This window comes from Aegilops tauschii, chromosome 6 (genome assembly GCF_002575655.3).
Source record: "Aegilops tauschii subsp. strangulata cultivar AL8/78 chromosome 6, Aet v6.0, whole genome shotgun sequence".
In the NCBI taxonomy this organism is placed as follows: domain Eukaryota; kingdom Viridiplantae; phylum Streptophyta; class Magnoliopsida; order Poales; family Poaceae; genus Aegilops; species Aegilops tauschii.
Genome location: NC_053040.3, coordinates 493,150,488 through 493,203,726, shown reverse-complemented (window position 1 = coordinate 493,203,726; position 53,239 = coordinate 493,150,488). Strand labels below are relative to the sequence as shown.

Here is a 53,239-nt window from a genome sequence, read left to right as displayed (position 1 = left end):
GTTAGACATGTAAGCATGATGTGCTGCATAAAAAAAAATTATTTAGTATATCTCCTTGCTTGAAAGTCAGAACTACCAATCTCCCCAGAGACATGAAGCACATCGTTGCAAAAAAGAAAAGAAAAAGCAAAAAAAAGACATTTTTAGTACTCCCTATATTCCTAAATATTGTGTTTCTACATATTTCAACAAGTGACTACATACGGAGCAAAATGAGTGAATCTACACTCTAAAATATGTCTATATACATCCATATGCGGTAGTTCATTTGAAATCTCTAGAATGACTTATATTTAAGAACGGAGGGAGTATCTCCTTGCTTGACAAGTCTTTTTTTTTTGAACAAGAAAAGGCGCCCAGAGCGCCAAACTTTCATTCAAACTCAGCTCGGGTATATAGTACAAGTCATTCAAACGCAGAGGCGTCAGAGAATCTTTTCGGCCCTGCAATGTGAAGATCAGACGCAATTGTGATCCCTAGAGCTGGCCTCTGGACGGTTATGCTGTTAGGCGCCTCGGGCCGGGGCGTCATGCTCCAAGGCATATTGTGTTGGAAATATGCCCTAGAGGCAATAATAAATGGTTATTATTATATTTCTGTGTTCATGATAATAGTCTATTATTCATGCTATAATTGTATTGTCCGGAAATCGTAATACATGTGTGAATACATAGACCACAACCTGTCCCTAGTAAGCCTCTAGTTGACTAGCTCGTTGATCAACAGATAGTCATGGTTTCCTGACTATGGACATTGGATGTCATTGATAACGGGATCACATCATTAGGAGAATGATGTGATGGACAAGACCCAACTTAAGCATAGCATAAAAGATCGTGTAGTTTCGTTTGCTAGAACTTTTTCAATGTCAAGTATCTTTTCCTTAGACCATGAGATCGTGCAACTCCCGGATACCGTAGGAGTGCTTTGGGTGTGCCAAACGTCACAACGTAACTGGGTGACTATAAAGGTGCATTACGGGTATCTCCGAAAGTGTCTGTTGGGTTGGCACGGATCGAGACTGGGATTTGTCACTCCGTGTGACGGAGAGGTATCTCTGGGCCCACTCGGTAATGCATCATCATAATGAGCTCAATGTGACTAAGGCGTTAGTCACAGGATCATGCATTGCGGTACGAGTAAAGAGACTTGCCGGTAACGAGATTGAACAAGGTATTGGGATACCGACGATCGAATCTCGGGCAAGTAACATACCGATTGACAAAGGGAATTGCATACGGATTGATTGAATCCTCGACACCGTGGTTCATCCGATGAGATCATCGTGGAGCATGTGGGAGCCAACATGGGTATCCAGATCCCGCTGTTGGTTATTGACCGGAGAGGCGTCTCGGTCATGTCTGCATGTCTCCCGAACCCGTAGGGTCTACACACTTAAGGTCCGGTGACGCTAGGGTTGTAGAGATATATGTAGCGGAAACCCGAAAGTTGTTCGGAGTCCCGGATGAGATCCCGGACGTTACGAGAGGTTCCGGAATGGTCCGGAGGTGAAGAATTATATATAGGAAGTCCAGTTTTGGCCACCGGGAAAGTTTCGGGGGTTACCGGTATTGTACCGGGACCACCGGAAGGGTCCCGGGGGTCCACCGGGTGGGGCCACCTGTCCCGGAGGGCCCCGTGGGCTGAAAGTGGAAGGGAACCAGCCCCTAGTGTGCTGGGGCGCCCCCCTTGGGCCTCCCCCCATGTGCCTAGGGTTGGAAACCCTAGGGGGGGGAGCTTCCCCCTTGCCTTGGGGGGCAAGGCACCCCTTCCCCCCCACTTGGCCGCCGCCCCCCCCCCTTGAGATCCCATCTCTTGGGGCTGGCGCACCCCCCCAGGGGCCTATATAAAGGGGGGGAGGGAGGGCAGCACACAACAGCCTTGGGCGCCTCCCTCCTCCCTGCTACACCTCTCTCTCTCTCTCTCGCAGAAGCTCGGCGAAGCCCTGCCGGAGACCCGCTACATCCACCACCACGCCGTCGTGTTGTTGGATCTCCATCAACCTCTCCTCCCCCCTTGCTGGATCAAGAAGGAGGAGACGTCGCTGCACCGTACGTGTGTTGAACGCGGAGGTGCCGTACGTTCGGCACTCGGTCATCGGTGATTTGGATCACGGCGAGTACGACTCCGTCATCCACGTTCATTGGAACGCTTCCGCTCGCGATCTACAAGGGTATGTAGATGCACTCCTTTCCCCTCGTTGCTAGTAGACTCCATAGATGCATCTTGGTGAGCGTAGGAAAATTTTAAATTATGCTACGATTCCCAACAGTGGCATCATGAGCCAGGTCTATGCGTAGTTACTATGCACGAGTAGAACACAAAGTAGTTGTGGGCGTTGAGTTTGCCAATTCTTCTTGCCGCTACTAGTCTTATCTTGTTTCGGCGGCATTGTAGGATGAAGCGGCCCGGACCGACCTTACACGTACTCTTACGTGAGACAGGTTCCACCGACTAACATGCACAAGTTGCATAAGGTGGCTAGCGGGTGTCTGTCTCTCCTACTTTAGTCGGAACGAATTCGATGAAAAGGGTCCTTATGAAGGGTAAATAGAAATTGGCAAATCACGTTGTGGTCATACGTAGGTAAGAAACGTTCTTGCTAGAAACCTACAAACCACGTAAAAACTTGCAACAACAATTAGAGGACGTCTAACTTGTTTTTGCAGCAAGTGCTATGTGATGTGATATGGCCAGAAGATGTGATGAATGATATATGTGATGTATGAGATTGATCATATTCTTGTAATAGGAATCACGACTTGCATGTCGATGATTATGACAACCGGCAGGAGCCATAGGAGTTGTCTTTATTATTTTGTATGACCTGCGTGTCATTGAATAACGCCATGTAAATTACTTTACTTTATTGCTAAACGCGTTAGCCATAGAAGTAGAAGTAATCGTTGGCGTGACGACTTCATGAAGACACAATGATGGAGATCATGATGATGGAGATCATGGTGTCATGCCGGTGACAAAGATGATCATGGTGCCCCGAAGATGGAGATCAAAGGAGCATGATGATATTGGCCATATCATGTCACTATTTGATTGCATGTGATGTTTATCATGTTTTTGCATCTTATTTGCTTAGAACGACGGTAGCAAGTAGGATGATCCCTTATAATAATTTCAAGAAAGTGTTCACCCTAACTGTGCACCGTTGCGAAGGTTCATCGTTTCGAAGCACCACGTGATGATCGGGTGTGATAGATTCTTACGTTCGAATACAACGGGTGTTGACGAGCCTAGCATGTACAGACATGACCTCGGAACACACGCAATACACTTAGGTTGACTTGACGAGCCTAGCATGTACAGACATGGCCTCGGAACACGGAGGACCGAAAGGTCGAGCATGAGTCGTATAGAAGATACGATCAACATGGAGATGTTCACCGATCTTGACTAGTCCGTCTCACGTGATGATCGGACACGGCCTAGTTAAGCTCAGATCATGTTTCACTTAGATGACTAGAGGGATGTCTATCTGAGTGGGAGTTCATTAAATAATTTGATTAGATGAACTCAATTATCATGAACTTAGTCTAAAATCTTTACACTATGTATTGTAGATCAAATGGCCAACGTTGTCCTCAATTTCAACGCGTTCCTAGAGAAAACCAAGCTGAAAGATGATGGCAGCAACTATACGGACTGGGTCCGGAACCTGAGGCTAATCCTTATAGTAGCCAAGAAAGATTATGTCTTAGAAGCACCGCTAGGTGATGCACCAATCCCACAGAACCAAGACGTTATGAACGCTTGGCAATCACGTGCTGATGATTACTCCCTCGTTCAGTGCGGCATGCTTTACAGCCTAGAACCGGGTCTCCAAAAACGTTTTGAGAAACATGGAGCATATGAGATGTTCGAGGAGCTGAAACTGGTTTTTCAAGCTCATGCCCGGGTCGAGAGATATGATGTCTCCGACAAGTTCTTCAGCTGTAAAATGGAGGAGAACAGTTCTGTTAGTGAGCACATACTCAGAATGTCTGGGTTGCACAACCGCTTGTCTCAGCTGGGAGTTAATCTCCCGGATGACGCAGTCATTGACAGAATCCTCCAGTCGCTTCCACCAAGCTACAAGAGCTTTGTGATGAACTACAATATGCAGGGGATGGAAAAGACCATTCCCGAGGTATATTCAATGCTGAAATCAGCGGAAGGGGAGATCAGAAAAGAACATCAAGTGTTGATGGTGAATAAAACCACCAAGTTCAAGAAGGGCAAGGGTAAGAAGAACTTCAAGAAGGACGGCAAGGGAGTTGCCGCGCCCGGTAAACCAACTACTGGGAAGAAGTCAAAGAATGGACCCAAGCCCGGGACTGAGTGCTTTTATTGCAAGGGAAGTGGTCACTGGAAGCGGAACTGCCCCAAATATTTAGCGGACAAGAAGAAGGCCGGCAACACCCAAGGTATATGTGATATACAAGTAATTGATGTGTACCTTACCAGTACTCGTAGTAGCTCCTGGGTATTTGATACCGGTGCGGTTGCTCATATTTGTAACTCAAAACGGGAACTACGGAATAAACGGAGACTGGCAAAGGACGAGGTGACGATGCGCGTCGGGAATGGTTCCAAGGTCGATGTGATCGCCGTCGGCACGCTACCTCTGCATCTACCCACGGGATTAGTTTTAAACCTCAATAATTGTTATTTAGTGCCAGCTTTGAGCATGAACATTGTATCTGGATCTCGTTTAATTCGAGATGGCTACTCATTTAAATCCGAGAATAATGTTTGTTCTATTTATTTGAGAGAGATGTTTTATGGTCATACCCCGCTGGTCAATGGTTTATTTTTGATGAATCTCGAACGTGATGTTACACATGTTCATAGTGTGAATACCAAAAGATGTAAAGTTGATAACGATAGTCCCACATACTTGTGGCACTGCCGCCTTGGTCACATTGGTGTCAAGCGCATGAAGAAGCTCCATGCAGATGGACTTTTGGAGTCTCTTGATTACGAATCATTTGACATGTGCGAACCATGCCTCATGGGTAAGATGACCAAGACTCCGTTCTCCGGAACAATGGAGCGAGCAACCAACTTATTGGAAATCATACATACCGATGTGTGTGGTCCAATGAGTGTTGAGGCTCGCGGAGGATATCGTTATGTTCTCACTCTCACTGATGATTTAAGTAGATATGGATATGTCTACCTAATGAAACACAAGTCTGAAACCTTTGAAAAGTTCAAGGAATTTCAGAGTGAAGTTGAGAATCAACGTGACAGAAGAATAAAATTCCTACGATCAGATCGTGGTGGAGAATATTTAAGTCACGAGTTTGGTGCACACTTAAGGAAATGTGGAATAGTTTCACAACTCACGCCGCCTGGAACACCTCAGAGAAATGGTGTGTCCGAACGTCGTAATCGCACTCTATTGGATATGGTGCGATCTATGATGTCTCTTACCGATTTACCGCTCTCATTTTGGGGCTATGCTTTAGAGACTGCCGCATTCACTTTAAATAGGGCTCCGTCGAAATCCGTTGAGACGACACCGTATGAATTATGGTTTGGGAAGAAACCTAAGCTGTCGTTTCTAAAAGTTTGGGGATGCGATGCTTATGTCAAGAAACTTCAACTTGAAAAGCTCGAACCCAAGTCGGAAAAATGCGTCTTCATAGGATACCCTAAGGAAACTATTGGGTATACCTTCTACCTCAGATCCGAAGGCAAAATCTTCGTTGCCACGAACGGGTCCTTTCTGGAGAAGGAGTTTCTCTCGAAAGAATTGAGTGGGAGGAAAGTGGAACTTGATGAGGTGATAGTCACCCCTTCCGAACCGGAAAGTAGCGCAGCGCGGGAAAATGTTCCTGTGGTGCCTACACCGACTGGGGAGGAAGTTAATGATGATGATCATGAAGCTTCGGATCAAGTTACCACTGAACTTCGTAGGTCCACAAGGACACGTTCCGCACCAGAGTGGTACGGCAACCCTGTCCTGGAAATCATGTTGTTAGACAACGGTGAACCTTCGAACTATGAAGAAGCGATGGCGGGCCCGGATTCCGACAAATGGCTAGAAGCCATGAAATCCGAGATAGAATCCATGTATGAAAACAAAGTATGGACTTTGACTGATTTGCCCGATGAGCGGCGAGCCATAGAAAACAAATGGATCTTTAAGAAGAAGACGGACGCAGATGGTAATGTGACCATCTATAAGGCTCGACTTGTCGCTAAGGGTTATCGACAAGTTCAAGGGGTTGACTACGATGAGACTTTCTCACCCGTAGCGAAGCTGAAGTCAGTCCGAATCATGTTAGCAATTGCCGCATACTATGATTATGAGATATGGCAGATGGACGTCAAAACGGCATTCCTTAACGGCTTCCTTAAGGAAGAGTTGTATATGATGCAACCGGAAGGTTTTGTCGATCCTAAGAATGCTGACAAAGTGTGCAAGCTCCAGCGCTCAATCTATGGGCTGGTGCAAGCATCTCGGAGTTGGAACATTCGCTTTGATGAGATGATCAAAGCGTTTGGGTTTACACAGCCTTATGGAGAAGTCTGTGTTTACAAGAAAGTGAGTGGGAGCTCTGTAGCATTTCTCATATTATATGTGGATGACATACTATTGATGGGAAATGATATAGAATTCTTGGAAAGTATAAAGGCCTATTTGAATAAGTGTTTTTCAATGAAGGACCTTGGAGAAGCTGCTTATATATTAGGCATCAAGATCTATAGAGATAGATCAAGACGCCTCATACCTTGACAAGATATTGAAGAATTTCAGTATGGATCACTCCAAGAAGGGGTTCTTGCCTGTATTGCAAGGTGTGCAATTGAGCACGGCTCAATGCCCGACCACGGCAGAAGATATAGAAGAGATGAGTGTCATCCCCTATGCCTCGGCCATAGGGTCTATTATGTATGCCATGCTGTGTACCAGACCTGATGTAAACCTTGCCGTAAGTTTGGTAGGAAGGTACCAAAGTAATCCCGGCAAGGAACACTGGACAGCGGTCAAGAATATCCTGAAGTACCTGAAGAGGACTAAGGATATGTTTCTCGTTTATGGAGGTGACGAAGAGCTCGTCGTAAAGGGTTACGTCGACGCTAGCTTCGACACAGATCTGGATGACTCGAAGTCACAAACCGGATACGTGTATATTTTGAATGGAGGAGCAGTAAGCTAGTGCAGTTGCAAGCAAAGCGTCGTGGCGGGATCTACATGTGAAGCGGAGTACATGGCAGCCTCGGAGGCAGCACAGGAAGCAGTCTGGATGAAGGAGTTCATTACCGACCTAGGGGTGATTCCCAATGCGTCGGGCCCGATGACTCTCTTCTGTGACAACACTGGAGCTATTGCCCTTGCGAAGGAGCCCAGGTTTCACAGGAAGACCAGGCATATCAAGCGTCGCTTCAACTCCATTCGTGATAGTGTTCAAAATGGAGACATAGATATTTGTAAAGTACACACGGACCTGAATATAGCAGATCCGTTGACTAAACCTCTCCCTAGGGCAAAACATGATCAACACCAGGACGCAATGGGTGTTCGATTCATCACAATGTAACTAGATTATTGACTCTAGTGCAAGTGGGAGACTGTTGGAAATATGCCCTAGAGGCAATAATAAATGGTTATTATTATATTTCTGTGTTCATGATAATAGTCTATTATTCATGCTATAATTGTATTGTCCGGAAATCGTAATACATGTGTGAATACATAGACCACAACCTGTCCCTAGTAAGCCTCTAGTTGACTAGCTCGTTGATCAACAGATAGTCATGGTTTCCTGACTATGGACATTGGATGTCATTGATAACGGGATCACATCATTAGGAGAATGATGTGATGGACAAGACCCAACTTAAGCATAGCATAAAAGATCGTGTAGTTTCGTTTGCTAGAACTTTTCCAATGTCAAGTATCTTTTCCTTAGACCATGAGATCGTGCAACTCCCGGATACCGTAGGAGTGCTTTGGGTGTGCCAAACGTCACAACGTAACTGGGTGACTATAAAGGTGCATTACGGGTATCTCCGAAAGTGTCTGTTGGGTTGGCACGGATCGAGACTGGGATTTGTCACTCCGTGTGACGGAGAGGTATCTCTGGGCCCACTCGGTAATGCATCATCATAATGAGCTCAATGTGACTAAGGCGTTAGTCACGGGATCATGCATTGCGGTACGAGTAAAGAGACTTGCCGGTAACGAGATTGAACAAGGTATTGGGATACCGACGATCGAATCTCGGGCAAGTAACATACCGATTGACAAAGGGAATTGCATACGGATTGATTGAATCCTCGACACCGTGGTTCATCCGATGAGATCATCGTGGAGCATGTGGGAGCCAACATGGGTATCCAGATCCCGCTGTTGGTTATTGACCGGAGAGGCGTCTCGGTCATGTCTGCATGTCTTCCGAACCCGTAGGGTCTACACACTTAAGGTCCGGCGACGCTAGGGTTGTAGAGATATATGTATGCGGAAACCCGAAAGTTGTTCGGAGTCCCGGATGAGATCCCGGACGTTACGAGAGGTTCCGGAATGGTCCGGAGGTGAAGAATTATATATAGGAAGTCCAGTTTCGGCCACCGGGAAAGTTTCGGGGGTTACCGGTATTGCACCGGGACCACCGGAAGGGTCCCGGGGGTCCACCGGGTGGGGCCACCTGTCCCGGAGGGCCCCGTGGGCTGAAAGTGGAAGGGAACCAGCCCCTAGTGGGCTGGGGCGCCCCCCTTGGGCCTCCCCCCATGCGCCTAGGGTTGGAAACCCTAGGGGGGGAGCTTCCCCCTTGCCTTGGGGGGCAAGGCACCCCTTCCCCCCCACTTGGCCGCCCCCCCCCCCCCTTGAGATCCCATCTCTTGGGGCTGGCGCACCCCCCCCAGGGTCCTATATAAAGGGGGGGGAGGGAGGGCAGCACACAACAGCCTTGGGCGCCTCCCTCCTCCCTGCTACACCTCTCTCTCTCTCTCTCTCTCGCAGAAGCTCGGCGAAGCCCTGCTGGAGACCCGCTACATCCACCACCATGCCGTCGTGCTGTTGGATCTCCATCAACCTCTCCTCCCCCCTTGCTGGATCAAGAAGGAGGAGACGTCGCTGCACCGTACGTGTGTTGAACGCGGATGTGCCGTACGTTCGGCACTCGGTCATCGGTGATTTGGATCACGGCGAGTACGACTCCGTCATCCACGTTCATTGGAACGCTTCCGCTCGCGATCTACAAGGGTATGTAGATGCACTCCTTTCCCCTCGTTGCTAGTAGACTCCATAGATGCATCTTGGTGAGCGTAGGAAAATTTTAAATTATGCTACGATTCCCAACATATTGGACGTGGCGTGCTAGCTTGACAAGTGTGTACCACAAGAAACTTCACATGGCTCAGCCGTGGGTATCTCTAAACTCCCTTCCAGCCATTTATGGCTGACTATGCACTTACAGTATCTCTAACTGATCCCTACAAAACTTTGGGGAAGTAAAATTGCACCTTTTCTCCTCTAAACTGCACCTAACCCATCCCTTACAATGGTTAGAAGAGTAAAGTTTATCCTCCACGGCCGCCTCGACTCCTAAATATACTCGGTAGCCCACCCGTGAAGTAAAAAAATTATTCCACCCCCCCCCCCCCCACCCCCGGCGGCGCCGCATCCACTCTGGTGCCGCCTTACTTTCCTCTGCCGGGCCCCATAGCACCCGCCACCTCTCGCCGTGCTCTTCCCGCACCCCGATTCTCATCGCCGGCGCCAAAATCAATGGTTCTGCATAACTTCACACAACCTTCCATGGATAGTTCACTCAAACCTTCCATGACCCTTACATTATTGGTTTGTACTATATTATAGTTGGACAAGTTGCTTCCGTCTGAAGACTAAGTCCTTGTCAGCCCTGTTGTAGAAGTGACCTTCCCGGATGCTTCATCTGCAAAGACCATGCTATAGTGTTTTTTCTTGGTTAGTTTTCATAGATCGATAGGTGCAACAAACTTATGTTAATCACTCAAACCTTATCTATGTAGATAGATAGATTTGTTTTGAACGGCGACTTTGGTGGCTGCTTTTAATTGCCAATGATGTGGAGCTGCAAATTAGCTATGCACCATATTATACAAACCTTCATTCATCATGCTGCTACTTGCAGGGTGTGGATGGGGAGCTAAGTTTGAGTTTGGTTTGAGTGAAATTATCTATCCCCAGGGTAGATCATGATGCTATTGGCTTGAAAATCCACAAGTTGTATCTGCTGATGAGATTCCTGACCTTTGTATGGCAGACTTGGACGCTGCCTGATTAATAAATTCTCTTTCTGCTCGCAAAAAAAAATGCACAAGTTGTATCAGTCAGCAGAACAAGTCCTTTGTCAACTCCTCTCTCCACAAAACCATTTGATGCTTCACAACCATGCTGTTGTTCTCATCACAACAAGAAGCCTATGTATGCATTTTTTCAGATCCAGCCTGGATTTGATAACGTCAATCTAAAATATGCCAAATGGTTTTTTTAGAACACTGGCAAAGGCAAGATGAAAAACAAGCTAGTTAAGCATTCGAAAACATGAAAGCAACCAAGCAAACATACATTACAATGAGATTTTCCCCGCTTGATAGCACCCCGAGTACTACAAAAAATATCTTTAATTATTATGGGCAGTCCGGTGCATGTAGCTCTAGCTTGCACAAGGTTTGGGGAAGGGTCCGACCACGTAGCCTTTCCCTACAATTTTTGTAAGAGGTTGTTTTCAGGACTTGAACCCGTGACCTCATGCTTACGAGGCAGCAGCAGGTTTACCACTACGCCAAGGCCCCCCTTCATCATCTTTAACAGTTATCACCACTAAAATTAAGCATCACGTCACGGTGAGAGATGAGTGAACTACTCCCTCTGTAACAAAAATATAAGATCGTAATTTTATCTAAACGACCTTATATTTTTTACAGAGGGAGTAGCTGCAAAATAAGCCTGTGTTGTCTCTATCAAGTCACTAATTAGTGCGCCAACTACAAAAAATATAATCTCTCGTCTTTACGGTAAGAAAAACTAGTTCCATGGACCTAGGCTGGATGAACATGTTGATAAGACTTGTTAAGCAAAGCGGTTAAACTGAAATTAATTAGCAGTGATTAAGATATAGCTTGAGTTGGAATCTAACAACATGACATAATTAAGCACTCATTAGTGAATATAAGATGCCGCGTCTTTTGGGTCAAAAGAGTTTTTCCTGAGCAACGTGGGGTGGCTTGATGAATTTGACGCCATGCACACGTTTATCCTCAAAATGTCAGAGGGCGAGAATCTCGATGTGGAAGATAAACTTATACAGCGGCGGTGAGGGAGCTCTCCTATGACATGGAGGACACCATCGAAGACTTCATGCAAAGCGTCGATGATAAAGACGCTAAGCCAGATGGCTTTATGGAGAAGGTCAAGCATGAATTAGGGAATTTGGGGAAGATAAAGCTCGCCATCGCATTGGCAGTGAGATGCAAGATTTGAAGAAACAATTCATTGAGGTGGGTGACAAGAATGCAAGGTACAAGACACATGGAGCTTTTTCCAAGACCCGCGGGGCCTTCCCCAACACTAAAAGTTGTTGACTCTAGAGCTCTTGCTATCTGTGAGCATGCCTCAAAGCTTGATGAACCCAAGTTTCGGTAAATAATGTTGTGCCAGCTCTCTCCCGAGGACACAGGACATTTTTACCAAAGTTCCACTACCTAATTCATTTGATTATAAGCACATCAAGGTCGGAGGGGGTCGGTGACGGGAATGATGCAGGGGCTCCTTGATTTCTGCAAGAACAAAATATAAACGAAAACATTATTATCCTGATTTTAGGAATTACTGAAACCCTATAAGCTATCAACTAAACATTATTATGCTGATTCAAAATACCTACATTTACTAAAAATTTGTAAAACTAGATTTTTTCACTAAAAAATTGTATTACTAACCCTAACAGCTATCCATCCATCCATCTATCTATCAAAAGCATTACTAAAAAACCTAGTTTTATCCATCTATCTATCCAAGCATTACAAAAAAACCTAATTTCATCCACCCATTTATCTATAAGCTTTCTACTAGTAGTGGGTTCATATATATGAACACCTAGGGTTACATATATCTACATTCTATTGTACTCAAAAAACCTATTTAGTGCTCTAATGATGAAATGGGCTCATATATATGAACACCTAGGGTTCATATATATGATCAAAATTAGTAAAAAAAATCTAAACATATTGCTTTTGCTAATTCATCCAACACATCCAGAGATACCTAGCTTTTGGGTGAATTGGGAGGAGAAGGAGGTACTCATGGTAGGTAGCCTGGGGCCGAGAAGGGAATGGAGATGGCAGGCAAGGGGGAGGGCGGCCGCGCGTTGGGGAGGTCGGCGCCGGGGGAGGGCAGCCGTGCATGGGGAGGTAGGCCGCGCGTGGGGCGGACGACCGCGGGGGAGGGTGGCCGGAGCAGTGCGGGGGCGGGCCGACGAGGGTGGGAGAGAGTGGAGATGGAGAGTGAGGAGGGAGAGTGAGAGGTCAGGCGGGGGAGGACGATGATAAGGTGGGCTTGGTAGTAGCACGGGTAACGGCCCAACACTACTGCTAATGTCGTTAGCTGTAGCGCCGGTCCAAAGCCGGCGCTACTGCTAAGTGGGGACGGGCAGCTGGGCCCAGGATGGCCATAACGGCAGCGTGGTTCAGCAGAACACGCTACTGGTAAGGAACTACTTGTAGCGCTTGTCTCCAGCACGCGCTACTGCTAAGTATCAGTAGCGCCTCATTTCAACAAGCGCTACTGATAAGGCTCTGTGTATAAGCTTTTTCCTAGTACTGCATGTCTCTTGTTTAAACAATTGCTTATCCCTCTTGCTCTGTGTAATTCTCCAAACGAACATGGACATACAAGAGGAATTAAGTATGTAACATATGCCCTTTTAGCACTTGTGTGCCTATCCTTTTCATTTTGTCAATGTTAACGTGTTTCGTTTACTCTTTGTCTGCGCAGCACACTTTACTTTATAGCTATGTTAATTTTTCCTTGTACAGGTACTTTATTGTTGTTGACGATATATGGGACGTGGATACGTTGGATACTGTTAAGCGTGCATTCCCCGCTACGAGTTATACCAGTAGAATAATCACCACCACTCGTATGAACAGTGTCGCTCATTTACGTTGTTCATCATACAATGGTCATATTTACAATATAGGGGCTCTTGATATGATGCACTCAAGACAGTTATTTCGCACAAGATCATTTAAGTCCGATGAAGATTTCCCTTCATACCTTCAAGAAATTTCTGAACAGATATTGGAAAAATGCGATGGGTTACCTTTGGTGATCATTGTTATATCTAGTTTGTTGGCTAACACGGAAAGAACAGAAAATATATGGAATCAAGTAAAAGATTCAATTGGCCGTGCACTTGAAAGGAATCCCAGCGTCGAAGGAATGATGAAGATTTTGTCACTTAGTTACTTTGATCTTCCTGCTTATCTAAAAACTTCCCTCTTATACCTAAGCATATATCTTGAAGATTCTACTATTGAGAAGAAGGACCTGATAAGAAGATGGATTGCTGAAGGATTCATTCATTGAGATGGTAGATACACGGCATATGAGTTAGGAGAAAGGTGTTTTAATGAACTACTCAATAGGGGTTTGATCCAACCTGGAAACAGAAATATGTATGGCGTGGTGAACAATTGTTGCATTCATGACACAATTCTTGATTCTATCATATTCAAGTCCATACAAGAGAACTTTGTTACTTTACTTGGTGTTCCCATTCTAACAATTGGGAAACAAAGTAAAGTTGTTCGTCGACTCTATCTACAAGGTGTCAAGGAAGGAAATTCAGCGGTAGTAAACCTCTTGTTTTCCCATGTCAGATCAATTATTGTGGTTAGAGGTCTGTTGGAAATCCCTTTGGAGGAGTTTAGACATCTGCGTATTCTCAACTTGAAGGATTGCTCCGAATTGGAAGATCATCATCTTGAAAATATAGTGAGGTTGTTCCAGCTGAGGTACCTGAAACTCGAAGGTACAAGAATAAGCAAGCTCTCAGAACAAATTGGTCGTTTATGATGCTTAGAGGTGCTGAACCTAAGAGGGGCTTCTATAAAGGAATTACATGCATCTATTGTGAATCTCAAAAAATTGATGCATCTACTTGTTGATTATGATGTTAAATTTCCTGATGGGATTGCAAAGATGCAAGCACTAGAGACGTTGAAAACTGTCGGTGCCTCCATTCAGCCATTAGACTTCCTGTGCGGCCTTGGTCAGCTAGTGAATTTGAGGAATCTGCGGATTGACCATGACTTCGAATTTGATTCTGACACTGTGGATACAAATATGGTTGGGGAGGAGCACAACAAAGCTATTGTCTCCTCCCTGTGTAAGCTAGGCACCCATAATCTCCACTCCCTGAATATTGGGTCTGGGCGCAGCCTCTTACATGAGGAATCTTTGTGCCTGCCTACCCTCGAGGACCTTTCTATCTGTTTTTCGGCCTTCCCACAGGTTCCGACATGGGTGGGCTCCCTAAGAAACCTCCAACGGCTATGCCTTCGTGTGGAGGGGCTCAAGCAGGACGACCTCTCCACCCTTGGGGCTTTACCCAGTCTGCACGTTCTGTATCTGCTTGGAGAAATAGAGTCAAACGGAAAGCTCAAAATCAGTAGTGAAGTTAGGTTCCGATTCTTGAAGACTTTTATTTATGATGCATGTTCTGAACCAGTAGATCTGATGTTTGGGACAGGCTCCATTCCAAAGCTAGAAAAACTCGAGCTTAAGTATATTCGCATAGTTGAAGCTAACTCTTTGGGCTTTGGAATTGAAAACCTCCCTTGCCTCACAAGTGTCAAATGCATTTATGTTGATGGTGATGATGACATTGTTGAAACCGTGAAGACTGTCATGGAGAGAGGAGCCAGCACACGTCCCAACTACCCTAGTCTACTCTTTGAGAGATTGGTGTTAGGTTGATCTCTCCCGTGTGGGCCCAACGGCCCACCGGGTCCCTAATCCGCGCCCTGGTCGGGGGCGCCCAACCGCAATATGGTTGACGAGCCCCTGTCACGCAGCGCTACATAAAGAGGTGGGGGCCGGCGGCACGCAGTACGAGGTTCACCGCGTTGTCAGGCTCCCCACCGAAAACCCCGACCCGATCTAGGTCTAGCGCTGACAGTGACGGGAAGCTCCGCCGCCGCCACTGCCCTAACATCAACAACAGGGGAGTTGCTTCTGCTCGTTGTCCGGCCGGCCAGCCGGTTCTCAAGTTTAATACTAGTGTCTAGCTCGATTCATCTCTCGTTTATGATACACTATTCTCTCCGTCGCATAATGTACTATGGATAATGGATACAAAATTGTAGTATTGGTTAAGACTGCTAGTATTGGTTTAATATTATTGGGTGACCATTCGTAGTCATCATTCTCTAGTTGCCATGCTCTTTGGCAAGTCGTCATTCTGTATCTTTACTGGTAATACATTTCTCCTTTGCTCTTTTATCCATTTGTATGTAGTCGTCATGCTCTTTTATGAAGCAAGCTTTTGTGCCCCTGTTATGCTCTGCTTCTTCTCAATAGTTTTCTCAACAATTGGGACGTTGTTATATATGTTTGCTTACGGCTGTTTACAGCTTAATATAAGCATGTCAACTGGTATGTATTATTGTCAATTAAATCTTGGTTTTACAGTTCATCTTTTAATACTTCTGCAGTGGTAACTAGATCAGTACTGGCTGATTGGGCACTTGAGTGTTGTGGATGATCAATGTTGTTGGAAACCATCTTGAGGCCAGATTGATTCCTGCTGTCAACAATCCTAGTTCAGAAAATGTGTGGTCTTTCTGAATGGGTAAACTGTCTTCAGTTGAGTCTATCCCATCGAGGAGACCGGGCATTTGTACAAAAATTTCACCGTCAGATTCAGTTCAACTACAAGCACTGTACTGGTGTAGGAGACATCTCTTCCCTGCATATACAAAGTTTTCTACAGAAGTGTGTGTCTTAACAAAAGGTACTAGCTTAAGCAGCTGTTTGCTCCTCGATTGGCTCCATTCTTTCCAGCACATTTGCTCACGCGATGAAGTAATAGGCAGCGTGCCAGCTCTTCCTGTCTGTGTCTCCCTTTGTCTTTGTTGGATAATGTAAGGCATTTCTGGCTTAAGTAGCCGTTTCTTGCTGGGCAACTCTTTGTACAGCTTCCAAGCTGTCATTCAGAAAATGTGTGTTTCTTTCTCAATGGTACGTAGCTATTCAAATCTATCGTTGTGTTTGGCTGTTTCTCCGGGCGTCCCTAGATAACTGTTGGATACATCACCCTTCAGTAAGAGATTAGTTAGTACAAATATGTGAGGGGCAGGCAGTTGTGTTTTTGCAACAGCAGATTTTACATTTTTCAGTTATGACTTATGACTAGATGCATGATTTTACATCTACGGTCTTCTCATTTTTTCAGCGATTTTGATGTTGTTATACATGCTTGCAGTCTTTTACAGTCTGATCACTGATAAAAAAAATTATGTGACCGACCGTTGCAGTGCTACTCTTCAGATGATTATTTTGGTGGCCTGTCTAATGTTGGAAAGGAGACCCTGTTTCCTGAATGATGCTATAGCGTTGGGCCTCACATGTTACTTTTCTCCTCTGTTTTTCGATGATACGTCTTGGTGATGTTGGCAAGGAGACGCTCTCTGTTTCCCGGATGAAGATGACGCCAACGGATGCTGACCCATCCTGACCTCAGTGAATGCAGCCCAGCTCTTGATCTCTTGAGGAGACCAAAGTTTTGCAGATGCTTGAGTGGCAGATTTGGTACTTGGGCGTTCTTGCTCATAATGGGCACCAACACTCTCTTGTTGAATGGGCTAAAGATGTGCTGCTGCACTTGTACTGGACACTATCAGCCAGGCACAGGTTGATAAATCATCTTCTTTTTTTTGCGAATAAGGTTGATAAATCATCTTATACAACGAAAGAATTAAAAGAAATGGGAGAATACAAAGCAAAAAATACATATATACTAATACGGTGGCTCGCATCATGAGATAACTGACCGGTGGGATTCCGGGCACACCTTCTATTGGGCCGAAACCAAGAGGCATTTCCAGCCCCTTCTATTGCTCGCATCAGTATGTCACCAAGCCAAAAACTAGGAACAACAGCAAACATGAGAGTTGCTGCTCCTCATCCGGTTCCGAAAACAATTTTCAGAGTTTTCAGCTACATGCTTTTCAGTTGACTTGCCGTTTCTGCTTGTTTTCACGAGGAGTGGTACGTGGGAGGGGATCAACTATGCCTTGCCCTGCTATTACCCTACTGCCATTCGAGAAAGCTATTTAACATGCGAAGTATAATTTTTTTTTAGAAAAGGAGGATGACCCGTGGCCTCTGCATCTGGGCGATGCATGCGGCCACTTTATTAATTATTCTCACAAGACCTTATAAAGTCATACAATAGTAAGACTAAAGTCACCGTCTAAACAACAACTGTCGCTACACTTATCCAATTGATGAAGGGACGTTGATAGTCTGGGCCTAATACCAAACAGACATCGCAGCCAGACCTAACATCTAAGACCTGAGGTCCCAATCAGGACGCCTGCCGGGTATGGGCACCCACCAGTCCGGCGTGCTCCTCAACCAGGACGTCTGCTGGGTACTGGGTATGAGGTGTACTAGTTCTGCACACACTTCACCCTTACTCTCACTATTGTGTTTTTCTGCAAGGGTATTTCAGACTCTGCTGCCACGAGAGAAGCCAAACATGTACAGGAGTACAGGATTCTTCTGTGCCAGTAATTAGCAAGTACCATCTCGTTCTCATATGCAAACATGAACGCTAACAGAGCCACTGCTGCAGTGAGAAAGCTGACTGTTGATTTGCGTGATGTTACCTTGTCGATGTACGCCATACATCTGGCGTGATCAAAATTAACACTGAACCACACAAGTGATGCAATAAACTCCGGCATGCAAACCAGTAACATGACCTCCACCATCCATTCTGTAGCCATGATGTGCACTGCTATCATAAAAACCACAATGAAGGTCCTGTGAATCAGTTGCTGCCCCTGCGCCACACATTGATTGGCTCTGATGGGCAGCGCAGCAATCATCACTGCCAGTGCACCAAGCGCGGAACTAAAGAAGAGGAGGGAGTGAGAGAGAAGGAAATTGTCACTTTGTTGTCCGTTGGTCGCTTGTGCACAGGCAAGCTGGATTAGCTGCAAACAATACGACAGTAGTACCGTGGGTAGCAGCATCCTCCAAGCTTGCCCGCTGCCACTCCCCTGGTTAGCAGCAGTTCCATTGTTGTTTCTATGCTGAAGTCTTCCCTTGACCCAGAAATTGCCCCACAAAGCACCAATGAAAGCAAGTATGATAGCCGGGATCGCAGCTATTTGGATGTAGTTTGTACTGATCATAAGCAACAGTGCATAAGCTGCCAGTACTGCAAAAGTAGTGGCGACAGGGTGCAGCAGCTGTAAACCAAACAAATTTAGAGGCATGAGATTATGGGCGATGGCAATACTACTGGGGCTTCTAGCTGGATTGGTACTACTTTATTAACTGTGGAATTATTGCTTGGCCAAATAACACATGTACCAAACACTAACATTAGAATTTCCCTGCAGGTTCTCGTGCAAGATACTGCATGTTTCAATAGCCTGACTGATACTGAAGGCATGACCATGGTTGATTAATATAATAGCACAAACTAGTATGGCCTAGTTAAATTATGGGCGATGACTGAGACTAGTAGCCGGGTTATATAGTACTCAAAAAAACTCAAGGACAACCAAAATTTTTACCTTAAGAGTGTCGGAGATGACAACAAGCTGATCTTGGCTTCCATCGCGGCTGGAAAATTGGGTATTCTCTTGCGTCGCCATATGCACCGCGATTGGAGGAGTGAGGATTGAGGGCGAAGCTGCTGGCGATACTTTCCGACGAAGAACACACGAAGCAGTATATACGTAGAGCCGCCGGCCGGCCGGCCTTGATGCGTATACGTACGCAGGAGCAGGAGGCAATCCGGCGAGGCGAGAAGCACACGCGCGTGCGATTTAATTTGATGGCTGCAGGATCTGTTGATTCTATATATATATTGCTTTGATCTGATCTAGGACTAGTAGATTACACACACGGACACGGGGTGCATAGGAATTTATATTAGCAAACGAGCCTACTACGTAAACCTATTGGATCGGTAACTGCTGCTAGCCGGTGCCGGATCGGACAGGGAAACCAACTCGCGTGTGTTTAATCCCTGCCAACACAAGGTGGTGTTTTTTGCTTTTGTTTCGCGCAGCGCTAGGGATCAGACTACTGATCCTCTGCCTCCCATCAGACTAGTGGAACGCCGTAGGATTAGAAGCATCATAGCCGTCCAATCTACTAGTATGGCCCACACATGGTTTGTTGGTTTGGGTCGTTAATTAACTGATTGCTCCTATAACTGCTTCCGCTGAACATGCCCCCTACCATCGTCCCGTGCCTGTTAATTAGGAAACAATCCCTTTGCTTCCTAATTCCAATCCTTCCTAATTGATTGCTTCCTAGCTTGAACGTGAGGATCAGCGTGGAAGACTGATACTAGTACTCCTTTGCCATTAGCTAAAAATTGCTTCCCATAAATCATGCAAGATATCCCCGCAAACCCTGGGATTCGACGAGACCACATCCTATCGCTATGGTTATTATTTTAGTATTTATATTAAGGGGCCTCGAATTTATGTTTCGCCCCGGGTCCTCAAAATCTCAGGACCGGCCCTGCTGCTGAGAAGGGCAAGCCAGGGGATGCGAGACGCCACAGCCAACTCCCATGGAGGCAGTTCATGGAATGAATTGCAAGATGCAGGGGCTGGAGAAGGGGTCGGAGGGATCACCGAGCATGCAGTCAAAGAGGTCGCCGGGTGTGATGATAATGCTGGAGCATGCAAATGAATTGTGAACATTCAGCCTGTGCGTGATTAATGAGGGCAGCCCCATCCATAATTACTGCGTGCATGGATTGGAGAGAGATGGAGAGATTCTTCGCCGTGTGATTGAAAACGTAATCGATGGAACAGAACTAGTCTGGCGAAAAGAAACGATCAGACGTATGAGAGATATAGTTTTCTTTCTGAAGCAGGGTCGAACTCGGGCATCGTCTTCTTCTTAATGGAAGCAGGCACGAGCGATCTTAAGATACGTTTTTTCCTTGTCTTGTCTTTTTCCCCTTTCTTTTTTCCTTGCGTTAGATTCGATGCACGGCCGTATATTGTACGTGCTAGGCTATTTGTCAATTAAAATACAAGTATAGACGTAGATGCTCATACATATACACATATACTTATCCTTATGAACATATACACGCATGTTTTATCCCTATGACCATCTTCAAGAGACTAAGCCGGTACATCATTTTAAGATTAATAAAATCGTCACATATGCCTTCGTAGTTGACAGGAACGTCTTCAACCATTGAACGTATATTGCCGGAAGGCCTGAAATAAATTAAAAAAAAATCAAACTTCAATGTAAGTCTATGACTTAAACTTTGGTGGGCTAGGATACCATTGTCCTCCTAATCATCCAACTACAAATTGGTTCGCCGCTAGGTTAGGAGCTGATCGATGATCGATTGCACGGACGGTTTGGTTTGAAAACGTAAATCTTCATCCATAGAGAAACACGCACGCTCTCTCGATCTCTACTACTATCTCTACTGTTAAAAGAGAAAACATTATCTTCCCTAATCACACCCCCATCTATCGTACACATAATAAACTGGAGCAATCAGAGCCTCATGATCAAGCCCACTGATTTGGATCTAACCGTCAAGATAACAACTAGCCGTTACCAAAACTACGTTTACCAATTTGAGGGGGCAGACAAAAACTCTGCCATTGGCACACAGAGAAGCCCTCTAGCAGCCGATCTTTCTCTCTGGAACAAAATGGCCGCTTCAGATTGTCTTAAGGCCGTTCAAAGCATGCAGGGGCCAGGGGTCGTGCAAGAGCTTGGATAGGCATATCATCTTTGATATTCAAGCTAAAGTACGCAGCGACGGATTGGAATCCCATCATAAACGAAGAACAAAAATTTGGAAGCTTATAGTCTATCCCACTTTTTAGTTTATCTTCTAGAGGCCGTCATGTATGGCTCATTCGGCCTCCGGATGAATTTTGTATGCCTGTAAACACTGTTAATCAGTATGTGGGCCCTGAAAAATGAATTGTGATGGAGAAACAAGCCAAGAACCTAGAGTTGCTAAGCAGCTCTGCTCCTGCTTACCCAGTAGATACCAACTACTAACATATCATCTCTTTTTATATGCATACATACATCTCTTTTTTATGAAATATCAATATGCATCAAAGTACATTATGTCTTTACAAGAAGTTGTAGTTTTATCCTTAAAAGAATAGGTTCTCCTATTGATTTTCCCAAAATACTCCAAATTTTCAAACAAATTTATACACCTTGTATTTCAGCGAGGAGTATATATTACGCATCTCAACCCTAACTAGTCCAATCTATTGTCCCGGTAAATCCCTCTACTTATATCTCACAGCGAGTCTTTTTCCTCTCGGGACGCAACTAGAAAACCCTAGCCGCCGCCAGCGAGTTTCTTCCACCGCGTTCCTCCGGCGGCTCTCCTCCGTCGGCGACTTCGGTCGTCGGTCGTGAGGGGGGTCGCCGGATCCACGTGTGTGGATAGTTTTAGGCTAAAGTAGCTTCGTTTTAGGCTGTTCATCGTCTTGGCTTCGACCGCGGCGATGACGGCGCTGAATAAAGATTCTTCAGATCCTTCTCCGACAAGGCGACCGGTCCTATGGTTGGGGATGGTTTTGAAAACCAGTCTGTTCAAGTAAGGATGGTGTGGCGGCGGCGGCATCCTCGTGGTGGACATGTGTCCTCGGGATCCGCCGTTGCAACGGCATCTGCTCCAACGTCGGTGCAGAGCTTGGGAGGTAGTTCAGGAGCGGATGCGGATTATGGTCTGCATCGATGACATCTAGAAGATGGAACATGTGATGGGTTCGTGGTTGATGGATGGCAGGTGTGGTTTCCTCCATCGATGTCTCAGTCGTGGTGGGGTGCCAGATCTGGAGTTCGACGGCGTGTCCGGGGTGTTGCCCCGGTCTGATTCGTTCAATGGCATGGCTTCACTTCTGGTGATCCACCTTGGAGATCCGCAAAGCTGCATATCAGCAATGGAGCCGCGTCGAGCTCGTGTGAGGAGGTGATCCGTCAATCTTTTCTTCGGTTGCTGCTGTGGTGGTGCCGAAGGCAGGTGACGGGCGTTGGTGTCAAGCTCAAAGATATTTTTCCATCTTTTCAGTTTTGTCATGTTTGTCCTTACTTAATTTGTACTTTGATATTTTTATATGAATGAGACACGTATTACCATGAAAAAAATGTAAATCCCTCTACTTTGGCAGAATTGTTTTTCTTTATCTGCCATGCCATCTGGGTGCTATACGTCAAAATTCTTTCTTTTTCGCAGGAAATGAAAATTCTTATTAACATTTTGCTCAAATGCAGTAGGTAGTATCAGAAATGCAGATTTTGCATCTACCAAAGAACTTGCAATCTTGTTCCAAGAAGAGATGATGATAATAATTTTATCAGTAAAAAAAAAATTTGCTGCTTCAGTGGTCAGCTGAGCGGAGTGGGGCCTGTCCACCGCTTCTCTCCGCAGCAGCATCCACCACTAGCTCCGAACCTCTCCGTCCCCTCCCATATCTCCTCCGGCGAGCCCCACGCCTCGCTCGCCGGATGTCGGTGGACCCCGATGCTGACCCCCTCCGCCGGCACCCCGCCGCCTCCTCCTCCCTTCTCCCTCTCTAGCCCCGCCTCCACCTCCTTCCTCCCCTCCCTATCCCCTCTCCCCCACCGCCGTCGCCGACGATGCCTCCCCGTCCCCAAAGCCGGCGCCTTTCCGCCCCGGCTCGCGGCAGCCCCGCTCTCCGCCAGCAACCTCCCCGCCCCCGAGCAGACCCCACCACCCACCTCCACCCCAACCTCTACCTCCCCCGCGCGCCCCTCCCCGGCCTTCGCGGCGGGGGGCTACCGCGCGGCCGGGCCGGGCGAGGACCCGCTGGTGTCCAAGCTGCGGACCCAGCTGGGCGTCATCCACCCGCTGCCGGCCCCGCCGCCTCTCCCCTCCCTCCCGCGGTCCGTGCTGGGCCTCTTCGCGCTCTTCTTCTTCGTGGGCGCGGCCTTCGACAAGCTGCTCACCCTCCGCCGGCGCCGGCGCGCCGAGCGCGAGGTGAGGGTGAACGGGTCGTGGCCGCAGGTGCCCACCTCCGGCTTCTCGCTCTTCCTGGAGGAGAAGGACCTGCAGCGCAAGGAGTCGGTGGAGTGGGTCAACATGGTGCTGGGAAAGCTCTGGAAGGTGTACCGCCCCGGCATCGAGGGCTGGATCGTCGGCCTGCTCCAGCCCGTCATCGACAACCTCCAGAAGCCCGACTATGTCAACCGCGTCGAGATCAGGCAGTTCCACCTCGGCGAGGAGCCGCTCTCCGTCCGGAACGTCGAGCGCCGGACGTCGCGCCGAGCCAACGACCTGCAGTGAGTCTCCTGCCTCTTGTTGGTATCGGCGAGTTCTTAAGCATAATTCAGTCGCCTGCACTTGATTTCGATGGAAATTTTACTATCACGAGACCAATGGTAGGTAGGTATGCACACATTGGTGCTAGAACTATCCATTCAGTTTCAGACTTCCAGTGTAATTGACAGTGCCATTTGGAGCAGAATGGGGAAATCTGTGTAATGATCATAGTTTTAGTTTTTCTTTAGGGAAACAGGGTGTATATTAGTCCGAGGATAATTAATCTTTGTGCAATATGTTACCTCCGTCTCAAATTACTTGTCTTAAATTTTGTCTAGCTACGGATGTATCTAACACTAAAACGTGTCTACATACATCCGTATCTAGAAAAATCTAAGACAAGTAATTCGGGACAGAGGGAGTGTCAGTTAAGATCAATAAGCAACTGTGTGATAGCTTTACAGATGTGGAAGCAGACTACCTCATGTACTTGATTCATATTACTACGATGTGGGTGTTTCTGTTAGTCATTGCTGCGAGAATTGTGTTTATCTTAGTGTTACCCATTGGCAGACAAAAATAAGTTAGAATTGGTTTACTCATTGTGTATTTCAGGTACCAAATCGGCATCCGTTATGCTGGCGATGCACGCATGGCATTGGCCCTCTCCTTGAAGTTCAGTGCCGTACCAATCGTCGTGCCGGTCTGGGTTCGAGATTTTGATATTGACGGGGAGTTGTGGGTTAAGTTGAGGCTTATTCCGACAGAACCATGGGTGGGAGCCGTGTCTTGGGCATTCGTGTCGCTTCCAAAGATAAAGTTTGAGCTGTCACTGTTCCGGTTGTTCAATCTTATGGGTATGTACTTCCTCTGTCCTGGTTTATTAGTGCCCTCATATTTTGAGTCAATTTTGATCATTGAAAACTTCTTTCAAATACGAATCCAACACTATAATTATTGTGACATATAACTTATATTTTGCTAGTCATATATGGTCAAACTTTAGCCAAAATCCGAGGGGGGCTAATAAACCCAGACAGAGGAAGTAATTGCTTATACAACCTTACTGTTCCCACTTGCAACTTATACCTAATTTAGTGATTTTGAGGTCGATTAGCATGGGCTATCGAAAGACAGAATATGGTTGGAACATATTAACCAATTTAACTTATTGAATGTACATACGTGGTAGAATATCATAATTTAGGATTATTCAGTTGCTTCTTAAGATTGTGGTGTGGGGCAGTTCAACTGAACTGAAGATATTTCGTACATATACCTCTCTTCTGCGCTTTAAGAAAATGGAAGCTGTATTAGCCCCCCTCTCTTCTGTGCATAGGTCTAGTATTCATTCCTGCTGGCATTGAGATGGTTGAAAGAAAATGAGAGGATAAGTAGTCTCTTAGGACTGTACATTTTCTATGTATTAATTTAGTGGTTTTCTGCATTCAGAACACTGTCAATATGTTATACTCCCTCCGTCCCAAAATAAGACGGACTACTGCCACTTATGTGTTCTGTTTCCTATTCATAAGCTCTTGTAGTCTTGTTCATACTCTGTTGGGTGATTGTGAGCTCATATACTTCTCTGTATCTCTTCGATGACATGGTCAGCAATTACTTTGATTCTTTGCTAACAATGTTCGAAAAAATCTCTGCATGTACATGGTGCTCGTCTCCAACAGCAATTCCTGTTCTGTCAATGTAAGCCCTATCATCTAAAATATCTATGCTGAATCATAGTTACATACTGGTGTTGATACATGTGGAAATACCTGTTGATGCATTTATTCATTTTGTAGTTACTGTTTTTTTGTTCTGCTAAGGTGATGTACTCCGTTGTTTTCTTGTTTACTGTGTGGTTCTAGAAGATCAAATACTGATATCCGTGTATAAAACAGTTGCTATAAATTAGTTGAGCTACCAATGTCACTTTTGATCCCAACTTGTACTTTTTTTATGAACCACTTGACTTAATTGCCTACTGTAACTTATTCTCTTCATGAATAATTGAATATGAATAACAACAGATAAAGGATTCTGTTAGTAGTTGTGGTTCAGATTTCCAGAACATAGGTGGTATTTTGGATTCAGTGGTGAACACATTTAATTGAAGACTTGAAGTCCCATTACATTACTTGTATCATGTTTCAGGACAATTCTATAGTCATGCCAGATTTAATGCCTTCATGCTCAGCTCTTTATCGGAGAAAAATTAACATTTTTTATGCTTTGATAGAAAGTTCGCGTACCCTTATCTAGTGACCTAATAAGTTACTTGTGATTTCTGCTACTAGATTTCTCACGAAACTGCTGACGGAAGATCTGCCACGTCTCTTTGTCCGGCCCAAAAAGATTGTCCTTGATTTTGAGAAGGGGAGAGCTATGGGACCTGTTGCAGGAGATGTTGCAAGCGACATAATTCAAAATGTTGCAAGCGGTATAATGCAAGGAGTTGCAAGTGACTTAGTTCAAGATGTTCAAGATGGAAATAAGGACTTTGTCGGAGAGCTATCAGTGACACTAGTTGATGCTAGGAAGCTTAGCTTTGTCTTGTTCGGTAAGGACTCTCTGCTTTCACTTGTGTCTGATTTAGCATCTGTTTTATTTAGTTTAGAGCTGACATCGAATTCATTTCTGTATACCCAATGGTGTACTACCTTGTTGTGTCAGGCAAGAAAGTGTTCTAACAAATTTCCGCACTTAGAGCATGATACGCCTTGGCAAACACTTGAGCCGGCTTCAAAAAAGACTCCCTGCCTCCCACCTCCTTAAGGGCTGATGAAACAGTCAGCTCTGGCCCAGCCTATACTGTTCCTGGGTTTTTCTGGTTTAGACTTTGTGCTCTGCTCTATATTAAAGCAGTAGTGTTACGGACGGAAATTGTTTCGCAGTCGAGTGCTACTTCTATTTAATCTCTCTGTTTTTTAGAAGTTGGCATCAATTAAACTTAATTAAATCCATTAATTCGACCGCACTTACATGAGCTAAAAAAAGGCATACAGAATAGTCCATTTTTCTCACAGGCCTCTGTTTCATGCTGATGAAGCTTTTAGACACTTCAATTCACTTGCAGGGAAGACAGACCCATACGTTGCCATGATTCTCGGTGATCAAGTCATAAAGAGCAAGAAGAACAGCCAAACAACTGTGACTGGCCTACCAGGAGAACCAATTTGGAATCAAGTAAAGTTCTGACACAGTTCTGCTTCAAAATCACTTGCATCTAACTGAAATCTTTTTCATATATGCTGCCTTGCTTATAACCAGTTCACATGAAACAGGATTTTCATATGCTGGTTGCGAACCCCCGGAAACAGAAGTTGTGTATTCAAGTGAAGGATACGGTTGGTTTCACCGACATTACTATTGGTACTGGAGAGGTAGGGTTTAACCATCTACTCCCGCCGTTCCAAATTACTCGTCGTGGTTTTAGTGTACTCCCTCCGTTCCAAATTACTCCCGCCGTTCCAAATTACTCGTCGTGGTTTTAGTTCAAATTTGAACTAAAACCACGACGAGTAATTTGGAACGGAGGGAGTACTATTCTACTTCAATAGAAAGTTTCACCTTCTCCATTCAGAAAACTGATATATTTGTTGGAGCATAGAATCTTGCAGTTTACTGTACTATTTTGTTGCATTGTCTGCCTGCTTATTTGCTTGATAGTTCAATATGAAAAGATAGATGAATTTATAACTGAAAGTGGGATGAACTTTGCTGTTAATATTCTTTTCAGGTTGATCTAAGCTCACTCAAAGACACAGTACCCACCGACAAGATCGTGACATTATACGGAGGGTGGGGCTTCTTCGGAAAGCGGTCATCCGGCGAGGTCCTCCTCCGCCTCACATACAAAGCCTACGTCGAGGACGAAGAAGACGAGACGGTCAAAACCGAGTATGCCACAGGCTACATTTCGGACGAGGACACGCTAGACTTTGTCCAGCTCGACGGCACCAGGCGGGGCGAGGTTAACGGCAATGAGAGGGAGACCTTCATGGACCTGCTGGCCGCGCTGCTCGTGAGCGAGGAGTTCCAGGGCATCGTGTCATCAGCTGAAACCAGAAGCTCGAGAGACGCCGAGCAGGCCGAGGAGCCAAAACCCGGTGACGACATCACAGCCGCCGGTGTCGCCATAGACGCGGGCCCGGTATCCAGTAACCCCGAAGGTAAACATTTTTTTAATGTTTTTTGGACCCATGAGTCTTCTTGTTTACTATGTGGGTCCATGTATGTTTATGTTGGTCATGAGCTGATTTGGAAGGCTTTTCTTTGTCTGCCTCTGGTGTCTCAGATAGGGCCCTGGTATGGCTTGCAGCCGTAACCAGCGTGATGCTGCTCGTCTCCTCCAACATTGGTGGCTCGGGGTACTTTAACCCATAGAATGGTTATCTTCTGATCACACTTGATCCACCGAAGATGCGTCTACCGTTCTGCGATTTTCGCACACGTTCCACGGAGGAGAAATTTTTGCATCGCTTTGACAATTGTATATTCCTTGTTATAGCAGAGTAATCAGAAAATGGCATGACTTTTTTTTGGAGGTTACTTTTTTTTTTGGTTTATGTATATCTTTTTTTCTGTATGGAAGAAAGAGACCATCCGTAATTCGTGATTGGGAACTGGGGCATGCTTGGTTATTATTTGTTAACTAGAATTAATTAGTTGTTAATTCGTTGGATTAGTGTAACAGATGTCAATGGGGATGTAGTTCAAATGGTAGAGCACTTATGTTTTTTTTAGGAGAACTTGCAACTTTATTTAACTTAAACAAAGGCTGGGACCTCGTCCGCTACAATATGAATAATGCAGTCTGGAGGAAAATCAAAATAAATTGTGCTATCATTGCACACCCCCTCTCTAGCTAAACCATGCGCCGCTCCATTTGCAAAGCGCCGAACCCACGTGATTTTGAACTCTTGTCGCGTCCTCAGCATCTCCTTAATCTCCTCCACAACCGGACCCACGTGATTTTGAACTCTTGCCGCATCCTCAGCATCTCCTTAATCTCCTCCACAACCGGGCCAAACGTCGAAAGGTTCCTGCCTTCGCCTTGAAGCATGGCCACCACCTCCTGACTATCCAACTCGACGTGGAGTCGTTGCACATCCATAGATATCGCCATTTGCACTGCGCTTTTCACTGCCAGAATCTTCGAGAACTGGGGGTGGCCGGCACCTGGGAAGCATATCGCAGCTCCTCCCCTAAAGGCACCATGGTGATCCCTGAGGACCACTCCTCCTCCCCCCTTGTCATCTGTTCGGGACGTCGCTCCATCCCCGTTAGCCTTGGTCCATCCCGGCTCCGGTGGAACCCACCTTTCCGGTCGCCTTGGCTCCTTGATCGTCGCCTCCTTGGAGTGAACTTGACGCCATTCTTGGATATATCCGTGAACTTTTTCTGCCAACTCCCGAGCATCTTGGATCATTCTCCCGTCCCTAGTCTCATTTCTCGCGCACCAAAGACCGTACAGTGCCTGGATCATCGTTTCCCGTTCAGCCCCGCACGCTTCCGCAAGCCAGACCTTGAGCCACGCCACCAGAGCAGCCAAGGAACCGTCCATCGCCGGTGGCCTGACAACAGGCTCCCCCATGTTCTCGCACAAATGCTTCGAGAATAGCTCGGAGTGGGGGCACGCCCAAAACCGATGGTATACAGTTTCCTCCCTGCCACAAGCACAGCAGAATACACCTGGTAGAGCACTTATGTTGCATCTTAAGAGGCAGGGGGATCGATACCTCCCAGCTCCAATAATGTCTACTTTTTACATCTTGCTTTTATTAAGGATATTATTTTTATACCTTAAAAAAGAGAGTAAAAACAGTACGTATTGAAACGCTGCTTGGGCTTCTGCCTTCTTTAGCTGGGCTGAAGGTGGAGGCTGATACACTTTCGAAAAAATAATGTAATTCGGCCTAAGGTGGAATTTGGTGTCGAACATTTTTTGTTTGTTTTTAGGTTGCTCACCACAACATTGGCTAATGTCTACAAGTTTCTCAAAAACCCCTACAAAAAGTTTCTCAAAAAAAAAAACCCGCAACAACCAATAATACAGATATACAAAAACACAATGTACATGCATATGCGACGAATCATTCAATGTGACAGACTAGGAAAGATGATCGCAACAAGTCCTATGTAAAAATGTTTTCGGTTTAAAACGCATAAGAAAAATAACTTACGCAAGAAAATAAAGAATGCATGTGCAAAAAATGCAAGAAAACCAGGCGTGGACCCATGCGGGGGCCATACACCTACTTAATATCTACTCCCTCCGTCCCATAATATAAGAACATTTTTGACATTAGTGTAGTGTCAAAAACGTTCTTATATTTTGGGACGGAGGGAGTAGAAATTTGAGAAGGCATATGTAGTTCTACTGATTTCATTTTAAAAACATGTTGATCCGTCAAAAATGTTTTTGGATCCGTCCCTACCAAAAAATTGTGACATCAATATTACTCAGTTTTTTCCTCCAATATATACACTCTTAAATGAAAATCCTGGTCAGTGGCCACTACCTTCCTTGCCCGCGATTGGATTCAATTCAGATTAAACTAAGTTACACCGGTGTCCTGAGGGTCAATCCTTCAGGCTGAATTGCCAATTCTCCCGTGGTCCATCTTACTAGCCAAGAGGGTCTTGGGCAGTGTCCGTAACACCCTCTTACCTGGCGAGACTTCACTATTTGAAACAAGCTTTCCTCTAGAATTATCTAAAGCGCGAACTCATAAAAAGTGGTGAGAATATCCTCAGGAAATAAAATGGCATCCAAGTGAGTGGCACAAATGCGACATGAAAACATGAGACACCACAACTAACAAGAGCCACTCATCAAGACTACTGAACAAGACCAGTACCACGTCGCCTTGAGATATCACTAGACACCATAGTGCTAAGCAAACAGAGCCATCTCCGGAGGGGGTCAACTCGCTGTTGAGACTGCCCTCTAGCTCCAAGACGTGGAGCACCGCTCCTGCCATGAGATAGCAATGACCAAGAACATATCACGAGGGCATGTTTATAATATAGGAGATCATTGGGACACCCCATGCCAGAGTCAAGGAAGCTACATATGCCAGGAATAAGGCAAACCTAAAACCGCTGGACAACGGCAAGCAAAAGGACCCGGGGCTCTACGATGACGCCCTCAAGAAGGGTGATGACGCCAAGCGCTACCGTTGTTGAGCCCAAGAGGGCTGTAAGTTTTTCACCCCAGAGCCCAAGACCATGAGGGGACCCACAACAATGCCTTAAGAGGGAAGCGACACCCACATGGGTTGTCGTCGACGGTGCTGGCACCGAAGCTTGGATCTTTTGCTTACATCCTGGCAAGTGCCACCCGTGAAACCAAGGTTGTTAACCCAAACAGCGAGGGAAGGGACGCCGTCAGCACAAGGCGTCCAAATCTAGATGAGGGAGCGGCCACAGGCGAAGCCATGATGACACCAAGATCACCCGCTACCCCTCCCCTTGCTACCCGCATAGCAAAGAGGAGCCACCACCACTGCAATGCTGCTTGTCGTCAAGCCAACCGTGCAACCTCGTCATCCACATCCGCCGCCTTGGTTTCTAGCAGAGAGAAACCACCGCCTTCGGCACGTTCAAGGCTTCAACCATACACCGCGAGGGCAGAACGGTTGTACCGTAGCACTACAACTATTAGGGCATGTCAATCCATATGCTGACTCACGCACAAAGGACAACTGGCTATGGGTGCCCGATGCCATCTGGATCCCCCCCCCCCCCACCCCCCCAACGGTGCTAGGCGGGATGAGTTCAACGAGAATGAGATGGTGACCTTAATGGAGCTCCTGGTCACGCTGCTCATGAGCGAGGAGTTCCACGGCATAATGTCATCCACCGAGACAAGGAGAGCGACACTGAGAGGTGCTGAGGAGCCGAAAGCCAACAATAACGTCGTCGCGGCTACGCCTCTATCAATGTGGGGCCCATGCCGGTGAACACTTTTTATTCTTCTGAAACCATGTGAACTTTGCTTGTTTCATGTGTGGGGGTGTGTCTATGTTGCCGGGGAGCTGCTTTGGGAGCCCTTTTTATTTGCCTACGGTGCTTCAAATATGGCCCTGGTACGATGCGTGATGCTGCTTGTCTCCTTCAACATTGCCGGTTCAAGCTTCAACCCATAGAGTGATCATCTGAAAGTCCAAAGACAGCTTTTTTGGAGGCTATTTAGTTTCCGTACATATATATTTATTAACCAGAATTAGTTAATACTAATTGCTCTAATTAATGTGATAGGTATCAATGGGATGTAGCTCAAATGGTAGAGCATTTATATGGCTTATAAAAGGCAGGGGGATCGATACCTCCCATCTCCAAATTATTTTTCTTATTTTGTTTTATTTTGAAAATATTTTTCCTGAAGAATATTTTACCGGCAAGAAAGAGAGAGAAAAATCCTTATTTGGGCCGGAAGGTGGAATTTGTAACTGCATGGGTTTCTGCCTGGATCTGTAACTGGACTGGAAGGTGGAGGCCCAACCACTTTAACAAAAGAATCCTTATTTGGGCCGGAAGGTGGAATTTCAGTGTCAACATTGTAGCGTATCATGCCAGTGCGACTACCTACCCCCTCAAAAAAAAATTGATTCTCGAAAAAAACCCTCAAAAGATGCCGGTGCGACTAAGTTGTAGAAGCTTCTAAAAAATAATACTTGTAGAAAAGCACAACTGCAACAAAAAATATTGTATCCTAAAAAACAGTTATATGCAGACACAAATATAAAATACATATGCTGGGCAGAATGAAAGAAAACCAGGCATGGACCCATGTGCAGGCCATGCACCTACTAAATTTCTAGAAATTCAATAAAATCCGTTTAAAATTTGAGAAAACATATGAAAATCTCCTGATTTTATTTTAAAGACAATTCATATCATTGTCTCCCCCATCCTACCTCGTCAAAAATGTTTTTGGGACCGCTCATGAAAAAAACACCTATTGCAACATAATGTCCAAGTCGTCTAGATTGCCAATAGTACTTCATCAAATATCATTTTGCTAGAATAAGAAATATCATCTGAGATGGTAGATCAAAGCACAAACTTGCCTCGATATGGAAGAAATTCTTTTGTGGTTTTTTTAACCACTTACCTATTTTTTATTTTAGATATATTGATTGGTTAGAAAGATCTACCTTTAACCTAGTAGTGAATCATTTTTTTCCTAACTTAAATCTTACTCATTTCTTTCCAAAAATATTGGGCTCAAACATTAAAAAAATATGACCAAGTTGTTTTTTTCAAAAAACACCTACAATACCAGATAGATAAATCATGAAAACACATTTCTTGGATATAATTATATTGATTTGGTATTACGGATATTGAGAATTTTTCTCTATAAATTTGGTCTACTTTTATATGGCTTCCAGTTTTTCATGTTGGCGAAAGTTTAGACGTTTCATTTCACTTGCAGCCTCTCTTTCATGTTGATGATTCTTTGTGATCAAGTCATAAAGAGCAAGAGTACAACGACAGTGAAACAACTATGGCTGGCCTACCAGGAGAACCAGCTTGGAATCGGGTAAAGTTCTACCATCACTCACAGATTGTCATGTTATACGGAGGGTGGGCTTCTTCGGGAAGCGGTCATCCGGCATGTCCTCCTTCGGCTCACATACAAAGCATATGTTGAGGACGAAGAGGACGAGACAGTGAAGGCAAGTATGCCACAGGGTAACAATTCGGATGAGGACACGTTGTACTTTGTCCAGCTCGACCGTGCCAGGTGGGGCGACCTGTTGGCCGTGCTTCTCGTGAGTGAGGAGTTCCAGGGCATAGTGTTGCCGGCTGAGAATAGGAGCTTGAGGAATGCTGGAAAAGGCTGAGGAGGTGAAAGCCGGCGATAACGTCATCGCCGTTGGTGCCGCCTCCGTTGACACGGACTGTGCCCAGCAGCTCCGAAGGTGAATTTGTTTTTTCTTTGTGAATCCACTGGGAGCTTACTTGTCTATGTTAGGTTGATCTCTCTCCCGTTCAAACCCAACGGGTCGAACGGGCCCCTGACCCGCGCCCTGATCGGGGGCGCCCAACCAAACCATGGTTGGTGGGCCCCTATGACCCGCGCTATATAAACAGAGGTGGAGGCCGGGGCACGACTTACGAGGTTCACAGCGTTGCCAGGCTCCCCACCGAAAACCCCGACCCGATCTAGGGTTAGCGCGGTGCTCACGGGAAGCTCCACCACCGCCGCCGTCCACTCTCTGTCCACATCGTAACCGGCCCCTACTTCACCATGGCCGGCGCTGGATGGAGCTTGTCTGGACAGGCAGAAGGTAGGTTCACCGGAATGATCTAACCTATCCGATCCAAAGCAATCTAACAGTCTAGAGTTGACTTGGAAGCCCTTCTTCTTTGATATAAGTGTATATTCTGACTTTCTAGAGCCTGACATTTTTGCTGTTATTTTCTAAAAAAATATTAGCTCATTTCTGTTTCAGTTTCCGTGTGTATATCTTTATGGAAAAAGGAACAATATGTACATCTCTTGTACTAGTATTTATTAATGCTAATTGATTAGACTACCCACATTGGGAGTAACATAAAATAGTAACATCACACATATCTAGATAAAATAGATGATGTGGCAAGCAATAAATGAAGAAATGGAGGAAAGTGGTAACATAGCTACTAGTTACTAGTAGTATGAGTAACATCACACATATCTAGATAAAATGAGTCTATAGCTTAATAAATGAAGTGTTACATGTTACCCCACATATGTTACTCCCCACTATAGAGGTATTAACATAGACTAGTAACATGTGCATGTTACTAGTCTATATCACTATCCATTGTGACTAGTCTTAATACTACTAATTGCTTTCATTAATTAGATGGATATCAATGGGGATGTAGCTCAAATGGCAGAGCATTTATTACGCTAATAAAAGGCAGGGGGGTCGATACCTCCCATCTCCAACTTAATATTTATTGGTTTTCTATCGATTTTTTTTTTGCTGCACAAAATTTAAATTTTGTTTTAACGTGAACAAAGAAAGGAAAAACGGTGTTAGACGGTCATGGGCTTCTGCCTCGATCTTTAACTGGGCTGGAAGGTGCAGGCCCAGTTAATTTAACAAAAGTATCTTTATTTGGGCCGGAAGATGGAATTTAGTATCAACATTGTATCGTATCGTGGCAGTGCAATAGTCCCATGCCTCAAAAAACAAAATAGTCCCATGACTACGCACATGTTCATTCAGCATTTTCTTCATGACCAGGAGCTAGTCGATGAAAGTTCCAAAAAAAGGAGCTAGTCGATGAAGAGAAAAACCTGACCCGGCAGCAACATCTCCCCTGTCGTCATCCTCCTTCGCCGGTAGATCGCCGCCTCCTCCTTCTCCCTGACTCCATTGGTGAGGGTGTGCGGGGAGTCCCCGATCTACCGGTGGGAACAATAGGTTTCCTCTTTTGGGCCTTAGGTAGGTCTCCGTTCGTCGGTGGTGAGATGATGTTGCGGTCGTCTGCGTGGAATAAGACCTTCCCACCTCACCCTTGTTTCGGTGATGCTACTTCTTATCGCCAGAAGGCGTGTTGAAGATTGTGTGTCCTCGAATCTGGTTCTTTGGGGTCCTGCATTCTCTTATGCAGGTTTATCTCGGTTGCGCTGTTTTGTGGAGTGGAAAACGTGGGTGTACGTGTTGGTCCTCTCAGGCCCGGTCCTGATGGGGGGCAGGGGGGGCGGCCGCCCCGGGCCCCCGGAACGGAGGGGGCCCCACCCAGGGACGTACGTGATATATAGAGATATAGCCATATAGGCCTGCCGCTGCGTGCGTCTGCATGGACTGAAAAAACGCACTGCCTGGCCCAAGATTAGTACTACGTGAGGCTGGCCCAAGATGGAGTAATAATTACGCATGGCCGTCGATCATGGATCGAATCAACCTTCTTCGAGAGGCGCATCAGTTACGCACGCATGCGAGGCACGGTGTCGGCGGCCGCCGCCGCCGAACGCCCGGATGGCTTTTCGGCTCTTCGGCTCGAGACCGCGAGAGCCAGTTGAACGACGGCGGACGAGGGACGACCCTTGAGCATGAGCCATGCAATCGCTGCAACTTTAGCGGAGACGCCCCATCAACGATTGCAGAAGTAGATTCTAGATAAGGTACTGTGCCCTATTCCTTTTGCTTTTCCTATGATAATTATTACAAATTATAAATGATAATCAATATTCCCTATTTATTATTGTCATATGGCATTGATAATTGTTTGATTGGGCATGGTTACTGTAGATTTTAGAGGCATTGTCATTACCTCCCTCCGATCCAAAAAAAATGTAGTGGCTTTAGTTCAACTTTACTTCTAATTTGAACTAAAGTCATATGACACTCTCTTTTTTTGAATAGGAGGGAGTAAGATTTTTTGTCTAGTTAATATAGTAGTTTTTTTATAGCTCTGCACTAATTTTCAAATACTAGCGGCACTTCCATAGGGACCTTGATGTGACGCTTACGAAAAATATATAAATAAAGAATAATGTGGCATCTGTGTATGAGCCACTACGTACCTAGGTTCTAATTGCAATGTATATATGCTTTCCCATTAAATTGATTGGATTGCATCTGTTCTTTGCAATGTCCTATGGAACACGGAGATGCTAGCACTAGTCTAGAAAAGACACTAGTCCATGATTATGGTTAATTTGATAGCTCTTCCAATTCCACATCCTAGTGTATACAATAATTTCATCGGGTATTGAAGGCAACGCTCTAAGGGGCCCCGAGCTCAAATTTCGCCCCGGGCCCCTAAAATCCTAGGACCGGCCCTGGGTCCTCTATCTCCAGGACAAATGAAGGTTGTTCAAACACGGCCTCGTCGAGGAGCGTGTGAGGTATCTGTTCCGCAACTTTGTTTAGCCGGAACTGAAGCTTTCTCGGGCGGAGGGGGCTATTTGCTATGCAGATCGTAGTCGCTGGCGTCTTCTGGTCTAAATTGATGGCTTCCTGGTCGTTACTTCTACGAATTTCTGGGTTTACACAAATTTGCTCCGCGGAGACAGAGGTTCAGAGGCGGCAACAAGGTTTGCTCGCGTGCGCATCGCCGGTGGATGTATGAAGAAGACTTCGACACCTTCGAGGATTTGAATGTATTTTCTGTTGATCGAGTCTCGATCAAACGACAGCTCGTTCGTTGGGAGTTCTTTTCCCGCGAACGTTCGCCAGCTAGCATTACCGTAAAGTTTTTTTTAAAGGATTACCGTAAAGTTTTTATTTAGTCGGGAAGGAAAACGATCTTCTTTTTTATTTGCACGACTGGTTTTTAAGCAGGGACCCACGTGTTCCCGGCATCGTTTTTTTTAGAATATGAAGTAGCGGCCACGTAAGGAACGTACGACTTCCAGTGTCTCGACCGAGATTTTTTTAGAACGAAGGCTCGCGAAGAGCCCGGCTTTGAATTAACAAAGCCATCAACCGGCCAGGAAATACAGACACACATAAACCCCCACGACCAAACGATACAAGGGGACACTCTAGGAGGCTTACAACTCAACGGGTCGCACAAGCACAAAAAGAATACAGGAAAACAAAGCGCGAAGCTTGTCCTAGCCGAAGACTACGCCAAACTAGGGATGAGGCACACACGGGCACGACGAGGACCTGCTTGCAACAGAGAGTGGTGAGTGAGCCCGACCAACACCCAAGTAGAAGCCACCACACATCCGCCGTCTCTCTCGCCGCAGAGGGACCCTTCCCTCTCGCCATGGCCCGCAAGGCGCCGTACCCGACGGACTTGAGAGACGCTCACCCTAGAGCAGGGGACGTGTCAGCTTCGGGACCTGGAGCAGCCGCAGCACTTCACCACTTGAACATTCGAGCACTCCGCGACTGCCGCATCGCCACAACCTAGAACGCCTGAGAGCTGCAGGAAAACCACCAGGTGCAGCTACTGAAGAAAGGCAGCAGAGGCATCAAGAGAACCAACAGGCCACAGAGAAGCATTGCCAGGCAGCCGAACGCCTACAGCCATGCCGAACCTAGTGACACCGCCGTCGCCGGACCACCCAAGCCACCCAAGCTCCGACCTTGAACCCCTCACCTGAACGCAACCCTCCCCAGGCGGCGCCCCCAAGGAAGAACACGACGCACAGCGCGCCGTCACCGCCCAATCCATGCCGGATTTTGGGCTTTCACCCGGGAGGAGGAACAGGGGTGAAAAGGGGAAGGGCCTTTGCAGCACCTCCAAGGAGGAGACGGCGTCGGGGACGTCGCTGCTGCCAGGCCGGCAACGCCGGCCAACGGTTTCCCGCGGCCCAAAACCAGACCACCGGTCACCCACCCACATCATACCGGCGCTCGGAGGGAGGCAGGCGAGAAGCGGCGGGGACGAGGAAGACAGGGGAAAGGAGCCACCCTCAGATCTGACGAGGAGGGGAGACCTCCGCGCCGCCGCCGCCACCCGCCGACGCCTCACCACCCGCGTGGTCGAGGCCGCCGGCCAGAGCACACCCGTGGACGACGCTGGTCGAGAAAGCGCCGCCGCCTCGCCAAGAAGGGCCGCCGCCCCAGATCCGAGGTCCTCCTTGAGGAAAGGAGCGACCGAGGCCTCGCCGCCACCTTCACGGGCGGCCGCACGCGCGGATCCGGCGGCTAACTCAGGTGGCGGCGAGGGAGGGAGGGGGTGAGGGAGCGGCGGCGCGACGGGGAAACCCTAGTCGCCGCCCGAGTCGCCCGAGGCGGACGACGCGGGGGCCGCGCGGGGGGCGTCTCGACCGAGATAGGAAACGTAATATATAAAACCTTAGCCGGCACCTTCTATCGCCTCTCCCGACGCCTCGTCAATGGATCCTTCCGCGGCTACCGACGCCTCCTCTTCTTCCGCCGCATCAACGGACCCTTCCACGGCTGCCGACGTCTCCTCCTCCTCCGCCGCCGCCGGCACCGAAGCCGTGGCTGGGATGAGCATGAGCCTGGACGAGCGGTTCGACCTGCTGATGAGCATCGGGGAGGAGTGCATCCAGGAAGACGAGCTCAGGCAGCTGCTGCAGCACAAGCCCGTCCCCGTCTGCTACGACGGATTCGAACCCTCCGGCAGCATGCACATCGCTCAGGTTCGTTCTGCTCTTCTTCTCTGACAACTTGTACGAGTGGTGTTAACATACATGCATGTAATCTATGCCTACACTAGTCAATCAGTACCCAAATTAATTTAGCACATAGCATGATATATCACCTAGGTTGCAGTTGGCACTACTGGAATTTCACTCTACACCGAGTGCTGCAGACACTCGGTGAAGGGCAAAAAAAACACGGCAAAGCCTTTGCCGAGAACCCGTGATTTAGCTCTCGACACCTCACTGCCGTGAGCTTACTGTTGCTGAGTTTCTTCTGTTGGCCGAGTAGGTCTTACTTTTCTCTCAGTAAACGTATGTCTTTGCCGTGGTCCATCGTTTGCCGGGTTCGGTACTTGGCTTACGTCGTTTTGCCGAGAACCCGTGATTTAGCTCTCGGCATACAATGATTTTCCAGTAGTGTGGGTGTTTGCGTAGATGTATGCCTAGCCTAATTAGTTTTTTCATAAAGCTAGGCCTAGCCTAAGTTCAAGTTTTTTTAAACTCTTACTCATTATATATATGTGGACAATATTGGTTAAGTGGCATGTGTTCACTATAGATGTATGGTTGGTTCTTATTCATGCAAGCCAGTGCTTATATTGGTTGAACTGCTCAAGTCACTGAATATAATAAGAAACCGAAAACAAAGTCTAGGATAGAGAACGGAAAGAGATTGTGAGGATAAAAAGCTCCTAAATTAAGGAGCACCAACCTGACTGACTGGTAATTGTATGAGTGCGCCAGTTGGTTTTGGGTTCACTGCTCGCATGTACGTTTTATTGCCTAAAACGTTGTGAAAATTGTTGCTTTAGTTATGTGTGAGACCTGTTAGAAATTTAGGGTTTATGGTCTACCCCTTATTCCTCTGCGCTTATCCGTGGTGCCGCTCACAATTCGCATATCTGAGGCTAGGGGGGTAGGGACCTTCTTATACTGTTTTTCCAAAGAGTCCACCTCTTATACAGATAAGATTCCTAGTAATTACAACTAGTTTCCGGGATAGAGTCTAGATCAAGTTACCAACCACGATCATATTTGTCTGTTAATGGATTCCACCCGTTATGTCCCCGGAGCACGCGCTTGTGAGCAACGCGTCATAATAGAGTGTAAATTCCTCTAATTACATAGATCAACATTAGGGATGTAATCTAACTATACGATCTAGCTCCTTCCAATCACCAGTGTACCCGGGTAGCCTTTCCAATATACATAGTATATTGTATTCCACTGATAATCGACCAACTTCCTTAAGCATATTATACTTAAGTACATTCCAGCAAGTGACAATTCCATGCTAAACATGTAAAGCAATTCCATGTATAAATACATGTATAATTCCATAATGAGGTATTCCGAATATTAACAATTCCAAATATTTTGAATATAGTTGCAGGACACATAATTCCAACATCTCCCACTTGTCCAAAACGATCATTCAAATATTCGTAAACCCATAGCCTTAACATGCTTACCAAATACCTCATGACTAATACTCTAATAGGCTTAGTCAAGGGGTCAACAACCAGGTTAACACTACGTTGAAAATCCAAATAAATATATAGTGATACCTTCCCTCAGTATGTTTCCTTGCTGTGACACTTAAGATCACTAGAGACCTTTAGTTTCCGCCTAATTATTCCAGCATAGCTGTCCTCGGTGCCTCGAGTATTATTTCCTCAAGTGTAATTCCACCTTTATAGGCACCTTGAGTATTCTGTTTCTCAAGTGAAATTCCGCATCAATTATTTTCCATCACATATATAATAATATGATTAATTCCACATAGAGTCAAGTATAAGATAACCATGTTGGATAAATTTTCAAAACCATAAAAATATCAAATCCAATCAGTAAATGAAGTTCCATTAATAACCATGTTTCGAAAGAAATTCCTGACTTCGGTTAGTGAACCTGCACCATATTAGTACTAAAAATAATAATTGAATATGCGTACCTGGACTTATTTCTCATCTCGTAGATACAGTAATAACTTCCTCAATGTGTTTACTTTTAATATAAATTTCAGAACAAGTGACAGGTTGTGATGCACTTTCCACAATCTTATATGAAGTGTGAGATTCCCTTAGCTGCTCGTCTTTCCTTCCACTGCTTTAATGCAGCATAAATTCCGGTAGCTAAGGTATGATATAATATAATGAAGATACATAACAATTCCAATACCATTTATTATTCCATTTTCCCTCAGGAGTTCAAATATAATTCCTCACTAAGTATGATCCCCTTTATCAAAGGTATTTTAATAGATTTGCAATTTTCCATAGAGAAACGCTTCAAAATATTTTTCTATGTATTTCCACTCATAAAACAAAGGATGTTTCAAATGTTCCTTTCATGTGAAAGTTAAAAGATGACCAAGATTTCACTTACATCAATGTGACTTTATCATTGCAAACAACAAAACAATGTTAACGTATACAATAATAATGCAAAATACTTTACACTTACATTTGCAGATGACCGCCTTGCTTCATTTAGAAAACCATATGACCTGCTATTCCATTGATGTGAAGCTTGTTATAAGACCATACATGAATATCATGTATTTAGTTCCTCTTTCCCAAAATTCCAGGAGAGGGAGTTTCCACAAAGTATATTTCCCTCAGCGTGAATAATTGAATAACAAGAGTGACATTATAATATTCCAGTGAGCCGAATATCCTTACAAAATAAAACTTCGAGACAATAGGCTTGCGGTTAGTTGGTATGATATTAAGTTCCCAAACTATGTTCTTCCTCATTTGAGTTTATTCCTTCCCGCAATTCTTCCAACACATAACAATTATCCAGCATGATATTCCAAACTAATTCCTCCCACTTATCCTAAGCATGTCATGTTGGGAAGGTCACTTGTAGTTTCCTTGGGCCAAGATTATATTCCAGTATGATTGTCAATGATTCCACCCTTGATCATAAAAATGATTGTGTTCCTATTTTCCACCAGTCTTTTTCCAGATAAGTAAGGAAACACCCTTTGATCCACTAGACTAACCATGAAAAATCCCTGGTGTGCGATTTGTAATAATTGAGAATTTCATGCCAAAATAGAAGATTTCCTTCCAGTCAAGTGACTGTACTAGATGGAGAATGATATCAACAATTGACAGGATGCAATGCTTCTTTCCAAAGAAATAAGGGAGTATACAAGCCAATCAATTCCTCCATTATATTGTGGAGTGTATGGTATATTCCAATGGTGAATAGTTCCATGTTTTTTACTTACAAACGATATATTCCTGAAGTGTACTTACCCCACCAATCAGTTGTTAAAACTATGATATTATTTGATCAACTAATTTTCCACTTCAGTATAACATGTGGCCAGCACAATAAAACCTTCTGACTTGTATAATAAAAGATAAACATAACCATATAAAAGTGTAATCATCGAAGAGTGAGATGAAATAAATAATCTGACCTCTAGTGGGGATATCCAAAGAAATACCATAAGTATAAAAAAACGATGTGAAGCCCTTTCATCTCCTTCCACCTTAATAAACAAGGTGTATAAAAAATCATATATGCTTCACATGTACCACAGTCCTCCCACTAAAGTTTAAAATTTCAGAATCAATAAGCCTCTTGATCCAATTCCAAGATATGTGACCAAGTCATTGATGATGTAGATAATAAGATTCCAAGCATGTGTTCCCATTGTCGATATTCCTCCACATGGAGTTATCTTTGCCAAACATAAACAATTTGGTTTGCCAACTTCCAATGGACATCAAGAAGGATGTATCATTGTGTGAAAATCCAATAATGCACTAATTTTAATATTAAGCAATATTTCCACTCTTCCTTTCCCAAATAGTATGTCATACTCAAAAGATTCCAGGATAGAATAAATCAAATCCCACCTCACTAAAGTTAAATAAGTGTTCTATACCAGTAATAGTTTTCCTCCACAAGGGAGTTTGATGGATAATTTCCAATCCAAAGTACGTCAAATTTAGCATTAATTCCTAAGTACACCAATTATCCTTTGGAATTGTTGCATGCCAATAAAGTTGCTATTGTATTCGAACAATATATGATGCATATAAACAAACACCATATCCAACTATTTGGAAAGAATAGCCACCAATAAAATATATTTATACTGCAAATATTATCATTAGGCATACCGATAGATGAAGAGCAAATTTCCTTTTCCTCAGAGTGACTCCCATCTTCCTCCATAAAAAATTGATGCTCAATAATAACACTTCTCCGAAATCCCTTTCCAGGTTATGCATAATTTTCCGCACAATATTTTCCAGCATGGCAATTTTCAGTATGTAATCATTTGCTCCGTGCGGTCCATTCACAAATTTAATCCGGAGTTCCTGTTGAATTTCTTTGATGGTCTAATAAAATAAATCAATCGAACAAAGTTAGAGCATCTCCAGCCGCACCCCCAACAGGTCCCCCCCAGGCGACTTTTTCGGCGCCGACACCAAAAAACGGCCCAGTCGCGCCCCCAGGACGACGAAAAGCGCCGGTTCGGCCCTTTTTTCCGCCCGGCGGCCGCAGGCCGAACCCGGCGCGCTGGGGGGCGCTTGGGGGCTCCGGCGCAAGGGAAAAGCGCGGCTGGCCCACGTCGTCAGGTGAAAAGTCAAGATTTTCTTCCCCGACTCGCCTCCCACCCCCCGCGCTCTCGGCCGCCACTAGGTATATCACGGCGCCGCCCCGCCGCCCTTCACCGGTAGCCATTCCCCGCCGGAAAAATAGCAGAGGTTCGCCGCGGCAGCCCCTCCGACACCAGCTGGGCGTTTCCGGCCGCCGTTTCCGGCCGCGGAGGGGCAGTTTAGCGGCGGGTGCACGCCCACCGCGCGCAAGGTGTTCGGCGATTTGCCTGCCTCGGCGATGGACTCGGATGACAAGGAAGTGCTCGCCGCGCTGCTGGAGGAGGAAGCCGAGGCCGACGTCCAGGAAGAAGAGCATCTCATGGTGCTCGCCGCCCTCGCCCAGCTCCTGGCGAGCAATGAAAAGCCGCGGCGAGGTGGCTCGGCGCCGGGGCGGGTGAAAGCAAAGAACCGGCATCGTCTCGAAGGCTACTGCATGCTCTACTCCGACTACTTCGCCGATGCTCCACTTCACGGCGACAGAACATTTCGGCGCCGTTATCGGATGAGCAAAAGGCTTTTCCTCAGGATTGTGAATTCCATCCGGGAGTTCGGCAACTACTTCAAATGCAAGATGGATTGCACCGACAAACTTGGATTCACCTCCATCCAGAAATGCACGACAGCGATGAGGATGCTTGCATACGGAGCTCCCGGTGACTCACAGGACGACTATGGGCGCATGGCTGAGTCCACCAGCATAGAGTGTTTCTACAAGTTCTGTCGGGCAGTGATGGTAGTGTTTGGACCGCAATACTTGAGAACACCCAATGCGGAAGACACTGCTCGGATCCTAGCACAGAATGCAGCAAGAGGATTTTCTGGGATGCTTGGAAGCATCGACTGCATGCATTGGAAATGGAAGAATTGCCCATTTGCTTGGCAGGGGATGTACAAAGGCGCCAAAGGCGGTTGCAGTGTGGTACTTGAGGCGGTGGCCACACAGGACCTCTGGATTTGGCACTCCTTCTTGGGTATGCCAGGAACTCACAATGACATCAACGTGCTGCAGTGCTCTCCTGTCTTTGCCAAGCTTGTTGAAGGTCATTCTCCTCCGGTGAGCTTCGAGATCAATGGGCGGCACTACAACAAGGGGTACTATCTAGCTGATGGCATCTATCCGAGATGGTCGACATTTGTGAAGACCATCAAAAACCCTGTGCCTGGAGGCAAGAACGCCTGGTTTGCGAAGATTCAGGAGGCTTGCAGGAAGGATGTCGAGCGGGCATTTGGTGTGCTCCAATCTCGATTTGCTGTTGTCCGGTACCCCGCTCAGACCTAGTCGAAAGATCAAATGTGGGAGATCATGACTTGCTGTGTCATCTTGCACAACATGATCATTGAGAGCGAGCAGGAAGAGCCAGTGTTTGACACTGAACCATACCACAGGCAGGGTCCTCTTGCCCAAGTTGATCACCAGCTACCGGCAACCTGGACTGCCTACCTCAGTATGCGTCAGGAGATCCGAGACCCACAGGTGCATCATCAACTGCAGCAAGATCTGATAGAGCACCTATGGAGGCTCAAGGGCGATACAGGGCGCGACGTGTGATGAAATATGCGTTTTTATTTGTTGAACTATATAATTTGTATTGAATTATTTGTTGTTGAACTATTTTGTTGAAGTATTTGAATTTTCTGTGATGAAATATGTGATAAAAAAATATTTATGTTGATAATTGAACGCCGAGCCACGGCGAACCATGCCGAATATGGGCCTATTCTCGCCCATATGGGCCTTTTTCGCCGAAATGGGGCTTCAAAAGTGGGCCAAAATCGACGACTGGGGACGAGCGGGGGGCGACTGGGCGCAAAACCGCCCCCAACGCCGAACGAATCGCCGGCTCGCCCCCAGGGGACGATTTTTATGCGTCCTGGGGAGGCCAACGGCTGGAGATGCTCTTAGCTTGCAGTATATGCATTCAGTTCACTTTCCTTGAACGCATATGGGTGTTCATGGTGCGTGTGTTCCTTCCGGCCAGCTGGCCGTTGCTCGTACAAGTACGCTCCATGTTCATGTTTTCGCCTTTCCTGCATATTTTGAGTACTACACGCACTCCAGCAGCAACAAAAAATAATAATAATAATAATAATACCTCAAGTTGTTCCTGTTGAGGTAGTGGAACTAAGCTAGTCGCAGATTCCGTGCAATCTATCTCCCTGCGCTCGATATAGTTTGTAATAATTTTGTCGATAGCGTCGAGTCTTCCGAGATCTTAGCGGCGGCAAAGGACGCAGCAACAAATCCATGCTGAAGGACACCGACCAAGGTGCTGGAGGCGAAACGGAAGCGAGGGATCCGTCCGGCAGCTTGGCGCAGAGTGCGGCAGAACGCGCAGGCGATCAACATCGATTAGAGCGATGAACCTGGCTCGGATGCCAATGTTAGAAATTTAGGGTTTATGGTCTACCCCTATTCCTCTGCGCTTATCCGTGGTGCCGCTCACAATTCGCATATCTGAGGCTAGGGGTAGGGACCTTCTTATACTGTTTTTCCAAAGAGTCCACCTCTTATACAGATAAGATTCCTAGTAATTACAACTAGTTTCCGGGATAGAGTCCAGTTCAAATTACCAACCACGATCATATTTGTCTGTTAATGGATTCCACCCGTTATATCCCCGGAGCACGCGCTTGTGAGCAACGTGTCATAATAGAGTGTAAATTCCTCTAATTACATAGATCAACATTAGGGATGTAATCTAACTATACGATCTGGCTCCATCCAATCATCAGTGTACCCGGATAGCCTTTCAAATATACATAGTATATTGTATTCCACTGATAATCGACCAGCTAGTACTATTGAGTTTTTCTTTCTGCGGAGTTATAACAATGATTGCTTTGGAACAGGACATTTTTAAGCATGGATGAACTCATTGTTGATTATACGAGTGGTGCTTTGCATCCCGCCGACGTTAAAACTTCTTTGGCTAAAGCAATCAATGAAATATTGAAGGTACAGTTTTTCACATATTTTTCGAATCGTCTCGTGCACTTCTTCACTAGTCACTAACTTGCGCACTCTTTGAGTATTACCAGCTTTTGTTTGTTGTTGTTTTTTTCATTGAGCACTACGTTTCTCATAATTAATTGTTTAGACGATTGCATTGTGATTTTGTAATGCTTGAGACAGCTTCTGTTGTTATTTCTATCATTGCATCACTGTGTTTCTCAGTTTGTGTCATTCCTTCCTGACAAATAGTACTGATGTATTGCTTTTATTGTTTGGTGTCAATCATGTGTCCTAGTAAAGCGATTTTGAATCAAGAAACCATTCTATTGTTTTCAGTCAAGTTCATCTTTAATAGATATAATTTACAATGCCTCATATTTATTCATGTATAGATTTGTTTATTCTAATACGGTTTTGTATTTTTCAGCCTGTTCGTGACCACTTCAACACCAACAGTGAAGCCAAGGTTCTCCTCGACACTGTTATGGTACAATATTTGCACCCACTTCCATAGAATGGATGATTGTAAAAAAGAAACTCTGTTATCTGGGCTACATACTCGCTCTACACACACTAAGACTGACCAACTCATTTCGTCCTCATGCCACATGTTCCCGCTCTAAAAATGAACATTCACAACAAGTTAATTACCAGTTGCATTTTGAAGTGAAATTTTGCAGTGGGCGTATATCTTAATAATATTCCCTTGATTGTGCCGAATGGGATTTTGATTTCTATAGTATCAGTATCTTGAACCACTCATTTTTCATGATAACTATTTACCTTTTGAGCATGCTCTCACTTATATTGGATAATGTAGACATACAAACTTCATATATTTTTGTCCCATTTGACTCGAGTCACAGTTTTTATTTCCGCCGCTCTTGTGATTATCACGACTACAAACTTTCAGTGGTCTAGATATATTTGTCACTAGTTGTTGTTTTAGAGGAAAGTCACTAGTTGTTGTCGCCAACATCGTTTGATTGCAAGGACACTAATCACTACATTTTCCCTTTTGCAGGCGTACAGGGCAAGCAGTTGATGAGCGAAAACCTTTCTGACCACTACATGGACAGCGCACCAACATTGGAAGCATGTCCATCTTTTCTTGGGAGTATTTCTTCAGCACAAATTTTAGCATACTAATACTTGTCCATTGTAGTTATGCGTCTGAAAAGCAATTTCTGATTATGTTGCTCGGTGTACAGTCTCTTTTTTAGCATAGTGTCAGGTTACATTCCTTGGAAAGGTTCAAACGTATGACCTGACATTGTAGCAGGACATTAAACTCAAGATCAAATGGTGTCTTAAGGTCCTTCTGAATTATCTTGAGTGACAGTTTTGGGCCCTTCTACCATCGGTTCCCACGTCTTCTCAGCAAACTTTTAGCTGGGCGAAAATGATTGGCCACCGCTCACCCCTTTATTGACTGAATCATTTGGCTCTGGCCTAGTCTCTAGTGTCCTGGATTTTTTCTGGTTGAGACATTGTGCTCAGGTCATAGAAATTTCACGGTCGAGTGGTGCTTCTGTTGAGTATGTGTCTTCTCAGAAGTCAGCGCTTAGATAAAGCTAAGAAAAAGGAATAGAACCTTAATTGATCTTCTGTCACAAACCTTGTCAGTGAAGCTTTTAGACACTTCATTTCTCTCCCTCTGATCCAAAATAAATGTCGCAGTTTTGAACTAAGGTTAGTTCAACCTTAGTAAAAAATGTGACATTTATTATGGATCGGAGGGAGTACCTTTTTTGCATCGAACAAAGAACCAGCCGTAAGTCGTGATTGGGAAAGTGGGCTCAGCCTTGATCCATATACCTCCCATCTGATAAACGGTTTCCTTTTTTACCATTTTAATTATATTTTGCCGGACTTTTGTCTATAGAATATGAGACCGGTAATCAACAAGAGGAATGTGTTGGGTCTGCGGATGAGCTTCTGCTGGAGGCTGATCCATATTCCCAAACTCTATGACCAAGATTATATCGTAAATGCGTATGTAACGAGTTTCCATTCAGTGTGACAAACTATGAAAATTGGTTGCAACACGTGAGACACGATAGTTTTGGTTTAGAGCGCATAAACAAACGGCTTATGCAAGAAACACATTAAAAAGACCAAGGGGTGAACCATGTTCAGCCGAGTGGTGGACATGCACCTACTCAATTTCTATAAAACCATTTTAAAACTAGAGACGTTACACAAATCTTCAGAATTTATTATACCATAAAAATATATCACTCGGATTCCCCTGTAAAAGATGGTTCTCGGTACGTCCCCGCAAAAAAAAACATCATTACAAACATCAAGACAACTTGTTTTTTACATTGTCAGAGTCCCGGTCCAGATTGACAATACCACTTAAAATAATATCTTTTATAGAGAAATAGAAAATAGCTTCTCAAATGCTCCTCAAAGCACGTACTTGTCACAAAATAGTCTTTTTTTTCTAGGAGGTCACATAATATCTAATCATCCTTTTGTTGTTGCCGTGGAGTTTTCTTCTAGGAGGTCACATAATAGTCTAATAGCTTGATTATCCTACAAAGGTCAAAGGGGATGTAGCTCAAATGGTAGAAGAGCATTTAAGACGCATCTTGAAAGGCAGGGGGATCGATACCTCCCATCTCCACTACTACCTCCGTTTCACTTTACAAGTCCTGCGCGTATACCTAGGTTGCCAAATTTATCACCCTAATATAAACTATATAACACAAAAATTATATCTTTTGAAAGTAGAAACTCCGAAGTTTATGTTGATATATTTTTTGTAATATATGACTTGTATTAGGTTGGTCAAATTGACAACCTAGGGATACGTGCACGCCCTGTAAACTGAGAGAGAGGTAGTATTATTTATTTTTATTTCTATATTGGCGTGCATTTTTTTCCTTGCAGAAAATGAGACGTGCAAAAAAAAGGACTTCGTTGCTACGATGTATGGGCTTCTGCCTGGATCTTTAACTGAGCTGAAAGGTGGAGCCTGATCTGTCACTGGGCTAGAAGGTTGAGGCTAATTTTATTTCCTATAATTACAATAAATTTTGTTCATTGATGGATGGGCGACTCAAGAGGCTTTTAAAAACCATTATTGGTAGTTCATGCGGGTGAAAGAGTGAAAACATCGTTGCTCCAATCCAATTGCAGCCTCTTTATCGAAGTCTTTGGAGTATTTCTTCGGGCAGAGAACGGCGAAGAAGGTGTTTTTAAGAGATTTCATTATAGTTTTTAGTCATTGGAGTTTCTTTGTATTTTTTTGGATCTTAGGTCCAAATTAGTGTACCTGTAATTGTTATGAGTATGAATAAAGTTGTATGTACAATAAGTTTCATTTATGATTTGTGACAAACGTGCTGGCAATTGACTGGTGCGAGGTTGGGACCCGCCTGTCTGCCAACACCGAAGGCCAATGTCCCCGGCACCGCCAACTGGACTTGGACTTTTATTTATTAGTCATGTTTAGTTAAGAATAATATTTTTGGATTAGTCTTATATACATATAATGGCAGCTCAAATGATACAGCTCTTTGTTTATAAATAAGTTTGGGTTGTCAAGTGAGGATTAGTCTAAAATTTATTTATTTATACGTCTTTTTATCTTGGCGATAGATATTTTTTTTCTGCCAAAGATAAGTAAAAGGATAGGACTTTGTTGAGACACTGCATGGGCTTCTCGCTGGAACTTTAACTGGACTGAAAGGTGGAGCCCGATGCTTATTTTGGAACAACCTGTAACTGGGCTGGAAGGTTGAGGCGATGCGGGGGACTCGAGAGAAATGTTTGTTACAAGTGAGTCATTTTTTTAGTGGATACTAGTGAGTCATTTCTAGCCTCGTGCCATCAGATGTCCAAATTTTAAAACTGTAAAAGCAAAGCAAATTAAGTTTTTTTTAGAAACGTGAATTAAATTTACTAGTTAACTTCTAAAGTTTAGCAAAATAATTTTAGAAAAATATTGTTGAACTCAACTTGCAAGTGAAAATAAAAAAAATACAAATGATTATACCTCTGGCCTGTGAATTTGCAGATGCACACACCAAAGCATCTTTAAATCGAATACATGAAATGGCCAACAGAGGTCAACCCATCAAAAGAATTGACTAATAAACACCTATGACAAAGTCACCATTGTTATACAGCAAACGCCTTCAAGATGTAGTGCACACATGCATATACATCGAATATTGGCATTCAAGCGTAATGACATGAATATATTTATATTTTCTTTCATTATCTCGTGCTAATTAAGCACAAACTCGGAGGAACAATGGAATTCAGCCAAGAACTTTAATTGCATATTGTAGGTGGGGATTTTTTGACAAGGAGGACCAACACACTTTGTGTTCTCCCAATGCGACACAAAGGGGAGCCCTAGCATGGATACCGAAGTTTTCTCATCGAAAACAGTAGGTTTAACTAGGCGATGGTGGATGGACCGGCCAACCAATGCCCTGACTGGACATGCATGTTCCTTGATGCTCGGTTTGCAAATAAAAATACAATCTTTAAGCATTTTTTGCAATGCTACCAATGCATTTTTAGTGAGGCTTAATTATGCATGTTTCGGATGGATGCAAATTGGAAGTCGGCTTTTTTAGAAAGCAATGACTATGCCAACACAGTGAATGAGTTGGAAAATGAAATGAGGTTTGTATAGGCAACCATAGCGACAGACAGCGCTAGGGGAAATTTAGATATATTACAACCGAGCGCCTTTCGAGCCCTCTCACGCCCTCTGCTTTTCTGGCCGTCCGATCTCACACCACAGTCAGTTTTGATCCTTGGATTCTGCTGTTGTTCCACGTTTAACGTTTAAGTGGGCCGGCTGTCCTAAAGGGCTGCTACTCCGGTGGAAAAATCGCTGCACTCCCGTGAATTGGGCCGGCCATCAGGTGAAGCCCACGTACCCATTGTAATCATCTCCACGGTGCCTCTCGTCAACCCTAACGGAGGAGGCACCCACCCAGTCTACCGAGGGGATGGCAAAGGCGCACGGCGCGGCGGCGGCCCTATCCCCAGACGGCGGGTACATGTCGGACACTGAATCTATCCAAAGGGCGAGCGGCCATGCAGGTACGATGATTTACCACTCCTATTCTTCTGCATCTTGCAATTCTTTTCCTTTGTCCGTTGCCTCTGAATCTGATGTGCCGATTGGATTACCACAGGAGGCCAAGAAGGCCACAAGTGAGGCATCCAGCTCGACTTCGCCATGCGGGTCGCGCTGCACATTCGTCCCATCGCCGGCAAAGCATTCGTCAGTTGGGAAGGTGAGCAAGCAGGTAATGCCTTACGCTTTTTGTTGTTCATTTTCCGTTTCATTTCTTGATCAGCATTCGCGTCACCACTTCAGAATGCAGTTATCTGAAGCTTATCTTGTCTTCTTTGTACTCAAACGTTATTGTGAGTACGCCATTTTATATTACTTCTTAGATTCTTGATCGACCGAGTAGATACTTTTGGAGACAAAATGACTCTTGTCTGAAACTTATGATCTCCCCAGTGTACTTACATTTTGGTAGCATGTGCACTTCACAATTATATTAGTAGAAGCACTGCTCATATTAGTAATTTATACGTACATACTCTCCAATTCACCACGCTTGAACATTTTGATCCGTGTATCCCGATAATTTCTTAGCTTTGTGAACATATAGTTTAGAAGCCGAATATACTGTTATCTGAAGCTTATTATCTAATCGGTGAAATTAGCACGCTGATGATTGTACTCTCCAGCTCTCCAGGCTTTAACATTTTGGTCACTGTAACCTGATCATTTCTTAGCTTCTTCATAATTGATTAGACCATCAGATACTACATCGCTGATTTTCATCAATGGTTTGCTTTTCTGTTCTCAGGTTCAACAGCTTGATGGTCAATGCTGATGATTGGGATTCCATGGATCCATGCAATATATGTACATATTTGATCATGTCTCCTAGATCTGATCAACCTTGGTAGAAGAAGCCAACAATGTGGAGCAGTGCAATCTCTCTGCCACTTAGCCCTTGTAGGCAGTGCGGTAATTAGCCAATTAAACTCGAATTATAAATCTTAAAACACATGGTAAAATACTTAGCAAACAATTTTTTTTCCCGGTACACATCAAATTTCAGGTTTGAATGTTGTATTATTGCATGAAACCAATACTATAGGTACTATACAATCGGCATTTAAATTTCTCAATGCGAAGCAATTTCACACCAAATACGATTAAATTTGACATTTTTTGCTTACCTCTTTGTTGGAGCTTGTAGGATTATTGTGATAGACTAAATGTAGAATTCTCTTGCGGGCGAGAATGTGTTGTACAAATTTTCCGAAGTATTTGTAGTGCCTATTTATTTACTCAAATATATTGTTTTTTCCTCAATATTTCTACTTTTGAGATTTTATGGCGGGGGCCTTTGCGAGAGAACTCTTTCTAGGAGCCAAAAGTGGTCACGATAAATCACAACATGTATCCAACTATCTATCAACCATCCTAGAGACTAATACACTTGAGACCCAAACATGAACCAGCTACAAGTCCATCAGACCTAAGAAAAAAGATCAACACACAACTTTCTTGCAATCCAATAGGACTCCTCTCTTCAATTGCATACCATGATTTGTAAAATGAAGGAGAGAAGCACGAGATGCAAGAAAGCACAACACCACTCCAAAGCTTTGCAAACAATGATATACAAATTACTTCATGTCCCTAAAAAATATAGAGCAAAATTAGACGGGCGCGGCAACACGCGCCATCAATGATCTAGTGAAAAGTTATGATGGCACTATCTCGGTGAACCAGAGTCTAGCTGGGACTGGAGTGGTAGCTCGGGACGATCAACGAAACGTTATTTGTGGAAGGATTATGAAGTACTCCCTCCGTCCGGAATTACTTGTCACGGAAATGGATAAAAATGGATGTATCTAGAACTAAAATATGTCTAGATACATTCATTCATTCGACAAGTATTTCCGGACGGAGGGAGTATGATTCTATCACGGATCCATTGGTGATTGAGACGCTGGCCTGCAGGGATGCCATGGC

General features: G+C 45.0%; 2 protein-coding genes and 1 pseudogene across 2 annotated transcripts; 2 read left to right on the top strand and 1 right to left on the bottom strand.

The window, feature by feature from the left end:
• Positions 1-11,326: 11,326 nt before the first annotated feature.
• On the top strand, positions 11,327-14,974 carry LOC109767142 (disease resistance protein RGA5-like; annotated as a pseudogene).
• Positions 14,975-22,662: 7,688 nt separating this feature from the next.
• LOC109767137 (uncharacterized) lies at positions 22,663-28,224 on the top strand. Its single transcript, XM_020325907.4, has 8 exons — positions 22,663-23,557; positions 24,153-24,394; positions 25,223-25,241; positions 25,835-26,097; positions 26,614-26,723; positions 26,822-26,920; positions 27,277-27,709; positions 27,835-28,224. The coding sequence occupies exons 1-8, from the start codon at positions 22,779-22,781 to the stop codon at positions 27,921-27,923; spliced, it is 2,034 nt and encodes a 677-aa protein (XP_020181496.1). The 5' UTR covers positions 22,663-22,778; the 3' UTR covers positions 27,924-28,224.
• A 246-nt stretch (positions 28,225-28,470) lies between these two features.
• Positions 28,471-29,133, bottom strand: LOC109767143 (uncharacterized). Its single transcript, XM_020325912.1, has one exon. The coding sequence runs from the start codon at positions 29,131-29,133 to the stop codon at positions 28,471-28,473; it is 663 nt and encodes a 220-aa protein (XP_020181501.1).
• Positions 29,134-53,239: the final 24,106 nt, after the last annotated feature.

What these genes read in the sequence shown, in the direction of transcription:
- LOC109767137 (XM_020325907.4), top strand. Translation starts at nt 22,779, where the DNA reads ATGCTGACCCCCTCCGCCGGCACCCCGCCGCCTCCTCCTCCCTTCTCC. An exon ending in GCTTAGCTTTGTCTTGTTCG is followed by an intron (nt 26,098 to 26,613) that starts GTAAGGACTCTC and finishes ATTCACTTGCAG; the next exon opens with GGAAGACAGACCCATACGTT. An exon ending in GAGAACCAATTTGGAATCAA is followed by an intron (nt 26,724 to 26,821) that starts GTAAAGTTCTGA and finishes CACATGAAACAG; the next exon opens with GATTTTCATATGCTGGTTGC.
- LOC109767143 (XM_020325912.1), bottom strand. Translation starts at nt 29,133, where the DNA reads ATGGGGGAGCCTGTTGTCAGGCCACCGGCGATGGACGGTTCCTTGGCT.